Below are 72,089 nucleotides of genomic sequence, written 5' to 3'. Positions count from 1 at the left end.
GACCAAGAGAGGGAAGGGGACAGGGAGAGGGGAATCATGATCGGGAAAAGGGGAAAGGAGAGGGGAGGGAGTGGGAAGCATCAGAGAGACATTCTCTGATGATCAATAAGCCAGTTGTTTGGAATCAAATGACCTTGCCTGGTGTCTCAGTGCTGGGTGTGTCTGCACCTGTGCCACTCCCCACCCCTGGCACTCCTTCTCTGCCACCTGTCCCACACCCTTCCTGCGGAGCTCCACCCTCACCATTCCCAATATTCTTTGCTTCCACCGCATTTACAATTTTGCACACTGCTGTACGTTAACAAATGCAAGAGTCTTAGGTACCCTAAGATACAAGGGGTGATTGATAAGTTTGTGGCCTAAGGTAGAAGGAGATGAGTTATTAACTTCAAACTTTCTGCATTATCACTGAAAGAGTTGAACTGTACGTGCATGTAACGAGAGCATCTTGGACCTCCAGGTGGTCCACAGCACGGGTGATTGATAAGTTCGTGGCCTAAGGTAGAAGGAGATCAGTTATACAGCTCTCGTTATCTCCGTCTACCTTAGGCCACGAACTTATCAATCACCCCTGCTGTGCACCACTTCTGGAGGTCCAAGACACCGACTTCAACAAAGGAGGGATCCGTATGCTCTACGGCTGCTGGACTAAGTGTGTAAATGTAGGAAAAATAAATGTGCTAGGTTTTCTAAAATTGACTCCTTCTACCCTAGGGCACGAACTTATCAATCACCCCTGGTATGTGCCTACGACTTGTGCACGGACCTGTATATACTTTGATAATAATTTTACTTTGAACTTCAAACTTTGGCCTGCTGAGTTCCTCCAGCACTCACACTCAATGATTGAGGAGCAAATTTTTCTCCTTTGCCATATCTGATTTCTGGATGTTTCATGAACCTGTGAACTTCTTTGCTATTGATTTTTTTGTACAACATTTATTTTACAATCATAGAGCATCACAGTACAGAAAGGGCCCTTCAGCCCATCGAGTCTGTGCTGAACTGTTATTCTGCCTAGTCCCATCGACCCAGACCTGGACCATAGCCCTCCATCCCCTCTCATCCATGTATTTCTCTAAATCTAAATTCTCTTCAATATTTCAATTGAACCCACATCTACCACTTCCACAGGCAGTTCATTCCACACTTGCACCACGCTCTGAATGATGAAGTTCTCCCTAAAGTTTCTATTAAATATTTCACCTTTCGCACTTAATGACCTCTATCATCCAAACTCAGTGGAAAAATTCTGCTGCGTTTACCCTGCCCATACCTTTCATAATTGTGTAAACCTCTATCAAATCTCCCCTCATTCTACTATGCTCCAAGGAATAAAGTCCTAACCTGTTCAATCTTTCCCTGTATCTCAGGTCCTCAAGTCCAGCAATATACTTGCACATTTTCTCTGTACTCTTTCAATATTATTGATACCTTTCCTGTAGGTAGGTGAACAGAACTGTAAAAATACTCCAAATTTGATCTCACAAATGTCTTATACAATTTCAACATAAGATCCCAACTCCTGTGCTCAAAACATTATGATTTTTGAATTATAAATTTTGTAATTTATAATTTTTAAGTCCTTTCATTGTATTGCTGCCACAAAATGATAAATTTCAGGACATATAAGTTAGTCATGATAAACCTCACTTTGATTCTGATCCAGATCTCCTGTGTCAGAAGTCCCCTCTGTCTCCCCTCTGCTTTAGAATGTTTATGCTTTTTCACTGCCCCACCAGGAATGAGAGCTGATGTGAACAGCAACTCAAAGGAATTTCAAATACATATGCCGAGTTCTTTGGTTACTAGAATTACATGATTTCAGGCTCCAAGCAGATGTGACAGTCTGCAAAGTTTTCTCTATTATTGCAGTAGTATGCAATATTGGTGCAGACAGTATTGCACGGAGATATGCACTCCTGCAGTTACCTTCAGCTGCACAGGACCTGCACATCTGACAGCAACATAGTGGTAGACACAAAATAATCTGCAGATACTGGGGTCAAAGCAACACTCACAACACGCTGGAGGAACTCAGCAGGTCGGGCAGCATCCGTGGAAACGATGAGTCGACGTTTCGGGCTGGAACCCTTCCTCAGGACTGAAGAGGGAAGGGGCAGAGGCCCTATAAAGAAGGTGGAGGGAGGGTGGGAAGGAGAGTGCTGGTAAGTGCCAGGTGAAAAACCAGTAAGGGGGACGATAAAGGGGTGGGGGAGGGCAAGCAGGATGGTGATAGGCAGGAATGGTGAAGAAGGAATAGGGGAAAGCGCAATGGGTAGTAGAAGGAGGTCACCTCCCTCATGGTTCTGCCTCTTTCTACTATCCACTGTGCTTTCCCCTATTCTTTCTTCACCTTTCCTGCCTATCACCATCCTGCTTCCCCTCCCCCACCCTTTATCTTTCCCCTTACTGGTTTTTCACCTGGAACCTACCAGCCTTCTCCTTCCCACCCTCCCCCACCTTCTTTATAGGGCCTCTGCCCCTTCCCTCTTCAGTCCTGACGAAGGGTTCCGGCCCGAAATGTTAACTGTTCGTTTCCACGGATGCTGCCCGACCTGCTGAGTTCCTCCAGCGTGTTGTGAGTGTAACATAATGGTAGCTCTTTCGGAACAACGTTACACTCAGCGAGTATGTGCTTGTGGTCTTCTGCTGCTGTAGCCCAACCACTTCACAGCTCAATATGCGATGCGCTCAGAGATGCTCTTCTGCACACCACTGATGTAACATGTGGTTATTTGAGTTATTGTCATTTTCCTGTCAGCTTGAACCAGTCTGGCCATTCCTCTCTGACCTCTCTCATTAACAAGATATTTTTGCCCACAGAGATATCGCTCAATGGATGCGTTTTGCTTTTTTTGCACCATTCCCAGTAAACTCTAGATTGTTGTGTGTGTAACTCCCAGCAGATCAGCACTTTCTGAGATCCTCAAACCACCCCATCTGGCACCAAAATCATTCCATGGTCAAAGTCACTTAGTTCCCATATTTTCCAAATTCTGATGAGTGGTCTGAAAAACAACTGAACCTCTTGACCATGTCTGCATGCTTTTATGCATTGCGTTGCTACCATATGATTGGCTGATTAGATATTTGCATTAATGGGCAGGTGTGCAGGTATGCCTAAAAAAGTGACCAGTGAGTGTACCTGGCATGGGGAAAACCTAATGCTGCTCTACCCTATGTACAGCATACCTTGCAAATTTGCAAACTGAATCTGCAGAATATACTTAAAAACATTATATTAAAGACAGTTATTGAACCATCATATCCACAACCATCACAAGCTTGCCTCCCATATCCAGATACCCATATAGAAACTTTAAATTTTTGTCAATTGCATGCACAATGAATTAATTCAATAATTGTCTTTGACTGTTACCTTAGCTGGCACAATGACGGTAGAAACCTTTGCCTCTAATAGCATATAGAACTTTGGATCTAGTTCTAGTTCGTAGAGGATCAGTGCCATTTAGTTGTGGAGGTCTATAATAAGACACATGGGGAAAATGGGGGCCATCTGAAGACAAGCAGAAAAGCAATTCAGCAAACAGATTACCCCCAAGTTCAATATTTCTGGCTTTTCATCATATACACTGTATTGATACATTAAAGTAATCAGGTAGTCTTGTTAATTCGCGTTGTGGACAACTTATTGTGTTTTGTTTGCAAGTGTTTACTTTCCTTGGAAGTTGTTTCTTTTCTTTTGTAGTTTTAAACATCTTCATGCCACAATCTTCCTCTTTCTCATTTAATCAATACATTTGTAATTATTTCACCTTTGAACTATCTTCTTTTGATCCTACTAAACTTCATTTATAAAATCCTCTTTGAGTTCTGGCATCACATCATTTTTATTTATTTAGTTAAACATGCAATATGGAACAGGCCTATTCGGTCCAGGAACCCACCGATTTAACCTGAGCCTAAACCTCAGGGCAAACTACAATGACCAATTAACCTACTAACCAGTACATCTTTGGATTGTGCGAGGAAACTGAAGCGCCCAGAGGGAATCCATGCACACATGGGAAAAACTTACAAACTTTCTTACAGAGGATGGCGGAACTGAACTCTGAACTTTGACTCCCCGAGCTATAATAGCATTATGCTAATCACTTCGCTACCGTGGCACTGCATGAAAGATTAAGGAGCATTCTTTTCTTCTAATTCCTCCTCCTGATCTCCATTTGTCTCCCTCCCACCTTTGGTCCACCTTGTCCATGCCACCTGATCTTCTGCCTGGTCCCATCATCCAGCAGCTGGACCATATCCCTCCAGACCCCTCTCATCCATGTACCTATCCAAACTCCTATTAAATGTTACAACTGAACCTGCATCTACCACTTCTGCTGGCAGCTCTTTCCACGCTTGCACCTCCCTCTGAATGAAGAAGTTTTCACTCAGATTCCCCTCGAGTATTCCACCTTTCACCTAAAATTATGATTCTAGTTCTAGTTTCACCCAACCGCAGGGGACAAAGCCTACATGCATTCACTCTACCTATACCTTTCGTAATTTTATATCAGCATGCGTCATGACATATGATGTGGGCAATCAGGGATCCCATGAAAGTTCTTCGCAATTTCTTCTGCAGAAGTTGTTCGCCTTGCCTTCTTCTGGGCAGTGTCTTTACAAGACAGGTTACTCCAGCTGTTATCAATACGCTTCAGAGATTGTCTGCCTGGCATCAGTGGTCACATAATCAGGACTTGTGATATGCATCAGGTGCTCATATGACCATCCACCACCTGCTCCCATGGCTTCACATGACTCAGATCAGGGTGGTGGGGTGGTGGGGGGAGGGGGCTGAACAGGTGTTGCACCTTGCCAAGGGGTGACCTGAAGGACGGAGTGCCCTACACCTCCTTTGGTAGTGATGTATCTCCACCCCACCACCCAGATTTACCTCCCTAAAATGATGTCTTACCTTGTCATCCAATTTTCTTCCAAAGAAAACATTTGTCTGAAGTAACTTATGCCAGAAATTTTAACTTCATTTTATTCAGTTTCAAATTTAATTTTGAAGATATCAGAGAGTGAATAAGACATTGTTGTAAATTGCTCCATTTAGGAGTGCAGCTACATAAGATTTCATTTGAGGTAGATATCTAATATCTCTCTGTGTTAAAATAGTGAATAATAGAGTTTCATTGGAATATTTTAAGCATTTGATGCATTGAAATTATACTCACTTATACATATTCAGCATATAGAAGTAGTTTGGGGCTTGTTAAATCACAATAGTAATCATTTCTAAGTTGCTCAGTAACCTGTGGAAAACTGACCTGGATATTTCAGTGCACACTTCAACCTAATGTGTCTGATGTTTGCCCCACTTCAGTTGTGCACTCAATGACATCTCTGGGACACTACCACTAATGAGTTTTTTGATCCTTGATTATTAACAACAAAAAATAACTGGAACAGATTTCGCAATGTTCTGCAATTAAAAGGATCAAGATCAATGAGGGGTGACCTTATTGAAAGGCCTCAATAGAGTGGACGTGGAGAGGATGATTCCTATGGTGGGAGAGTCTACGACCAGAGGACACAGCCTCAGAATAGAGGGGTATCCTTTTGGAACGGAGTTGAGGAGGAATTTCTTTAGCCAGAGAGTGGTGAATCTGTGGAATTTGTTGCTACAGGTGGCTCTGGAGGCCAAGTCATTGGGTATATTTAAGACACAGTTTGATAGGTTCTTGATTAGTCATGGCATGAAGGGATCTGGAAGAAGGCAGCAGACTGGGGCTGAGAAGGAAAGTGGATCAGCCAAAATGAAATGGCGGAGTTGACTTGATGAGCCAAATGGCCTAATTCTGCTCCTCTATCTTACAGTCTTATGGTCTTGTGCTAAGCATCTCCTAGTCTTGCGTGAAGCTTTTCAGTGACAAGATGATTAACTAGAATTCCATTCACTGTTAGCAGACCCACAGCCAACAGCACACAGTGGCTTGGAGAACGTTTATCGATCAGGCCATTCTGAGGGAATGCATTAGCACAAGAGATCTTCTGTTCCTCTACGCCACTGTCTTTTCCCTCACCTCCACGGTACTGTGGCTATTATGGGGAGAAACTTTTAAACTCCAACACATTAAAATTATGGTACTATCAGTTTATACAGCATGGAAGCATAACCTTCAGCCAAGATTGTTCATGTCGACTATGATGTCTAACCATCCCATTTGCCTGCCTTTGGTTCATTTTTCCCTAAATCTTTCCTATCCATGTAACTGTCTACATGCATTCAAACATTGTAATTGTACCCACTCCACATCTTCCTCTGGCACCTTATTTCATGCACCCACCACCCTCTGTGTGAAAAACTTTCCAAACAGGTCCCTCTTAAATCTTTCCCTTCTCACTTTAAATCTATATGCTCTGATTTTGGACTCCCCTACCCTGAGAAAAAGACTGTGACCTTTCACCTTATCATCTTAGCCCCTCATGATTTCAGCATAGCAATGAGATAGCAATTGCAATTTGTTCAGAGAAATGGGAAATGCAAAGGTCCAATTTCAGAGCATACACCCTAAGATTGCTTTTCCTGTATTTTTGTCCAATTTCAGAACCATGCACATGACAAGGGTGAGCTCCACTCTGCGGGCATAGATGTGATTGTACCACTTTGTAATATTGCTGGTTATGATTTACTTGTCTTTTAATAGTTCTATGCTGTGTTGACTCTAGGTTAATTAAAAGTCATTGAAGCATCCATGGTCGTGCAGTATTGTAACGCGGTGGTTAGCACAAGTCTTTACAGTGCCAGCTGTAAGATTGGGTTTCTGCCTGTGACTGCGTGGGTTTCCTTCAGTGCTCCGTTTTCCTGCCACATTCCAAGTACAAACATGCAAGTTAGGGCTAGTGAATTGTGGGCATGCTCTGTTGGCGCCAGAAGCATGGTTCTTGATTAGTAAGGGTATCAAAGGTTACAGTGAGAAGGCAGAAAAATGGGTTTGAGGGGGATAATAAATCAGTCATGATGGAACGATGGAGCAGACTCGATGGGCCGAATTGCCTAATTCTGCTCCTACTGCCTTGCGGTCTTAATAGTTTTATGGGCTGCCCCCAGCACAATCCTTCCTGCCTGACTTGATTTGGCCCCAAATTACATACTTCATTGTAGTTTTGGTGTAGGTGTGACAAATAATGCTAATCTTGAAATCTTCATCCCTCTTTGATTTTATAAATACAAAATGGGGCATTAATGTAGCATAGTGGTTGGCACAATGCTTCACAGTACCCACGTTCAATTCCCGCTGCTGTCCGTAAGGAGTTTGTATTTCCTCTGGGTTTCCTCTGAGTGCTCTGATTTCCTCCCACAGTCCAAAGACATACCAGTTGGTCAATGTAAATTGTCCGGAGATTAGGCTAAGGTTAACTCAGGTGTTGCTGGGTGGCGAGGCTCAAGGAGCCGAAAGAGCCTATTCCATGCAGTATGTCAATAAATAAACACACTCTGGCTCATACCCAATGAGTTTATAAGTCATGCCCCATCAGGAACTGAATCTTAATAACAAAATATCAGAAAATAGTGGAATTGCAAATAGTGGAATAGTGGAATTGCGCTGAATTGTTCAGCAAACATCTGCTAAAGCAAAATCTGGTTACGGTACACTCTTTTGAGGACTTACACTACAATAGAAGAGAATAATAATAGATGTGCATGCATTTTGCAAGGCTAAAAGATTGAAAGGACTGTAATCACTGCAAGGGTGGCTAATGTGAAAAATGTAGATTAGTGTAAAATTCTGTAGATGCTGGAAATCTGTGATGGTAAGGCAAAAATGAATGCCCTTACCCCATGACCTGATGCCAGCCCTGCCAGCCCCATTGTTTTTGTTTGCACTTTTGTCTTAACCAAGCTGAGTGGAAGTAAAACTGAAAAAGATGCGTAAGGGGGTTTCGTCTTTTATGTTACTGCGTAGGCTAATTAAAATGGCTTCTTTGTTATGTTATACTTGGGAATGCTTCTTTGTTATGTTAAATGCTGAGAAAGTTCTTGCGGTGGTAGTTTGTTTTGGTTTAGACTGTAATAAGAAGATGTTACGAACCAATTGGGATAGTTGTTATGTTTTTGGTGTGTCTGAAGATATTGCATGCACGGCGTTTTGGGGCAGAAGGCAGGAGAGAGAGACAGAGGATGGACCAGGTGCTGTGAGTCCGTTACCAGGGTCGGGCCCCGAGCGGGGTGTTCGGTGAGGAGAGGAGACAGAGACGAATTCGTGGGGAGCGTCTGGTCGACCACCATTGTTGGTCCTAGGCGGCCGGTCGAGGTGGTCCGAGGGGTCGCAGGGTGAAGAAGAAGGGTCCTGAGCTCCAACTGTTGGTGCACAAAGAGATTGAACTTTGATAAGTGTGGCGCCTTTTATTTTCCTTTTATATTTTATCTCTATTAATTATATAGTTCCAGTAATATCTACAAACTGTAAATCATTCAATCGTATCTGGTGTATTGTCTGTTATTTGGGCGGGATGGGGCACATCACACAGCATCCACACAAACTAATTACCCAGTTTGGCGGGGCCGAGGGCTGTTTCCCTAGACGACAGCGAGCTGAGTGACCTTGAGGCTGGCCGGGGGGCTACAGATGTAAAAGATCCTCCGTGAGGCATGAAAAGATTGATATGGTGAGAATGATGAAAACCTTTGGGAGAGGCATACACCTACAATGTGAGAGAACAGGCAAAAAGTAGATCAAAGGCAAAGAAAACCATACATGCAATGGGTCACTGATCCCTCTTAATCCTCACCTACCAGCATGGTTTCAGGAATGGTCTCCAAACCTCTATTAAGATTAGCTTTATTTCAAAGTTCAGAGTTCTAAGTAAATTTATTATGGAAGCACTCATTTTGTCACATATACATCGAAACTTACAGTGAAATGTATTGCTTGCACCCGAGATAAGCTGGGCAGCTTGCATGTGTCGCCATGTTCCCAGAACCAACGTAGTGTGCCCATAACTTGCTAACTCCAACTAGTACAATTTTGGATATGTGAGAGGAAACTGAAGCATCCGGAGGAAACACACACGGTCACAGGGAAACGTACAAACTCCTTACAGACATTGATGGGAATTGAACACCAATCTTACAGTTTGTGTTGGAACGCCATTGTGCTGATAGCTGCCTCAGTGTAGAGGTTGTCTCCATGCCATGAAACTCTCCGGCCTTAGCTGCTGCAAAGGAAGTGAATGATACGGCAATGATCTGATTTTCAAAAATTAACCTTCAGGCTCAGGGAATGCACAAGGAATCAGAGCACAAGCAGGAAACCCATGTTACAGGGAGAATGTGTAAGCTCCTTACAGATGGCACTGGAATCGAACTCCAAACTCCAGAACTCCAGAATGCCCTGAGCTGTAATTGCATTGTGCTAACCGCTATGCTACTGTGGCATTTGCGTAGCAAAGTCCATCGCCTGGGAATATCTGCCTATTTGTGGGTGTTCTGTCAAGAATGAGATTTGAATTCAGGTTCCATAGTTTGAAGCTCAATATTAATTCACAACACACAATAGGATCATTTGTATTAAGGTCACAGAAAGTAAACAATGGAAGGAGACTAAATTTGCAAGCATCGTTCCATGAACATGAAAAATATATAATCTTGCAAAGGTATGACTTCAGCGTGGAAATGAATTCTGAGGAAATGCATAGAAGCAAAATGGATGCTCACTGTAAGAGGAGAGGCCGTAGAAAACTTGAGGACACAGGCTGACTTTAAGAAGATTTACAAAGGAGGAGAGAAGATTTAGGGGCACAAGTCTTTAGTCATGGAATTAGTCCTTAGGGCTAATGGTAACCATTGGAATTGGGGTCGTGTTTCCGAGGGCAGAATCAGATAAACACCCAGACCATAGGGGATTTCAGGCTAGGGAAGGTTACAACAATTGGGAGCCAACTAAGAATGAGAATTTGAAATCTGAAGCTTTGGAAGACTGGCATCAAGAAGCGCAAACAGAGTCAATGAGGGGGATGAAGGGTCTCAGCGGAAATGTCGACCGTTTATTTACCTCCATTGATGCTGCCTAACCTGCTGAGTTGCTCCAGCTCTTTGTGTGCGTTGATCCGGATTTCCAGCATCTGCAGAATCTCTTGTGTTTATCAGTTAAGGGGAGGCCAGTTTTCTTTGTAGAATGGGCAGTAATTCTTTTGCAGAACAGTTGTGGTACCAAGCTGTGATGCATCAGCATAGAATGCTTTTGTTGTTTGTTGATTGTTGCGTCCTGTGTTGTTCTGCCGAGTATGCTGTGTTGGCGCCAGAATGTGCGGTGACACTTGCGGGCTGTTCCCAATGCACCCTCGGTTGTCTTGGTTGTTAACGCAAACGACGCATTAAACTGTGTGCTTCAATGAACACGCGATAAATAAACTTGAATCTTGAATGTTCTCTGCGGCGCGTCAATGGGGACTTGCTGCATTACTTTCGGGACTGTGGAGAAATGATGTGAAAGGTAGTTTCAAAGCATTGTTCCCCAGGGGAAGATGTCAGTGCACATTAAAAACCCAATGGAAGCAGGAGCTGTTCGGAAGACGCAAGCAGAAACGCATCAAAGGGATACCCTTACAGACCGCAGCCTCCACGTTTTCGTCAGTCATTCCGTTCCAATTAGTGATTTTTAAGTTATACGTAGAACCAAATTTTGCAACATTTTAAATGATAAACTCACGCACTCGATCTGGATTTCACGAGGAATTCCACATTTTATCCAGTTTAAAGGGCCGATTATATTCCCCAATTGGAAATTCAGGAGGGGCTAGAAGTAATCAGGGTTTGAGTTCCACATAGCGTTTGAAACAAGACTGCAAGAAGTAATGTGAGAGTCATTCTTATTTCTATGCTCTCAGGAAAGGTAACGGAAGGATTTCTGAAAGTGTTGAAACATAAATTGATAATTAAACTAATTCGGTTTACAACCGGCACCTTAACCTGTCCAATTCACCCACAGACTGGTAAGGATCCGGGGGGAAATAAGTTTAGTACAAAGTAATGGAGTGGGGGTAGCATGCATTTTACAGCATAAAGAAGGATGGAATCTACCCCAGAATGAGCATCCAGTCGCGTTACACGTCCCAGCCCAGGTTGTGAGTGCCCTCCTCTGATCTCATAGTATGATCGCTAATGCATACTAAACAGACAATCTACGTGACGCTCCAAAGTGCAGTGGTAATGATCAGCGTGTTGTGGGTTTGCAGATGGGGAGGCGGATTATTCCTTCCCTCCCGCTACCTCTCTGACACTGGAAGATGCCCTCGTCTTCCCGACCCGGCGCCACTCTAAAAGCGACGACTGAGCAAAGCCTCACGCTGCCGGGCTCCTGGTCGCTCACGCGGAAGGTGTGAACTGAACTGAACCCCGTCCCGGGGCGGAATGATGTGCCCTTCACCACAAACGGGGGAAATGGACCGGCACTGGGATAGAAATCGGTCGGAGAGAGACAGGATTCGCCAGATCCTTGCAGAATCAGTGTGAGACCCGACTCACAAACGGGGCAGTTGGCGCCAGCAGACGGACTAAGGTAAGAGGAGAGCCGGGGGCTTATAAATTGGACGAGAGACCGCTAGAGCTGCCCAAGAAAAGGTAAGGGTTGTAAATGTGAATGTTTAAGGCAATATAAAACAAAAGTTTTATATTTCCATCAAACGTCTATATTGCTGCAATTGTAGAGGAGAATCCTCGGGAACGAAAAAGAGTCTTCAGAAAGACTTGCATGGCTAATAACCACTTCGCCCTTACAGGTAGTCCTCAAACTCTTTATACCAACGAAGTTCTGCATTCAGGAGGGACTGCGGCATAGCAAGATCCCATTAGTGATTAGATATTGATCTAGGGAACGGTAGTCTTGACTTTTTAGTTGGCTGATGTATGGGAAGGGGGCTCTGACGCTTACCCTAAGGAGCAGCGAACCCTCCGACGGCGTACCACTCCACAAAGCACTGCATTGGGAAGGGAGACACAAGAGACGGAACCGCTGGCCGCTGGAACAACACACAAAAATGCTGGAGGAATTCGGCGGGTCTGTGAAAGGAAATGGACAACAGGTGCTTCGGATCGAGACCCACAGCCTGGTCCATACATTTCGTGCTGCCCGAGTCGCTGAGTTCCTCCAGCCTCCCGTGCGTTTCTGCATGTCCGCTTTTTATTTTGTGCGCAAGCCCCTGGAAGGAGCATTCGTACTCTGCAAGCCGACTTGAAGGCGATGTCGCCACCAACCAATCAAACATGAAATGGTATGGAAACGCCGATGCCCACAGGAGGAAAAGCCTACAAAAAAAAGTGGTGGATGCAGCCCAGTGCTTCACAGGAAAAAGCCCTCCCCACCAATAGGCACGTCTACAAGGAGCACTGCCAAAAGAAAGCAGCATCCATCATCAAGGACCCCCACCATCCAGGCCATGCTCTCTTCTCGCTGCCGCCATCGGGAAGGGGGTACAGAAACCTCAGGACCCTCGCAACTGGTTCAGGAACAGTTATTACCCTTCAAAGATCAACAACCAGAAGGGATAACTTCACTCACTCCGACACTGAACTGAGACTCAGTTTCAATAACTCTACAACTCATGTTATTTATTTATCATGATTATTTTCTGTATTTGCACAGATTGTCTTCTTTTGCACATCGGTCAGTCTTCCTGTGTAGTTTTGTTTAACTGATTCTACTGTATTACTTTATTCTACTGGAAATGCCTGCAAGAAAATGAATCTCTGTTCAGTGTGTGACAACATATGCGTATAATTGATGATGAACTTTGAACCATGAACCGTGCCACGGTAGGCACCGAAGAGCGAAAGATGTCAGAAATATATTAAAATATACATCCGGGCATCAAATCAAGAGATAAAGTCGGATCACCCATCCCCCCGCCGGCTGATACTGGGATCAAACCTTCATTTATAATGTGGCTTCAGAGATTCAATGTCATTCTCCCTTCTGATGGGATAACCGGATAGCAGTGGATTTAAAACGGCTTTCCTCCGGGAGGGTTTTACACTAATCCCCAATACACGTGTAACTCCACAAACCTAATCCGGGGAGATGTTCCTAATCAGGTTTGTGATAACGTATATTATCTGGTGCCTTCTCTGTGACCAGGGGTCAAATTGGCCTTTTTTTTTGCTTTACTAAGAAGTTACAGACTTTCAGAAATGAAGAATTCCCTACAGTTAAAGAGCAATACTGCACGGAAACACGCCCTTCGGCCCGACTGTTCCGTGCTGACCAAGTTGCTTACCGGAGCTAGTCCCATTTGTCTGCTTTTGGCCATTGCCGCTCTAAACCTTTCCTATCCACCTTCGAGGGCCGATGAGGAGATCAACAGTTGCGACAAGTCAACCAAATATTTTTTTGGGGTGATTTCTGTGTGATTTTAATCGTGGTCAATAGATTTCGTTGTAATGTATTCACGGGGAAGAAGACTAGAAATTGTAGCTTTCATTTGTCTATTTGTATCGCCATGGTTACCCGTCCAGTAACCATGGCGAGGGAGCTCTGCTCTGTGATATCTGGGCATTAGTAGAGGGCAGGTTTTACCTCAAACCTCGCATTTCTTGTCTGAGGCAGGTGGACCTCGGTCTATTTACCTGTCCCAATCCGCGCGTTTCAGCCCGCCACTTCACAAGGAGGGGAATTATAGTTAAATGTTTCTTTGAACCATATAGCCATCATGTTTGCATCCCTTGAAACGTTAGTCTTCACCTCCTGGCAAGTTCCTGGGGAATTTCGAAGAGTTTCTTCCGATGCTTCGGGAAGGATTCGGCGCTGTTTTGGCGGACACCTTGTCTTTTATTGTATGCAGTTACAAAAGGAGCGAACGTTCCTGGGCGATCTTAGATTGAGAGTATCAACTCTAAAACGATCCAAGATGTGTGCAGCGATGCTACCGACCTTTCGCCAGTTCAGTATTAGAACTCCACACTAGTGTAGTAGAGGAAACTTTTTACAACATGTCGCACCTCACAATTAAATAAAAACGCTGGGAGGCGAGGAAGGTAGTGGCGGTAGGCGGGGAAGGAAAATAACTATAATTCTAATCTCGTTCTGCCGCAAATGCCCCCCTTCCCCGGTAAAACGGAGGCCTTTCCCCCATCACCCTCTCAGGCAGCGAGTTCCAGATCTTCAGAACACTTAGGGTGAAACAAGCTCCATCCAGAGTTCCTCTAATTCTTATTGTCTTAAATTTATTAGTGTCTTCTCTATGGGAATAAAACAATCCTATTTAGCCTCATGGTAAATGCTATTTTAATTTTTTAAATGTGCTGCTAACATGTTAAATAATAAAAAAAGGTTCTTCACTTAATATTGTTATGTTTTCAATATTTTCTCTTACTTTTATAAAGTGCAAAATTTTTAATAATTTAGAGGAAAAAATCACACTGATTTTCAATTTCACCCAAAGGTAAGGAGGCATGGGATGCAGAAAAACTTGGCTGTATAGATTTAGAATCGGCTTGCCCACAGAAGGCAGAGGGTGGTAGTCAATGGAGTATATTCTGCTTGGAGACTGGTGACCAGTGGTGTTTCACAGGGATCTGTTCTGAGACCCTGATTTTCATAAATGACTTAGATGAGGAAATGGAAAGGTGGATTAGAAAGTTTGCAGATAACACAAAGGTTGCTGATGTTGTGGATTGTGTAGAAGCTTGTCATAATTACAATGGGACATTGGATAGGATGCAGAGATGGGCTGAGAGGTGGCAGATGGAGTTCAGTCTGGAAAAGTGTCAGGTATTGCAGTTTAGAAGGTTGAACTTGAAGATAGGATAATGGCAGGATTTTTAGCAATGTGAAGGAATGGGGGATCTCGGGGTTCATGTCCATAGATCCCTTAAAGTTACAATGCAAGTTGATAGTGGTTGAGAAGGTGTATGGTGAGTTGGCTTTCATTAATGATGGGACTGAGTTCAAGAGCCCTGAGATAATATTGCAGCTCTATAAATAGCTGATTAGACCACAGGTTGAATATTGTGTTCAATTCTGATCACCTCCTTATAGAAAGTATGTGGAAGCTTTAGAGTTGGTGCAGAGGAGCTATACCAGTTGCTGACTGGATTTGAGAGCACGTCTTATGAGGACAGGTTGAGCAAGCTAGGGTTTTTTCCATTGGAATGAAAGAGGTTGAGAGGTGATCTGAAAGAGATGTCTGAGATGTTAAGAGGCATAGAGTTGATTGCCAGAGACTTTTTCCCAGGACAGAAATGGCTAAAATGAGGGGGCATCATTTTAAGGAGATTGGAGGAAAGGGTGGGAGTTAGAGGTAGGTTTTTTACGGAGTGTGGTAAGTGTGTGGAACACGTTGCCAGGGGTAGTGGTAGAGGCAAGTAAATTGGAGACATTTAAGAGACTCTTTGAAAAGAACATGGATGAAAGAAAAAGGGAGGGCTTTGTGTGAATGAAGTGCTAGATTAATCTTGGAGTAGTCTGAAATGTCGACACAACATTGTGAGTTGAAGGGCCCGTAATATTCTAAGTTCCACATTTCCTTGCTACTTTTTCAAACATCATTGAAAATTGTCTTCTAAATCAGCCATGAGCACTGCTGTGTGTATTTGTAGGATAAGTTATTCAATACTGGCCGTCCACCTTATATCTCACATCAAGGTTCCAATCCTTTTTTATGCCATGGATTTCTACCATGAACCGTGGACCCCAGATTGGGAACCTCTGCCTTACATTAAACATAAGCTCTTTGACAACAGTTGTTGGGATTCTTTTTCTCTATTTACAAAGTCTGCCCATCCCTGGCAAGAAGAGTGTTTTCACCCATCCTTAAATATCTTTGGGAGGGTGGTAGTAAATTGTCTTCTAGAGCCAACACAATCCTTCTGGGAAAGGTACTCTCACTTTCGTGGCTAGGTTACAGGGAACATTATTTAAATCCAGTGTTTATGAAGGTGTATTTCCAAGACAGAATGGAGTGTGAGATAGAGAAGAAGTAATGTTTCCATGTGCTTGCTGCCTATGTCATGGGTTTGCAAGGTGCTGTTGGAGTAGTCTCAATGAGTAACTCAAAAAATGCTGATGGAACTCAGCAGGTCTGGCAGCATCTGTGGAGGAGAATACATCATTGACATTTCAGGCCGAGATCCTTCATTAGGACTAAATGGAAGTGGGAAGAAGCCAGAATAAGAAGGTGGGGGGGGGGGCAGGAGAAATGAGTACAAATTGGCAGGTGATAGGTGAAGCCATGTGAGGGGGAAAGGAGGATGAACTACAAAACTGCAAGGGGATAGGTGGAAAAGTTAAAGAGCTGAAGAAAAAGGAATCTGAGAGGTGAGGAGAGAGGACCATGGGAGAAAGGGAAAGAGGAGGGGCACCATACAAAGGTGCTGAGGTGCTGGGCAGGTGAGGAGAAGGGGAGGGGTAAGAGAGGAGCCAAAATGAGGAATACAAAAAGAGGAAAGGAAGGTGGAGTGGGAAAGATGAGTGACTGCACTGTACTTAGCAAGATAAATATGTTATACACACAATGCACCATTGGTGGAGAAACTGAGTATTTTGGTGAATATTAGTTTTATCTTGGGTGACATTGAGCTGCTTAGCTCTTGTTGGATTTTTATTTGTCTAGGCATGTGGAGAGTGTTCCCTCATGTTCATGTCACATGGCAGAATGTGTTTGGGGCTGGAGTGTGGCATGGGTCATTCTGCACAGGATAACCAGCCTCCGACTGGTTCTCATAGTCACATTATTTCTACAGCTGGCCAGATTTAGTTTTAATCAGCGGTGACTCGGGACATTGATGGGGTCTCAGTGATGTTAATGCAACTGGATCTCAGAGATAGGGGGTCTGACAGTTTCTGGTTGGAGGTGGTCAATGCCTGGTGCTTGTGCGGGTGCGGAATGAATGTTACTCGCTGTTTTCAATCATGGTAGGTTCAGAATGTTGCCTGGGTCTTGCTGTATTTGGGTATAGGTTGCTTCATTTGCTGAGGAGTTCCAAATAGAATTGAACGTGGTAAAGTCATCAGATCAGCGAACATGCCGACTTCTGATCTTTTGAAGAAAGAAAGGGCATTGATTAAGTGGCTAAAAGTGGTTTTCCTTTCTGATCCCCACTGATCAGTTGGCTAAAACATGACCTGTTGTTAAATAGAACACAAGACCATAAAGACATAGGAACAGGATTAGGCTATTCGGCCCATTGAATCTGCTGTGCCACTCCATCATAACTGATTTATTATTATTTATCATTTATTATTTACTATTATTTATTATTTCTCTCGACCCCATTCTCCTACCTTCCCCCGTAACCTTTGACGCCTTGCTAATACTAATCAAGGATCTATCACACTCCACTTTAAATTTACCCAGTGACTCGGAGTCCACAGCCATATGTGGCAATGAATTAAACAAATTCACTACCTTCTAGCTAAAGAAATGCCTCCTTGTCTCTATTCTAAAGGAACACCCTTATATTCTGAGCTGTGCCCCCCGGTCCTAGACTCCCCCACTGTGAGAAGTATCCTCTCCATGTCCACTCTATCTAGGCCTTTCAATATTTGAAAGTTTTCATTGAGATCCCGCCTCGTTCTTCTAAAATACTGATAGTCGAACCTCATTTTTAGAATTGGGCTGATTGGGCCAAGGCTGTGATGAGGTCTGCAGTGGAGTGGTCCTGATGCGGACCAATCTAGCCAGTGAGCAGATTCTTCTCGAGTAAGTGCTGATGCCATTACCGTCAAATAGTTCCATCGATTTGTTGATGATTGAAAATGGTCTCATATGGTTGGATTGGATTTGTTCATGTTTGTTAGACAGGACGTACCTTAGCAATATTTAATTCATAATTATTTTGTAACTGTATCCACACACCTTGTCCAGAGGAACACTTAACCCTGGAATAAAACATATTTAATACCATAGCCTAGATATTACCAGTGGTCTCAGACATTTCCTGATATTATGGAATGGATTGGCTGACGATTGACTTCTGTGATCATCAAAATCTCAGGAGGAATCTAAGAATGACTTTGACCTTCCGCAAGAACGTGGTTGCAAATTCTTCAGATTTTTAATCTGCCCACTGCCACTGTTAAGGATGAGTTTATTCTTGGTGCTTTATCCTCTTCCTATTGGATGTCTGATTGTTCCCCCTATCCGTGGGCAGATGTGGCAGGGCTTCAGAGGTTCTGGTCTGATCTGTTGACTGAGGAAGAAGGTGACCATGTTTCCTTTAGATAATTTGTATGACCAATTTTAAAAAAATTGAAGCGCACACATTAAAAGATACAAATGAACAGGGGAACAAACACAAAATTCCAGAGGGACTCAATAGGTCAGCCAGCATCTATGGAGAAGAATGAACAGTCAATGTTTTGGGCTGAGACGCTTAACAGGACGGACAGTGTCTTTTGAGAAAAGATTAACCTAACAGACTTTTAACATTATGAAAAGATTTTTATGGAATCAATGCAGGGAGAGGAGCTTAAATGGAAGTCATCAGTACCAGTGAGTCACCAATAAAGCTTCTTTACCCAGTGCGGTGAGAAAGTAGAGCCATGAGCACAGGGAGTGGTTGAAGTGAACAGTGTTGATGTATTTAAGAAGAGGCTTGGTGCTAATTTTATGGAAAAGAGAATAAAGCATGTAAATGAGAAACAGGCTCTGGTGGAGCTTAAACATTGGCATGGACTAGTTGGTATAAATGGCTTGCTTTGCCATTATATACCCAACTTAAATCAATCAATCAATCAATCAGACTTGGCTACAGCAAGTACCAATTCACAATCATCCATAATTTGCCCACAAGAGAGCTGCTAATCCTGTGGTCTTGGCTCAGTTAACTGGGAGCTTAAATGAGGTGTTATAGTGCTTAATCAGTGTCCATTAGTAAAATGGCACAAACAAAGCCTATATTCATATCGTCATTGGATTGTTGATTTCCTTTTGACTGTTAGTCAGATTTTTTTCTTGTGTTCTTGACTTTATAGAAAGCATTGCAGCAGCAAGGAAAACAATGTCATAGCAAATAGTAACTGCTTCACTTCCTGTGATAATAGCAAAACTTTTGTTTCACCTCAGTATCAACTAAAACACTAGTTAATTGAAATTAGACTCATACAAATATTCTTTTATCTATTCAAATGTGCAAAGTCAAACAAAAATGAGTTATTCTGAACTACTTACAATTGTGGAATTTACAGAAGCTTATTTTACTTTAGCTAATTTTAATAATTCCTCAATGTTTTGATATATATAATCATTTTTTAAAAGTTTTGTTATTTTGGTTTGAACTACAGCAACTTCAATGTTTAAATACTCTGAATATTGAACTCATTTAAAATGGGTATAAATCCCAGACAAATTAAAGGACAGCATTTCAGTTTAAGGAAAAGATTGCACTGTTTGTGGTTTGGTCACATTCTGGCTTTGTTACTGCAGTGATAACACAAAGGATTCTAATAAAGATCTCAAGACATAAGTTGAATTGGCATCTGAGGAATTTAAATTCAGATAAACACTAATGACAAAACTGTTATGAGTGATGGTGCAATGAGTACAGTATACTGAATGTAATAAACATCCCTATTACCTAAAAATGCTAATATTTTCTTAAGGGGGAACACTCTCATTTCGTCTGGTCCTGCTGAAGAGTCTTAGCCTGAAAGGTCGACTGTACTCTCCTCCATAGATGCTGCCTGGCCTGCTAAGTCCCTTCAGCTTTTTGTGTGTGTTGCTTGGATTTCCAGCATCTGCAGAATTTCTCTTGTTTAGCATTTTAATATTTTTTTTCCTTTTTTAAAAATGTTTGGTGTTTTGTTTTTGATTCTAGCAATTCCAATCTAAACATCTCAAAACATTGAACACGATTAAAATGAGTGCACAATCTAGGTGACTTAAGGGGAGCACTCTCATTTGGTCTGTCCTCTTACTCGTAGTAATGTGATTGATTCTTCTGTTTTTTTAAATTTAGAGATACACACGGAACAGGTCCTTCCGGGCCAGCAAGCCACACTACCCAGCAACACACCTATTTCACCCCAGCCTAACCACAGGACAATTTACAATGACCAATTAAGCTGCTAACTGGTATGTCTAGGGACTGTGGGAGGAAACTGGAGCATCTGGAGGAAACCTACACATTCAGGGTAGAACGTACGAACTCTTAATTCCAAAATCACCATGAAAGTCACTTAAACTGAAGTTAGTTAGGTAAAGTTGATAAGAGGTGGTATTCTGAGTGGAAAAATATAGATAAAACTTCCAAACTCACCAGGGAGAATGGTATAGATTTATTCCTCAGTTGTACATCTTATTAAAAAATGGGATTGTGCAAATGCTTCCATTGTGGGGCCGAGTCACGACTGGCTGAAACATCCTGATGATGTCTACTGAACTCAGTCTTTACAAGATCAGTGAATTTATCAAAGTAACAAAAATTAATATGAACTAATATTCCTTATTTCCTAAAACACTGTTAACAATGATGATCTAATTTTTGATGATTTTTTGGAGTACAGTATAAGAAATAAGGTGCATGATTTTGTTGCACTATCACAGATTGCCAGGTATGATGTTGTGGCCATCAATGAATCGTAGCTGAAGGACGGTTGTAGTTGGGAGCTGAATGTCCAAGGTTACACGTTGTATCAGAGGGATAGGAAGGTAGGCAGAGGGGGAGGCGTGGCTTTACTGGTAAAGAATGGCATCAAATTAGTAGAAAGATTTGGAAGATGCTGAATCCTTGTAGGTTGAGTTAAGAAACTGCAAGGGTAAGAGGACCTTGATGGCAGTTATATACACATCTCCCAACAGTGGCTGGGAGGGGTACCACGGATTACAACAGGAAATTGACGTGTGTCAAAAGGGCACTGTTATGATAGTCATGGGAGATTTTATCATGCAGGTTGATTGGGAACATCAGGTTGGTAATGGATCTCAAGAGAGTGAGTTTGCTGAATGCCTAAGAGATGGCTTTTTAGAGCAGTTTGTCGTTCAGCCTACTAGAGGATCAGCTATACTGGATTGGGTGTTAGGTAATGAACTGGAGGCAATTAGGGAGCTTAAGGTAAAAGAACCCTTAGGAACCAGTGATCACTATGATTGAGTACAACTAGAAATTTGATAGGGAGAAAGTAAAGCCTGACGTAGCAGTATTTCAGTGGAGTAAGGGAAATTACAGTGGCATGAGAGAGGAGTTGGCCAAAGTAAATTGGAAGGAGCTGCTGACGGGGATGTCAGCAGAGCAGCAATGGCGTGTGTTTCTGGGAAAAATGATGAGGGTGCAGGATGAGGGGGGATCTCATTGAAGCCATCCGAATGTTGAAAGGGCTATACAGATTAAATGTGGAAAGGATGTCTTCCATGGTGGGAGAGTCTATAACAAAAGGTTACAGCTTCAGGATAGAGGGGCGTCCATTCAAAACAGAGATGTGAAGAATTTCAAAGGGTGGTGAATTTGTGGAATTTGTTGCTACATGCAGCTGTGGAGGCCAGATCGTTAGGTGTATTTAAGGCAGAGATTGACAGGTTCTTGATTGCACATGGCATCAAAGGTTACGGGGAGAAGGCTGGGTAATGGGGTTGAGGAGGAGATAGGGAAAAAGGATCAACCATGATTGAATTGCGGAGCAGACTCGCTGGCCAAATGGCCTAATTCTGCCTTATGTCTTATATTCTTATGGTCTTATGATCTAACAACACATGCCAAACTAAGGTTTTAAATTACAAGTGCAAGTGTGCAAGTTATGGCTAATCATCAGCAAAAAACGGCTGAGAATTTCTAAGCCCCGGGTAAACATACCAGCTAGTATACCAGTTCTTTATCAGAGATTTTCACTTCAATCACAATTCGTAGCAGTACCAATATACTGCAAGTGTTCTGTTGCTTACCAAGAGACTCTAGCAAATTTCTACAGATGTACCACGGAGAGCATTCTAACTGGTTGCATCACCGTCTGGTATGGAGGAGCCACTGCATAAGGCCAGAAAAATAAGTTGCAGCGGGTTGTAAACTTAGCCAGCTCCATTACGGGCACTAGCCTCCCCACCAACAAGGACATCGTCAAAAGACAATGCCTCAAAAAAAAGGCGGTATTCATCAAGAAGGACCCCCACCAACCAGCTACCATCAAGGAGGAGGTACAGGAGCCTGACCACACACACTCAAATTTTCAGGAATAGTTTATTCCCCTCCGTCATCAGATTTCTGAATAGACAATGGATTCATGAACAGTACCTCACTCTTGCTCTCTTTTTGCACCACATTTAATTTTATAGGTATAAAAATATATATTTATGTATTGTACTGTACTGTTGCTGTAAAACCATGGCATATATCAGTGATAATAAACCTGATTCTGATTCTGACTCCAAAAATATATTCATTTCTGATGATGGATAATAAGGATTTCTGCAACTCTACCTTTTCTGATAACTAGTAAGCCTGCTTGATTGGCACCCATCGAGCATCCAAAGTGTTAATCCTATCCCCACGCTATGCATAATGGCTGTAGATTATACCGTCTACAAAATACACACTGCAGTCACCTACCCTAGGTGTCTCCAACAGTGCTTCCCAACCTTCTACCATCACAGAAAGAACAAGTTTCACGCCATCGTGGCCTGGAAGTATGTTGCTGGTCCTTCTCTGTTGTTAGGTCTAACACCCAGAACTCCTTCCCCAATGACACTGGGAGTACCCTCACTGGAGAGACCGGAGCAGTTCATGAAGGCAGCTCAGCGTCATCTTTCTAAAGGATAGTTAGGAAATGGGCATTTATTTATTTTGAGATACAGAACAGAGTAGGACTTTCTGGCCCAATGAGCCACATAGTGCAGCGACCCACCTACTTAACACTAGCCTAATCACAGGATAATTTACGATGAACAACTAACCTATGAACCAGTACGTCTTTGGACAGTGGGAGGAAGCCAGAGCACCCAAAAGACACCCTCGCAGTCACATGGGGAGAACGTACAAGCTCCTTACAGATGGCACCAGAGCTGAATTCCAAACTCCCGAATGCCCTGAGCTGTAATAACGTCGCACTAACCGCTGCTCTACATTGGCACCCATTCTGATCTGGTCAGCAGTTTTGCAAATGAATGAAAGAAAAGGTATAGGAGCAGGAACAGCCCCTTGTGCCATCTCTGCCATTGACAAGAATAAGGCCAATCTGCCCGTTGGCCTCAGACCTACATTGCTGCTTGATCGCTATAATCCTTGGTTCCTCTATAATCCAAAAAATCCAGCTCAGCATTGGTTATATTTAAACACTCAGCAACATAGCTCTCTTTCTAAGATCATTTCAGAGATTCATAACCCTATTAGAGGAGAAAGCCCTTATAATCTCAGTGTTAAATGAGTAATCACTTATCGTGACGCCTGTGCTCACCAGTTTTAGATTCCCTATCATAGGAATTCTCCCAACATCTACCCTGCTTCATCCCATCAGGATCTTGCGTGTTTCGGTAAGATCATCTCTCATTCTTCTGAACTGCTAATAGTATGGACCATCATTTGGAAGTATATTGTTCAGTATTTCTCCAAAGATTAACAAGCAATGTCTCAACACACACAAAAGGCTGGAGGGATTCAGCAGGTTAGGCAGCATCTGTGGTGGGAACTAAGCAGTCGATGTTTCAGGCTGAGAGCCTTCATCGGGAATGGACCAGGGCAGAAGGGAGAGGGAGGAGCACAAGCTGACAGGTAAGGTGGGTGGGTGACGAAAAGGAAAAGGAATGATATGAAAATCTGGGAAGTGATAGGTGGAAGATGTAAATGGATAAAGAAGAAGGAATCTGATAGGAGAGGATAGCAGACCATGGAGTAGAGGGAAGGAGATGGAGAACCAGGGTGTATGTAATGGGCAGGTTTTGAAGATGGGGAAAGGGGTGAAGGACCGAGGGAGCAAGGGAAATGGGGAAGGGGGTGATTAAAAATAGTAAAACCAAGGGGAGCGGATACCTAAAGTTGGAGAAATGGATGTTGATGCCTGGATGAATGGTGCAGAACTCTGATCCTATAACTTCACAGCTACACTGCATTGTTACCAGCTCCTATGTCACATGGGCCAAGAGCTGGCTGCTTTGAACTTATGCTCATTGGCTCCCTGCTGCTCTGGTGCCATCCCCTGATTGTGGCTCCAGGGAAGCTCCAGGCTGAAACTGGCTACATATATTTATTAAATAGTTCAGAATAGTAGTGCAAAAACAGAAATAATAAAAGAGTGAGGTAGTGTTCATGGGTTCAATGGCCATTTAGAAATTTGATGGATAAAGCTCATTGGTGTTTAGAAGAATGAGTGGGGGGAATCTCATTGAAACCCTTCGAATATTGAAAGGCCTAGATAGGCTGGGTGTGGAAAGGATGTTTCTAATGGTTGGGGGGGGGGGTCTAGGACCAGAGGGCACAGCCTCAGAATAGAGGGCCATCCATTTAGAACAGAGGTGAGGAAAAATTTCTTAGTCAGAGGAAGGTGAATCTGTGGGATTCATTGCAGCAGGTGGCTGTGTGGGCCTAGTCACTGGGTATATTTAAGGCAGAGGTTGAAAGTTCTTGATTAATCAGAGCATCAAAGGTTATGGGGTGAAGGCAGGAGAATGGGGTCGAGAGGGATAATAAATCAGCCACGATGGAAGGGCAGAGCAGGATTGATTGGCCGACTGATCTAAATGTGCTCCTATGCCTAATGGCTTAGGCCAAGATGGCGCTGGGTGATCATGGCCTCAATACTCCTGCAGTTGGTCTTTACAAGTATTTCAGTGTGAGGCACCCGTTCACACCAGGTAATTCCCAGGACGCGCTGGAGGCAGCCTATGTGGAGGTGCTCCAAGGACTTGATGTGACGGCTGTAGGTCACCCAAGCTTCACAGCTATAAAGGAGGGTGGTGACACTGACCGCTTGGTATACGGTGACCTTTGTGGAGGGACGAAGGCTCCTGTTCTGAAAGATTCTACACCGAAGTCTCCCAAAGGCAGCTGATGCCTGTTTAATGCGGCTCTGGATGTCATTGTCAATGCCGCTATCCTCAGAGAGAATACTCCCCAGATATTTGAACGATGGCTCTCCTGACAGCTTTTCATCACCAACAGTGAAAGCTGCAGTGGCTGGAGCACGTGATATGGATGCCCCCATGTCCGCTACCACGCAGAGTGTTATACGGCCAGCTACATCATGGTCGACGTTCAGCTGGAGGGCCGAAGAAGCACTATAAGGATCAGATGAAGAATGCTTTAAGGAAGTGCAAGATCAGACCCGAGGACCTGGAGGATATTGCTGCTGACCGTACCACTTGGCGACAGCTGTGTAGGGACAGGGTTCATATTCTGGAGATGGAAAGAACAACCAGGAGAAATGCAGCCATGATTACCACCACTACCACCGCATATCTCACCTGCAATAGAGCATATGGGTCCAGGATAGGACTGTATAGTCATCAAAGATCTCACCGTTAAAGGAGTGGACGTCGTCATCGGATTTCGATGGACAACCAAAGAAGAAGAAGAAGAGGCCAAGATATTTCATTATTGAGCTTTGGAAATCATACACCGAGGAGCTATAATAAATTGGTAAATTGGTTGATTATTGTCACATGTACTGAGGTACAGTGAAAATCTTTGTTTTGCTGCCCATCTGTGTTTAATAATTTTATTCCATCAGTACCACGAGGTAGTACTAGGGATGAGCAATAATCGAGTGCAGAAAGTTGTGTTACAGTTACAGAAAATTTGTAGTGCAGGCAAACAAAAGAACATGATGAGTAATTCTTAAAGTCTTAGAATTTAGACTTAAAGGAGTAGAATGATTATAATAAAAGTAGTGAATAGATCTGCAGAACACTGCTTGCAGTGAGTCATCGCGCTGTGGCACCATCAGATCTCAGCCTGCAGTAGTGATAAGATGGGCAGGATTTCAAATGCGCCTGCAGCTATACCCAATCTGCAGATGTGCTGACTGCCTGGATCATTGTCAGAGGAGGCTGCCTCCGCGTAAGAACAGCGGGGGGGGGGGGGGTTGCACTGGGGCACTACACTGGAACCCCCTGTAGATTAACATGTGGATAGCCGAAAGATAAGACAAATGGAACCGTGTCAGATTGTTTATCTTCAAATAGGAAAAGCTCGTTGGAATAGCTGCTGGTGGCCAACTGGAAGATCTGCTCCCACATCATTTTAACCTCCCTGTTAAACCATTGCTAATGAGTTACATAAAGAACTCTGTCATTGATTATAGGTCAGATTTTGTGTCTTCAAGCTCTGGATATCCTGTTGTGAGGGTTCACCAGTAGCGTCATTTTATTGAAATGTTACTTTATTAATTCTAAGCTTTTATGTTCTTTAATTATTATTTTGCCAGATCTATGAAGTCATTAGGACACTGAAAGAGGCCATTAGGTTTATTGAAAACATATCCATTCCTGCTGGGGATACGGTTGGTCCCATACTCCTGCTTTTGACCACAACCTCTCAAAGGCTTACCCCATTACTTCCTGAAATCATTGCTGGCCTCTGCTTCCACAGCTGCTTTAGGCAGAGGATCCGCTAATATCTTTTAAAAAACTGAAATTGTCTTCTTTTCTTTAAATTTTTTTAAACACATTCATCTCTTCTTTAGCAGGTACCGATTAAACTTGTGCAATAGGATCTGTCAGACATGGCTACAGTTAGCACACAGCGGTCGTATCTGCCCCTTCACAGACTCTCGGTCAGAAACAACGATGAAGATCTGGAAAGGATAGAAAATGGCAGCAACAGGTATAGAAATCCTTTTGGACCACTATCGTTCAGTTTATTCCTGCTACACATGGAAGGGAAATTTCCTACTAACTAGGAAATTTCCTACAGCCTGTACTCAATGTATCCCACTGATATGATCTCCTTCTTTAGACAGTCAGAAATGTAACTTCTCAGTGCCGTGCCCAGGGTTAATTATGCAATAACATTTCTGTGAAATTCCTTTGGCCAAAGCAGTATGAATTCCTGCCGCATAACTAAATAAATCAAAGTACATTTGGAAACTATGAGACTGCAGCAAGATGTTTGCAATTGCTTTAGGGGAAATATGGTAGCTATTTTCAGCTCTTCTAGGAAAGACACGCGATAATTTCTCCAATCATATGACTGTAAGTGCAACTCTGTGCTTTAGTAATGTGACTGTTACTAAATTAACCAGCCATTACTATGTTGGTTTCAGATTGGATTTCAACCAGGGAGGTTGGAAGTAGGAAGGCTGTTAGAAATGTGCAGGCAACCACAAGCCTTAGTCCCCTATTCTGCGCAGTTATGGCTGGTGTTCAGTCGTTTGATTTAATCTCAGAGAATGTATACAGTATACAAACAGAAATCCTTGCCCTTTACAGACATCCACAAAACAGAGAGAAAGAAACCCAAAGAATGAATGACAGAAAAAGCCTCCCCTCCACCCTCCCACACACAAGCAGCAGCACAACATCAACCCTCCCCCTCCCCTCTCTTGTTCAAGCAAAGGCATCAGCCTCCCCCCACCACCCTCCATGCAAGCAAAAGCAGGCCCCCAAAGATCATGATCAGTAGACCATCAAAGTCTACTGTCCATCCTTACACTTCAAGATCTCAACAGCCCTCTCTGTCGCTATCGAGGGAGAGAGAGAGATATCGCTTCTGCCTCAGCGAGCGGGGAGGCTAGCAGCTCGCCGTTTCAACGTTACAGTCTGCAGCGTCACTTATTTCCAGTTCCCCTGACTCGAGAATCAAACCTTCTCTCACCATTGAGAGAGAGGGAGTGAGAAAGAGCAATCGCTCGAGTGCAGAGGCTTCTCACAGCCGCGCCCGCCGTCTCGATGCTTTGATCTCCCGTAACGCTTCAGTCAGCGACATTGGCAAGGGATTGATTCGTTCACAGGGCCACACAAGGCTGCAGCCTGAAGCTGCACATTTTCTAAGCCACTCTGGAGATCCCAAAACGCTAGTTGCTTGGTGAGTTCTGAAGAGCAGGAACCCACCGTTCGTGAAGAACCGAGTTTGAGTGCAGCTGTTGATCATGGACTCCGACTGGACCCCAGCCACTTTGACAATGTAAAAACAGATACAAGAACAGAAGATTTAAGCTGTTTCATGGATGAACTCGGAGAAGTCACCCCGATCTGCAAAAACTTCCAGCACCATCTTTAGCTTCTCCTATTCCACTTTGATGCAAGTTTTGTTGAATATCTGTGGAGGAAGAGCTTCTGGTAGCTGGATTTACTGCCACCAAACATGGTGATCATTCCTATAGTTCTGATTGAAAGGCTCCAGAACTTGGGCCTCTGTACCTCCCTCTGCAACTGGATCCTCGATTCCCTAACCGGCAGACCTAAATCTGTGCGGATTAGAAATAACAATAAGACCACAAGACCATAAGATACAGGAACAGAATTAGGCTATCTGGCCCATTGAGTTTGCTCTACCATTTCATCATGGCTGATCCAATTTTCCTTTCAGCCCCAATCTCCTGCCTTCTCCCTGTATCCCTCCTGTCCTGACCAATCAAGAATCTATCAACCTCTGCCTTAAATATACATAAAGACTTGGCCTCCACAGCTGCCTGTGGCAAAGAATCCCACAAATTCACCACTCTCTTGCTAAGGAAACTCCTCCTCATCTCTGTTCTGAAAGGATGCCCTCCACTCTGAGGCTGTGTCCTCTGGTCTTAGACTTGCCCACCATAGGAGACATCCTCTCCACATCAACCCTATCAAGGCCTTTCACCATTCAATAGTTTTCAATAAGGTCACCCTTCATAACATCTCCACCTCACTGACGATCAACACTGGTGCACCTCAGAGATATTCGCTTAGCCCACTGTCCTGCTCTGTACACCCATGACTGTGTGGCTCGGCACAGCTCAAACGCAATTTGTAAATTTGCTGACGAGACAACTATTGTTGGCAGAATTTCAGATGGTGACGAGAAGGCGTACAGATGTGAGATAGATCAGCTAGCTGAGTGGTGTTGTAGTAACAACCTTGAACTCAACGTCAGTAAAAGACTGATTGTTGACTTCAGAAAGGGTAATTTGAGGGAGCATACACCAGTCCTCAAAAGGAGCAGAAGTTGAAAAAATGAGCAATTTCAAGTTCCTGGGGGTCAACATCTCTGAGGATCTATTCTGGGCCCAACATATCAATGCAGCAACAAAGAAGGCACAACAATTGCTATATTTCATTTGGAGTTTGAGGAGATTTGGTATCTCACCAAATACACTCACTAGTTTCTGCAGATGTACCGTGGAGAGCATTCTAACTGGCTGCAACAACGTCTGGTATGGGGGGAGGTGGTGCTGATGCATGGGATCAAAATAAGCTGCAATGTGTTGCAAACTTAGTCAGCTCCATCACGGGCATTAGCCTCTGTAGTATCCAGGACATCCTCAAGGAGCGATGCCTCACAAAGAGGGCATCCAGCACCCAGGTCATGGCTTGTTCTCATTGCTACCATTAGGACAAGGTACAGAAGCCTAAAGACACACACTCAATGATTCAGGAACAGCTTCTTCCCCTCTGCCATCCAATTTCTGAATGGACATTGAACTCAAGAACACTACCTCTCTACCTTTTATTTCTATTTTTGCACTACTTATTAATTTAACTATGTAATATATATACTTACTGCAACTCACATTTTTTTATTATGATGTATTGCATTGCACTGTTGCTGTAAAGACAACAAATTTCACGACATACGCTGGTGATATCAAACCTGATTCTGATCAAAATAACTAATACCACTTTTTGGAATCTCTACAATTACTTGATTTTTTCTCCTCCTCCAACTGAACTCTGAACATGTTTTCACAACACTTAATCAAGATTGCTTAATTTTGCAAGATTGATCCCCACAGGCTTGTCCATCATCCTATTTAATCCAGAAGTTCAAATGACTATCAGGCCCATATTCTTGCACTGAGAGTGCTTTACTCCCGCTAGTAGGACTGACAGTTGTAGCATTGCTGTTATACAATTAACCCAAAGGAAATTGTTCATGTCAAAGTGCAGTCCCAACTCGAATTTGTTTATTGGTTGCCGAAAGCAACAGAAGTATTTGGGATGTTTTATCTTCAACCTCAGCACCTGGTATGAAGATAAGACAGACAGGTGTGCTGCTTGTGGCGAGTTGGGAACACTTCAACATATTTTGAGTGCATGCAGAGTCAATCTTTCCAGCACTTGGAGACATAACAACGTTCTCAAAGTTGTAACAGAAGCGGTTGAGCAGAGAGTACTGCAGCACAACTTATCTCATGCCCCATGTTGCACAGAACATCGCATATCATTTGTGAAAGAAGGCTCCAAGTCAAGGGTGTACAGCGCAGGCTCACGATCTAGCATACTTTCTTCAGCCAATGGTTGGTGTGTCAAGGCTGACCTGGACGGGAAAGGCAGTTTCCCGGAGCAAATAGCTTTCACAACATTGCATCCAGACATAATCGTATGGTCTGACACCGGTAGAGAAGTGGTTATTGGTGAACTCACAGTACCCTGGGAAGACAACATCGATGAAGCCCATGAGCGCAAGTTAACCAAGTATGCAGAATTAAGATCAGAGTGCAGAGACAGAGGGTGGAAGGTCTTATGCTATCCATTCGAAGTAGGCTGCCGTGGGTTTATTGCTTTCACTCTCCGGAAGTGTCTGCGTGACCTTGGCTTCACTAGAAGACAGATCAAATCAACCAGCAGGGCTGTAGCTGAGGCAGCAGAGAAAGGATCATCATGGGTGTGGACCAAGTATGTCCAGAGGGGCAGATAGTCAGACAGTGTATATATATCTTGCAAACCCTTCAGTAGTTGCATAGACACCTGAAGAGCAGACTATCTGTTGGATGGAAGTGACCAACAACTCTGATAGAGGCAGATGCCAAGTTTTTAAGCTCACCAGTGGAAGGTGGTGCTTTAGCACTGCTGGCCCACTGCCTCGAGGGAGTCTTGATCATAAGCGGGCCGAAACTCCTGAAGACAGGTGGCAGATCAACTGATGATCCCACTGGTGATAGCTCAGAACAGTTAACATCTTAGTCAACATGTATTTTGTAACACTGAGAGTGCTTTACTCCCACTAGTAGGATTGACAGTTGTAGCATTGCTGTTATACAATTAACCCAAAGGAAATTGTTGAAGTCAAAGTGCAGTCCCAACTCGAATTTCTTTATTGGTTGCCAAAAGCAACAGAGGTATTGGGATGTTTTATTCAAGATTGTTTTTTTTTTGTCTTTTAATTTTCATATAATTAAGAGCTTTTCATCATAATAAAGGTGTAGCAAACTCAATGTCTGGTGTCACCCACTAGTTAGTATAGCTCTCCTCTCCCCACAAATACATCTTCCTATAATCACTTGACTCCATTTGTGCCATCTTTTTCAATTGCTTACATAAGCTCACTGCCCCTACTGTGGGATAGGCTGCTGACAGCAGCTTGCCAGCGTTCTCTATCCTGGGCCAGTCCTTCAAGTTATTCCCGGGTGCAGCCCATCTTCAAAGATCCTTCCTCTCCCAGGAGTATGGTGTTTGGAGCTTCTGATGGTGTTTCTGTAGCTCAGGCTTTTTACGGGATAGGGTTGCTGGCCCTGTGCCCAACCCTCCTCCTTCCACAGCCAGGCTTGAGACCGTTCGTGGTAGAGTTATCATTTTCAACGTCTTACTATTATTCTGTTTATTAACATGTGGGTGTGAAAGATCTGCTTGGCTTCCTGTGGTTTTAATTGATGTTCTTTACTTTCTGAGCTCTGACACAATGAACAGTTTAACTAGATCTATGTCTTCTTCAGTTCACAAGGACTGTAATGATGATGCCAAAAGCAGACCCTTCAGCCCATCTAGTTCATCCTTTCATGGAACTGAACATAGCCATTATGCATTCTGCCATTAAGACTTCCCTTTGTAAGTCTTTTCCAAACCCTTGCACTGTCCATGTAAATTAAATTGCTGGATGTTAAATAAATTGTTTCAATATTTGCATAAGCAATGCTTTCTTTTCAGTGTGTATGGCCCAAATTTCCATAATCAATCGCTTCACACTGTTTCTTTATGAGTGTCTAAAGTGTGTGAAATTACATTGAGGTATTTTCACTTCATTGACTATTTTCATCTCAGTCCAGTGTCTTTTGCTACACTTTGCATTTTTTTAAAGAACCTTACCTGAACTGTGGTGATGTGGTCTTTAGTAAAATCCAACAATTATGCAAAGCAACACACGGAAGAAACTCAGCGAGTCAGGCAGCAACTAAGGAAAAGAGTTAACAGTTGACGTTTTGGCCCAAGACCCCCTTTTTCAGGACTGAGAAGGAAGGTGTAAAATGCCAGAATAAAAAGATGGAGGGAGAGGAAAGAAGCTAGCCAGAAGGTGACGGGTGAAGGCAGATGAGTGGGAAAGGTCAAGGGCTGGAGGTGAAGGAATCTGATAGGAGAGGAGAGTGGACAATAAGAGAAAGGGAAGGAGGAGGGTACCCAGGCGGAAGTAAAAGGCAGCTGAGAAGGAGTGAAAGGTCAGAGTGAGGAATAAAGGAAGTGGAGGGGGGTGGAATTTGTTCACCGAAAGAGGAAATCAATGTTCATGCCATCAGGTTAGAGGGTACCCAGATGGTGTTGCTCCTCCATCCTAAGGGTGGGCTCACCTTGGCACAAGAGGAGGCCATGGATTGACACATCGCCACGGGAATGGGAATCAGAATTAAAATATTTGGCCACTGAGAAGAATCGCTTGTGGCAGAAGGTACGGAGGTGCTCAACGAAGCGGTCCCTGGATTTATAACAGGTCTCACCAATGGCCACATCGGGAGCACCAAACACGATAGATTCAGCAGATTTGCTGGTGAAGTGTTGCCTCACCTGGAAGGACGTTTGGGGCCCTGAATGGAGATGAGGGAGGAGGTGTATAGGCAGGTTTAGGCTGCTTGCAGGGATAAGTGCCAAGAGGGAGATTAGTGGGGCGAGATGAATGGACAAGGGAATCGGGAGGGAGTAATCCCTGTGGAAAGCGGGAGAGGGAGTTAAAGATTTGTTTAGTGGTAGGAACCCTTTGGAGATGCAGAAGTTGTGAAGGATAATATATGGGATGTGGAGGCTGATGGGCTGCTAGGTAAGGACAAGAGGGACTCTACCAGTGAGATGATGGGAAATGTAGGAGATGCGGATGAGGGCAGCATCAACGGTACAGGGAGGGTAACCCCGTTCTTTAAAGAAGGGGAACATCTCATGTCCTGGAATGGAACACTGCAGCGGAGGTGAAGAAACCGAGAAAAGGGAGTAGCGTTTTTACAGGAGGTAGGTTGGGAAGAGTTATAGTCGAGATAACCATGGGAATCAGTAGGTTTGTAAAAGAAGTCGGTTGGCAGTTTGACTCCAAAGATGGAGACAGAGAGATCGAGAAAGGGGAGGGAGGTATCATCAGTTTTGTGGGTGATTTCCTAAACCATGATCTTTATTTTTCATTGTATTTTGCTAAGGACCCACTCGTTGTGTGAAGACTCGTCTTCTGAGCTTCAGGCAGTGACATCTGCAGAACCTAAAGACCAGCATGAATCCCGGCGGAGTTCTTTCACAGGCAATGGAGCTTTTGCCAGGTATCATTGACATCTCCACACATTGCTCTTCCCAGCTTAATTTCTCAGCCTGGAATTATTTGGTACTTTGAGTGCAGTAGAAAGATTTTGCTGTGCATAATTGGACAAAGCATCAGAATATCTACCTGAAATCTAACATTCTCTATGATTGGCATTTGATCTCCTGTCATCCTTAAAGTAATCAATGAGTGAGAGGTGTCTTGATTGAACCATAAGATTCTGAAGGGGTCTTGATGAGGTAGATGTGGAGAAGATGCGTCTGGTGCTCCCGATGTGGCCTTCTATATATTGGCGAGACCCGACGCAGACTGGGAGATCATTTCGCTGAACACCTATGCTCTGTCCGTCAGAGAAAGCAGGATCTCCCAGTGGCCACACATTTTAATTCCACGTCCCATTTCCATTCTGATATGTCTATCCACGGCCTCCTCTACAGTAAAGATGAAGCCACACTCAGGTTGGAGGAACAACACCTTATATTCTGTCTGGGTAGCCTCCAACCTGATGGCATGAACATTGACTTCTCAAACTTCCGCTAATGTCCCACCTCCCCCTGTACCCCATCTGTTATTTATTTATATACACACATTTTTTTTTTCTCTCTCTCCTTTTTCTCCCTCTGTCCCTCTCACTATACCCCTTGCCCATCCTCTGGGTTTTTCCCCCCTCCCCCTTTTCTTTCTCCCTGGGTCTCCTGTCCCATGATCTTCTCATATCCCTTTTGCCAATCAACTGTCCAGCTCTTGGCTCCATCCCTCCCCCTCCTGTCTTCTCCTATCATTTTGGATCTCCCCCTCCTCCTCCCACTTTCAAATCTCTTACTAGCCCTTCTTTCGGTTAGTCCTGACGAAGGGTCTCGGCCTGAAACGTCGATTGTACCTCTTCCTAGAGATGCTGCCTGGCCTGCTGCGTTCACCAGCAACTTTGATGTGTGTTGCTTGAATTCCCAGCATCTGCAGAATTCCTCGTGTTTGTGGAGAAGATGTTTGCTTTTGTGGGAGAGTTGAGAATTAGGGTCACTGCTTTTAAAAAAGAGAGAATTCCAAAGCAATGGATGATCTCCAGTACATTTTATGTCTGTCAGAGAATTCAAAGTTCAAAGTACGAAGTAAATTTTATTATCAAAGTACATTTATGTCACCATATATAGCCCTAAGATTTATTTTCCTGTGGGCATACTCAGGAAATCTATAGCATAGTAACTACAACAGGATCAATGAAAGATCAACGAGAGTGTAGAAGACAACAAATTGTGCAAATGCCAATATAAATAAATAGCAGTAAATAATGAGAACATGAAATAACAAAATAAAAAGTCCTTAAAGTGAGATCATTGATTGTGAGAACACCTCAATGGATAGACAAGTAAGTGTAGTTAACCCCTTTGTTCAAAAGCCTAATGGTTGTGGGGTAATAACTCCTATTGAACCTGGTAGTGAGAGTCCTGAGGTTCTTGTGCCTTTTACCTGATGGCAACAGCAGGAAAAGAGCATGGCCTGGGTGGTGAGGATCTCTGATGATGGACGCTGCTTTCCTATGCCAGCATTTCATGTACATGTGCTCAGTGGTTGGGAAATGATAATGCAGAATTGAGTGGCCATAGCTGACTGCGAAGGAGTCACAGAGTACTACAGCACAGAAACTGACCCTTCATCCCATCTATCCATGCCGAACCGTTACTCTGCCTAGTCCCATCGACCGGCACCCAGATCATCGCTCTCTATGCCCCTCCCATTCATCTACCTATCCAAATTTCTCTTAAGTGTTGGAATTGAACCTGCATCCACCACTTCTGCTGGCAGCTCATTCCACACTCTCACCACCCTCTGAGTGAAGAAGTTCTCCCTCAGGTGCTCCTTAAATATTTCAGCTTTCAAAGATCAAAGTATATTTATTATCAAAGTATGTACATATTCATCTCCTAAAAGACAGCCACAAAACAAAGAAACCCAAAAGAACCCATTAAAAAAAGTCCATCAAACACTAAATGTGCAGAGAAAAAAAAGCATGCAAACAATAAGCACAAGCAAATAGCGTCTTGAACTGAAGTCCACAAAGACCAACCGTTCACGGGCCCTTAGTTCAGCGCAGAGCCAAGTAAACGTCTTGGAGCAGTAAGCTGAACTGGCTCATCCCTCACCTTGGGCCCCGATACCCTAACCTTTTCACCCTTAACCTATGGCCTCTAGTTCAAGTCTCACCCAACCTCAGCGGAAAAAGCCTGCTTGCATTTACCCTATCCATACACCTCATGATTTTGTATCATTCTCTTATTCCAGGCTAACTAATTTCATCGTTGTGCTGAGGAACTGGGCCACTCAGCAAATCCACGACGAAGACCAGAGACCAGATTCATTCTTGGAGCGCTTTCGGGGACCAGAGATAAAGGATGTATCAAGCCGAGAGAGTAACACGCAGTCTGCTGCAGGCGATCCTGAGCACCAAGGCAGGAGCAAGAAGTAAGTTCTACTGCTCTGCACAAGAGCTGGCTAAGATAACCCCAGTGTCTCTCCAGAACATAGTGTGGCTTTCAAACCAAGACTCAAACTAAATGAAGCAATTGCAAGTCCACATATTTCCTAGCCCTGACCTTAATGGCACCCTAGCTTTGACAGAAATCAGTCTCCAGAGAGAGAGAGACAACTGATGTATTTTAGATTGGTATTAGTAACCCAGTTTCATGCCTTCTCGTAGCAGTGTGGAATGCACTTAACAGTGGGGGTGTAACCCATTTCACATCCTTGTTTATAGATGGTTCCTATTCCACCTCCAGAGTCATTGCAACGTTTTCTGCTTATATCTTATTCCAGTAGAGTTTTACATTTCTCATTTATTGATGTTTATTACATCAATGGATGACTTGCTGCCAGACCTTATTAATAATAAATAAAAAATAAATTTAAATTTATCGACATGAATGCAGGAACGGAAGATTTTTATAGTCGGGTTAGTTGACTGAAAGCAAAAAGTTCAAATGGGAAATGAGGTCTCCTCTGCCACTTATGGCTCCAAGCAGTAAGATCAAATCTGGTATTCAAGGGCAAAGGTATGGTGTATTTATATGCCTTTCTATCCATGTGGAAAGTAAGTTGTCATATACAGTATATCTGCTAGTAGCGCTGCTGACTGTAATCTCTATGTTTTGCACACTTTGCAATACAAATGCTAAAAGCCTGAAGTGCCATTGTAACATTTCATCTTCTTCATCAGACTCTGATGGAAGCAAAGTCTTTGCCAAATGAAGACGAGCTGGCAGCCAACAACATGTTTGCCACTCGAGTTTTATAGTTAAGCATTTGGGCAAGCGATTACAAAGAATAAGACCATAAGGCCATTAGTCATAGGAGCGTAATTAGGCCATTCAGTCCATCGAGTCTGCTCCACCATTTCATCATGGTTATTTTAATGTCCCTCGCAACCCCATTTTCCTGCCTTCTCCCCATAACCTTTGGCACCCTTACTAATTAAGAACATATCGACTTCCACTTTAAATATGCCCATTGACTTAGCCTCCTCGGCAGTCTGTGACAGTGAATTCAACCCCCTCTGGCTAGAGAAACTCCTCCTCTTCTCTGTCCTAAAGGGACGTCCTTGTATTCTGAGCTGTGCCCCTTAGTCCTAGATTCAAGCACTATTGAAAACATCCTCTACACATTTACCCTTTCTACACCTTGAAATATTTGATAGGTTTCAATAAGATCCCCCCCTCATTCTTCTAAATTCCAGCAAGTACCAGCTCAGAGCCATCAAAAGCTCCTTATGTGTTAACCCTTTCATTCCCAGAATCATTCTTGTGAACCTCCCCTGGACCCTCTCCAAAGCCAGCACATCCTTTCTCAGACAAGAGGCCCAGAGCTGCTCAGAAAACTCCGTGCAGCCTGACCAATGCCTTATAAGGCCTCAACATTGCATCCTTGCATATGTATTCCAGTCCTCTCTAAATGAATGCTAACATTGCATTTGTCCTCCTTAATACCGATTTAACCTAAAAGCTAAGATTTATGGAATCCTGCAGTAGGATTCCCAAGTCCCTTTGCATCTCTGATTTCCGAATTCACTCCCCATTTAGAAAATAGTCTACCCCTTTATTCCTTTTGCAAGGAACACTCAAGGAATATATAGCCTGAGAGCTGTAACTTATCTTAATAACTGAGCATGTGCCTAATTTAATGCTAGGAGTATTATGAATAAAGCAGGTGAGCTTAAAGCGTGGATCAGCACTTGGAGCTATGATGTTGTGGCCATTACAGAGACTTGGATGGTGCAGGGGCAGGAATGACTACTTCAAGTGCTAGTCTTTCGATGTTTCAGAAAGGATAGGGAGGGAGGCAAAAGAGGTGGGGGCGTGGCACCATTGATCAGAGATAGTGTCACGGCTGCAGAAAAGGAGGAAGACATGGAGGGGTTGTCTACAGAGTCTCTGTGGGTGGAAGTTAGGAATAGGAAGGGGTCAGTAATTCTACTGGGTATTTTTTATAGACCACCCAATAATAACAGGGACATCGAGGAGCAGACAGGGAAACAGATTCTGCAAAGGTGTAATAATAACAGGGTTGTTGTGGTGGGTGATTTTAATTTCCCAGATATTGATTGGCATCTCCCTAGAGTGAGGGGTTTAGATGGGGTGAAGTTTGTTTGGTGTGTTCAGGAAGGTTTCTTGACACAATATGTAGATAAACCTACAAGAGGAGAGGCTGTACTTGATCTGGTATTGGGAAATGAACCTGGTCAGGTGTCAGGTCTCTCAGTGGGAGAGCATTTTGGAGATAGTGATCACAATTCTATCTCCTTTACCATAGCATTGGAGAGGGATAGGAACAGACAAGTTAGGGAAATGTTTAATTGGAGTAAGGGAAGATATGAGGCTATCAGGCAGAAACTTGGAAGCATAAATTGGAAACAGATGTTCTCAGGGAAACATACGGAAGAAATGTGGCAAATGTTCAGGGGATAGTTGTGGGGGGTTCTGCATAATTATGTTCCAATGAGACAGGAAAAGGATGGTAGGGTACAGGAACCATGGTGTACAAAGGCTGTTGTAAATCTAGTCAAGAAAAAAAGAAGAGCTTAGAAAAGGGAAAGGATTTTGGTGATTGTAGAGATGACTTGCAGCAGACTGAAAAGCTTGAGAATGTAGATATTAAGAAGAGGATGTGCTGGAGCTTTTGGAAAGCATCAAGTTGGATAAGTCACCGGGACCGGACAGGATGTACCCCAGACTACTGTGGGAAGCAAGGGAGGAGATTGCTGAGCCTCTGGCGATGATCTTTGCATCATCAATGAGGAAGGGAGAGGTTCCGGAGGATTGGAGAGTTGCAGATATTGTTCCCTTATTCAAGAAAGGGAGTAGAGGTAGCCCAGGAAATTATAGACCAGTGAGTCTTACTTCAGTGGTTGGTAAATTGATGGAGAAGATCCTGAGAGGCGGGATTTATGAACATTTGAAGAGGTATAATATGATTAGGAATAGCCAGCATGGCTTTATGAAAGGCAGGTCGTGCCTTACGAGCCTGATTGAATTTTTTGAGGATGTGACTAAACAGGTTGATGAAAGTAGAGCTGTAGATGTAGTGTATATGGACCTCAGCAAGGCCTTTGATAAGGTACCCCATGCAAGGCTTATGGAGAAAGTAAGGAGGCATGGGATCCAAGGGGACATTGCTTTGTGGAACCAGAACTGACTTGCTCACAGAAGGCAAAGATTGGTTGTAGAAGGGTCATATTCTGCATGGAGGTCAGTGACCAGTGGTGTGCCTCAGGGATCTGTTCTGGGACCCCTACTCTTCGTGATATTTATAAATGACCTGGATGAGGAAGTGGAGGGATAGGTTAATAAAATTGCTGATGACACAAAGGTTGGAGGTGCTGTGGATAGGATGATAGGATGCAAAACTGGGCTGAGAAGTGGCAGATGGAGTTCAACCCAGATAAGTGTGAGGTGATTCATTTTCATGGGTCAAATATGATGACAGAATATAGTATTAATGGTAAGACTCTTGGCAGTGTGGAGGATCAGAGGGATCTTGGGGTCCGAGTCCATAGGACACTCAAAGCTGCTATGCAGGTTGACTGTGTGGTTAAGAAGGCATACAGTGCATTGGCCCTCATCAACTGTGGGATTGAGTTTAAGAGCCAAGAGGTAATGTTGCAGCTATATAGGACCCTGGTCAGATCCCACTTGGAGTACTGTGCTCAGTTCTGGTCACCTCACTACAGGAAGGACGTAGATGCCATAGAAAGAATGCGGAGGAGATTTACAAGGATGTTGCCTGGATTGGGGAGCATGCCTTTTGAGAATAGGTTGAGTGAACTTGGCCTTTTTTCTTTGGAGAGATAGAGGATGAGAGATGACCTGACAGAGGTGTATAATATAATGAGAGGCATTGATCGTGTGGAAAGTCAGAGGCTTTTTCCCAGGGTTGAAATGGCTAGCATGAGAGGACATCATTTTAAGGTGCTTGGAGGCAGGTACAGAGGAGATGTCAGGGGTAGGTTTTTTATGCAGAGAGTGGTGAGTGCATGGTATGGGCTGCCGGCGGAGGTGGTGGAGGCAGAAACGACAGGGTCTTTTAAGAGGCTCTTGGATAGGTACATGGAGCTTAGAAAAATAGAGGGCTATGGGTATGCCTAGGTAGTTCTAAGGTAAGGACATGTTCGGCACAGCTTTGTGGGCCAAAGGACCTGTATTGTGCTGTAGGTTTTCTATGTTTCTGTATTAATTGGTCCAGCCACAAATCAATAAAGCAAGTACACCACTCTAGCTTCAAGACAAATTAATGGTATTTTTTCCAAAATTATGCTGCTATTAAGAAGATGGGTCTACCAAGAAACCATAAATATGCTCTCCACAATTTTACAACCTTTAATGAACTGGCAAAGGGTTAAAAGCTGGAAAACATAAACTAAAGTTTTAATTTTATCAGAGGATTAGATTAGAATTATTGTACACTAAAGAAAGCAGAGTCAACAGGGTGGACTAATAAAGTCGATGGTGTACAGTACATTAGAATCAAAAGTAAACTAGTTATGTCTCTGGAGAGGAAGAATTGTTAGATGTGTGTTGCTTGAATTTCCAGCATCTGCAGTATTCCTTTTGTTTTTGTTAGATATCTGCAGGTAGATTTGAAGTCTTAAGAAAAGGGTGTATAACTATTGATTCCAAAGATTTCCTAAGTTTTACCATATTCCTCAATGTACATTGACAATTCTGTTTATATCCATAATTTATATTAAAGCAGAGATTATGTTTTCCTTATTGTCTGCCTCTAGTACTAAGTCTACAGCTCCCTATCCTAAACTCCCGATGGTCACTGTGTAACCTGCAGTTTTCACTGTTTGCATTTTACTTATCCTGATATTCTAAAAGCTGCGATTCTAGGATTCTGGCAAAGTTCAATGTCAACAAATGCCACAACGAAGAAAAGTGAGTAACATCTTGTTTTGCCACATCAGCCCTCCTCATTCCCAAAATCCCTTGCAGTCCCAATAGAGTAGTTAATCTTATTCTTTATTAGTGTGGTTCAATCCCTATCTCTAAAAATACATTTGCTAAATCGGCAATTTACACTGCTGTTGGGGCAGGATTACTTCTGCATCAGGGGCTCTATTTAGCAGATGTGAATGAAAAGTATTTAAGTTGCATTTTTTGTGCTCTGATTAGAATTACACTTAGTGGTCACTTTATTAGGTACACTTGTAGACTTGTTCGTATCTCATCAGCCAATTATCTGGCAGCAAGTCAATGCATAAAAACACACAGACATGGTCAAGAGGCTCTGTTGTTGTTCAGACCAAGCATCAGGGTGGGGAAGATGTGTGATCTAAGTGACTTTGACTGTGGAGTGATTGTTGGTGCCAGACGGGATGGTTTGAATATCTCAGAAACTGCTGATCTCCTAGGACTTTCACATACAACAGTCCCCAGAGTTTGTAGAGAATGGTGATAAAAACAAAACACTTCCTTTGAGTGGCAGTTCTGTGGGTGAAAATGCCTTATTAATGAAGGCGGTCAGAGGAGAATGGCCAGACTGGCTCAAGCTGACAGGAAGGCGATAGTAACTCATATAACCACGCTTTAAAACAGTGGTGTGCAGGAGAGCATCTCTGAATGCACAACATGTCAAACCTTGAAGTGAATGGGCTACAGCAGCAGAAGACCATGAACATACACTCAGTGGCTGCTTCGTTGGGTACAGGTGGAAATAATAAAGTGGCCACTGAGTGTATATTTGGATCAGGTGTGCATTGATTGAGGATCAGACGTGACGTGCTGGATGCCAAACTCTACGTGCTTTCTTGGTGTCTGACTTTATCCAGGGATGAATAGGCTGCTTTATGCTTAGTGGAAACTGGGATCCTCTCCAACATAAAGAAAGAGAAAGAAATGAGGGAAAGCGACTAAGATCGTTTTCAGGAAGGAACACCACTAATGTTGCCTTCATCTCAAAGGCCTTGAGCATCCCCTGCTGATGAGCCTGAGATGTGCTGGAGCAGAACACGCTTTAGATAAAGACTGCCTGAGAAATTCCCCTGACTTGAGTGAAGCCATTATTAATGGGTGGGGGAGATTACAAAATGAAGGCAGCAGTGCCAAGTTTAGAGAGAAAAATACATTGTTCAATGCCCAAATAAAACCAGATCATTTCAGCAGATTAACAACATTGCTTATTTTACAGTGGGGTATAAAATGGATAAATATTACATTCCTAAGAATTAAATGTGTAAAAAAGGTGAAGTGCACAGAAATATGCAACCCGATAGAGTTAGCCTTTCACTTTGAACAGTTTTTCTTCTCCCTCTCTACTAAAATGAAGGTACAAAAAGGGAAAGATATTGGGTGAGTAGGACACGTGGTCTACTAGGGTGAAATCATGTCCCATTTTGGCCCCATTATGGGGCTAAACAACTGTATTTTGGAAGAGGCAATGAGATGATTAATGGGTGTAGGCCAGTAGATGTTGTATACATGGTCTTAAGTAAAGATTTTGACAGAGTCGCCCATGATAGGCTGATCCAGCAGGTTAAGGGTCACGTTAATAATCCACGGAATAATGCATGTCATGAGGTCAAAATTAAGAGGAAGGTATACAGTAAATGGCAGGACCTTCAGGAGCAGTGATGTATAGATGGATCTTGGGATGCAAGTCCATTGCTCCATGGATAGGGTGGTAAAGAAGTGTGGATAACTTCACTCACCTCAGCGCTAAACTTATTCCAAAACCTATAGATTCACTTACAAGGACTGCAAATCATGTTCTCAATATTACTTATTTATTCATTATTACTATTTTTTAGAACTATAGAACCATAGAACACTACAGCACAGAAAACAGGCCATTTGGCCCTTCTAGTCTGTGTCGAAACTTTATTCCGCTAGTCCCATTTACCTGCACCCAGCCCATAACCCTCCAGACCTCTTCCATCCATGTATCTATCCAATTTGTTCTTAAAGCTTAAGAGTGAGCCCCCATTTACTACATCAGATAGCAGCTCGTTCCACACTCCCACCACTCTCTGAGTGAAGAAGTTCCCCCTAAACCTTTCCCCTTTCACCCTAAAGCCATGTCCTCTCATATCTCTCTCTCCTAATCTAAGTGGAAAGAGCCTATTCGCATTTACTCTGTCTTATACCCCTCATAATTTTGTAAACCTCTATCAAATCTCCCCTCGTTCTTATACGCTCCAAGGAATAAAGTCCTACCCTGTTCAATCTTTCCCTGTAACTCAACTCCTGAAAACCCGGCAACATCCTAGTAAATCTTCTTTGCACTCTTTGCATCTTACTGATATCTTTCCTATAGTTAGGTGACCAGAACTGTACACAATACTCCAAATTTGGCCTCACCAATGTCTTATAGAACCTCACCATAACATCCCAACTCCTATACTCAATAAACACACATAAAAATTGCTGGTGAATGCAGCAGGCCAGGCAGCATCTCTAGGAAGAGGTACAGTCGACGTTTCGGGCCGAGACCCTTCGTCAGGACTAACTGAAAGAAGAGCTAGTAAGAGATTTGAAAGTGGAAGGGGGAGGGGGAGATCCGAAATGATAGGAGAAGACAGGAAGAGGAGGAATGGAGCCAAGAGCTGGACAGTTGATTGGCAAAAGGGATATGAGAGGATCATGGGACAGGAGGCCCAGGCAGAAGGAAAAGGGAGAGGGGGGGAAAAACCCAGAGGATGGGCAAGGGGTATAGTGAGAGGGACAGAGGGAGAAAAAGGAGAGAGAGAAAAAAAAATGTGTGTATATAAATAAATAACAGATGGGGTACGAGGGGGAGGTGGGGCATTAGCGGAAGTTTGAGAAGTCAATGTTCATGTCATCAGGTTGGAGGCTACCCAGACGGAATATAAAGTGCTGTTCCTCCTTCCTGAGTGTGGCTTCATCTTTACAGTAGAGGAGGCCGTGGATAGACATATCAGAATGGGAATGGGACGTGGAATTAAAATGTCCAATACTCAATACTTTGATTTATGAATGCCAAGATGCCAACAGCCTTCTTTACAACCCTGTTTACCTGTGACGTCACTTTCAGGGAACTTATGTATCTGAAGTCCCAGATCCCTTTGTTCCTCCACACTCCTCGGTGTCCTACCATTTACTGTGTATGTCCTACCTTGATTTGTCCTTCCAAGATGCAACACCTCACACTTGTAAATTGCACAGTCTGTCTTTTACATATTGGTTGGCTGTCTGTGTGTGTAGTTTTTCATTGATTCTACTGTGTTTCTTTGTATTTACTGTGAGAATTATTTATTAGTAATGAATTCATTGTGAATTATTCATGGTAGTATATGGTGACATATACATACTTTGATAAATTTACTCTGAACTTTGAACTTTAAGAGAGCATGCTTTCTGCCCTTCTTAAACAGAGGAACAACACTGGTTATTCTCCAGTCGTCCCTCTGACATTGTGTGTTTAATGGCCTAGTCAATTTTGAATCCAGAAATAATACTAAATCCTCTAAACCTGCTGAGAGCTAATTAGAGATCAGCTATTCTGTTGAAGTACCCACAAGGAGGGTATTTTGACATTAAATCTTACACCAAAAGGAATATTACATCAGAAACTCTGAGGTGCAATGTATGTTAATTGACTGTTGTTGCCTAATGAATTGCTTTCCTTCCCCATAGTGGAAAGTAGAATCATGAATATGGTTTTGAATAGGATGCTAAATTCAATTAAATTGATAATTACATAAACCCATTTACATTTTCTGCACTTTATTTCAATTTATTTACAATTAAATATGTCTGTCTAGAAACTGGACCTGTTTAAGTATTTTTTATGAACCATGGGTACAGTACTATTTCCAGGACAATTAGCGGCTATTGGGAATTTGACCTGGGCACTCTCACAACTTTTAAGTATTTAAATAAGCATGAATCAAGCCTTTGTAATTTAACATGCAGATACTGATCAATACAATTAATACAGATGGTTACTTGAAGCCAATTTGAACATACTGGGCTGAAGAGCCTGTTTCTGTGCTGTATGACTTAGCCTTTATGACACCTGCCCAAATTAGCACCATATTTTTCCTATGTCATATTTAAATGGCAGTCCAAATACCTCTTCCACACAGTGATTGTATCTAATTCTACAACCTCCTCTGTTACTGGCTCCCAGATATCAACCACTTAAAAAAAACCTAACCCCTCAAAACCCACAGCCTTGGTCAGACTAATTTTCCTTTGATCCAGCGTGTCCTCGAGTCTCACAACAATACAAAATCCTGTGTTCAGTGGCCCTTCAAGGCCATCGCTTCTGGTGGTTTTAGCACAGGAATGGATCAAGATATTCCATCATGACGGGATTTCCCCAGCCACAAACAGTGCCATACAAAGCTCTCTCCAACCATCTTCCTCACCTCCATGACAACCTTTCATGCAGCTGTCCTGTGACTGCCCTGGAGAGGATGCTTCTGGAGTTGGCTCATTTCCTCAGAGACTCTCATGGCAACGATGGTGCATCTGTGAGCTCTGAGGGCAGGTGACAGGAGGTGCAGTGTGGAGTGCCTTTCTTGTGACTCAAGGTGCAAACTACCTTAGTGATTTGATTTGTGGGTGACTGTGTTGGGTTCTAGCGCTACTTGCAACACTTATTTAGCACACCAAACATTGATAAGCAAACTTCTTCCTCCATTTTCCTCTGCTTCTTGGATCTCATTGTTTATACTGGAACTGGTTCCCATTTTGGATAACGATTGTTCACTCGGTTGCAAATAGGATCCACATGATGTTGTTTCATTCCTAGTTTCTAGTCACAACTAATTCCATTGTTATTCATTTATGAGAAACAGCAGGGAAGCATTTTATGGGCATAAAATGGGCATATTTTGAGGTACTAATGCCCTGGCTAACAGCTTGCCTGATTCAGAAGGTGGTGGGTGAGTTGCTGCTTTGGGTTACTGGTGGAAGTACTCCCATTGTGCCGTTGGTCAGGGGCTGCAGGAATCGAATGAATAGTGAAGCACCTTCAGTGCAGCATAGTCTGCAAACTGGGGGAGAGCTTGTACGTCGTGTGGGTAAGTAACACTGTGCAACATAGGCCAATGAAAAGATGTTTAATTTTAATCTTGGACTTGTGGCATTATGAATCCATCAAAGAACAACTTGCTGGGAGTGGTGGTCTCAAAGAGGACAGGTTGACGGCGTGGTGAAAAAGACATTTAGCACACTAGTGTTCATCGGTCAGAGCATTGCGTATACTACTGAAGGGTCTCGGCTTGAAATGTCGACTGTACTCTTTTCCATAGATGCCGCCCTCTCTGAACCCATTGCTGCCTCCTTGAAGTGCTCGATTTTGTAAGCGACAACCTTTCCTTAATAAATACTGTACCCGTCACAGTATCAGTAGCATTTTATTGGTTCCACGGTAATTTCAAGCTTTGTAACACAATTGTATTTTGCATGTAACAGCTTTTGCCCCTTGGCACAGTTCAATGTAAACAACAACAACAACAACAACAAGGACGGAGGGTAAGCAGCCAAGCTCCCATTCATACCCCTCCCACTAGGTGTTCTGAGCACTCCCTGTAATTTGCAGTAGCCTGTAGTAGTGTGCTGACCTTGGCAAATGCACAGTTAGTAAGCCAAGGTCCTGTGTGTCTGAGCAAAGTAGAGGAGGAATGAATTAAAAAGCTCTTGTGAAATGATTCATTTGGATTCCAAATGTACATTGGCAAAGCTGAATCATGTCCTCCAGCATTTCAATTGCAGGCCATTGGAAGAATGGATTGTTTCATAACCTGGTTCATATTTAAGTGTTAGCCAAATATATTATTATTCTTTTCAATGCGAATAGATTCAGATTTATTTATTGCATGTACATCGAAATATACTGTACATTAACAACCATCGCACGTAAGGATGTGCTGGGGGCAGCCTGCAAAGGTGTCACCACGCATTCTGGCATCGACACAGAATGGTCACAATGATCGGCAGAACAACACAGAGCACAGCAAGCAACTAAAAACAACTCCAGCATTCTGTGCTTGGTACCACAACTGCTCTGCAAAAGAATTGTGGAGTTCTGAACACAGCCCAGTCCACCAGGAAAAATAGCCTCCCCTTTACTGACTCTGCACTTCTTACTCATTGGCTACCAGTCCTCCAAAGCTTCAAATTTTAAATTCTCATTCTTATGTGGCTGTCTTCTTCTGAAGCCCTACTGGGGCATAGGCCAGTCTTTCAAGTTATCCCAGCTGTAGCCCGTCTTTGAAGATCCTTCCTTTGGCAGGAATGAGAGTTTGGAGTTACTGTTGGCATTTCTGTAGCTCTGTTTTATTGCGTGATGGATTAAAAGTTAAAGTGCATTATCAAACAAAGTAAAGAGGAAGACAGCCCTGCAAATATTTATGTGTTGTGTATTATCTTGTCGTTATAGACTGTAGTTCAGTGTGGCATTTTAAGTTTTACTTTTCATACTACTTTCAGAATGGTGTTTGTGGCAAATGTGCTGTAGAAATCGAGAAATAATCTTACAAGTGCAATGTAATAAATTAAGTCTGCATTTTGCAGTACAATATGATATATCCTAAAATCCCTATGTTTCCGTATGCCTCCTTCCAGTCCTATCATTGATAAGGTCTGTGGTACTTAAATATGAGTTGCCAGTTTCACAAATGGCCATACAAATAAGTGCAATTTCAGTATTTCTTATTATCACTAACATCAGCTGACTATAAAATATTCCACCATTTACAAAGGACCATTGTAGGCTGTCTGACAGAACGTATTATCTGAAAGCTGTGTTTTTTTCTCACTGTGTCCTGATGCCAGTAGATAATATAACTTTAAAATGATTGCTGTGGTCAATTAAAAATATTTGAAGATAACTTTAACACTTCGCTTACATTAGCTTGTTTTTCTATAACACGGGGAGGAAGTTGGTTCATGCAACCACTATTCACCATGACAGTCTAGACTGAAGTACCTTCTTTCTGTACAATGCTCTATTTAGCCAACCTAATATGCTTTGAGGAAATGTCTTTGCAAGAGTAATGTGCTTCTAAGCAATGGTTGACTCTGGACATCACGGGAGCCATTGCAAAGGCAGCAGCCATTTTGTTTCTGGGATGCTTCCTATATGTCCTTTCATGAGAATATTTCATTTCAGATATTAGACCCCTCTGCTGTTCATTCTTTGTCCTTCAAGTGTTCTAATTTAATAAAGTGGGTTGCTTCACAATTACAAGTGGAAGCATCGCCTCATATCCAACATTAGCAGGAAGAGTGGACAAGATCGATGACAGAAGAATGATGAAATCCAGAGAATGTGAGTTTAGCTGGTATGCAGAATTCAATCTTGAATGGCTAATATCAATGAGAGTGAAGACTCTTGTAAAGCAAATGGAAAGGTGTAAGAACCCAACTCATTTCATCAGTTCAGCACAGACTAGATGGGCCGAAAGGCATGTTTCTGTGCTGTAGTGCTCTGCTTTAGTGAAAAAAACCTATTGTCTGTCTGGCCATGCTCACGCTGTGGCTCCAGTGTGTCACCGTTATGACATACAGTGACACTGCTAGGCAGTTCAAAGGAGATTCACCAGGCTACATCTTGGGCTGAGAGAGTTCTCCAACCAAGGCAGACTAAATAGTTTTGTTCCGTATTAACCATAGAATCATATAACAATTACAGCATGGAAACAGGCCATCTTGGCCCTTCTAGTCCATGCCGAATGCTTACTCTCACCTAGTCCCACCGACCTGCACTCAGCCCATAACCCTCCATTCCTTTCCTGTCCATATAGCTATCCAATTTTACTTTAAATGACAATATCGAGCCTGCCTCCACCACTTGTACTGGAAGCTCGTTCCACACAGCCACCACTCTCTGAGTAAAGAAGTTCCCCCTCATGTTACCCCTAAACTTTTGCCCCCTAACTCTCAACTCATGTCCTCTTGTTTGAATCTCCCCCACTCTCAATGGAAAAAGCCTATCCATGTCAACTCTATCTATCCCCCTCATAATTTTAAATACCTCTATCAAGTCCCCCCTCAACCTTCTATGCTCCAAAGAATAAAGACCTAACTTGTCCAACCTTTCTCTGTAACTTAGGTGCTGAAACCCAGGTAACATTCTAGTAAATCTTCTCCGTACTCTCTCTATTTTGTTGACATCTTTCCTATAATTCGGTGTACACAATACTCCAAATTTGGCCTTACCAATGCCTTGTACAATTTTAACATTACATCCCAACTCCTATACTCAATGCTCTGATTTATAAAGGCCAGCATACCAAAAGCTTTCTTCACCACCCTATCCACATGAGATTCCACCTTCAGGGCACTATGCACCATTATTCCTAGATCTCTCTGTTCTACTGCATTCTTCAATGCCCTACCACTTACCATGTATGTCCTATTTTGATTAGTCCTACCAAAATGTAGCACCTCACACTTATCAGCATTAAACTCCATTTGTCATCTTTCAGCCCACTCTTCTAACTGGCCTAAATCTCTCTGCAAGCTTTGAAAGCCTACTTCATTGTCCACAATGCCACCTATCTTAGTATCATCTGTATACTTACTCATCCAATTTAGCACCCCATCATCCAGATCATTAATGTATATAACAAACAACATTGGACCCAGTACAGATCCCTGAGGCACACCACTAGTCACCGGCCTCAAACCTGACAAACAGTTATCCACCACTACTCTGTGGCATCTCCTATCCAGCCACTGTTGAATCCATTTTACTACTTCAATATTAATACCTAACAATTGAACCTTCCTAACTAACCTTCCGTGTGGGACCTTGTCAAAGGCCTTACTGAAGTCCATATAGACAACATCCACCGCTTTACCCTCGTCAACTTTCCTAGTAACCTCATCAAAAAATTCAATAAGATTTGTCAAACATGACCTTCCACACACAAATCCATGTTGACTGTTCCTAATCAGACCCTGTCTATCCAGATAATTATATATACCATCTCTAAGAATACCTTCCATTAATTTACCCACCACTGACGTCAAACTTACAGGCCGATAATTGCTAGGTTTACTCTTAGAACCCTTTTTAAACAATGGAACAACATGAGCAATACACCAATCCTCTGGCACCATCCCCGTTTCTAATGACATTTGAAATATTCTTCAAATGACATTTGAAGTATTCTGTGTATGTATGTATTTATTTATTTATTTAGAGATACAGCACGGTAATAGGCCTGCACTGCCCAATTACAACCATGTGACCAATCAATCTACTGACCCATATGTCTTTGGCATGTAGGAGGAAACCAGGGCATTTGGAGGAAATCCACGTGGTAACAGGGGAAACATATAAACTCCTTATAGACAGTGACAAGAATTGAACCTCAGTCGCTGGCACCATAATAGCATTCTGCTAACTGCTACACTTCATTGCCCCCCTGTCCCTGAGGGTTTAGAAGAATGAGGGATGATCCTATTTAAACACATAAGGTACTAAGGGAGCTTGATGTAGTGGGAGAATTACAAATAAGCGGGTACAACTTCAAGGGTGTTGTACTCGCTAAAGCATAAGGAAGTAAAATGTTCCTTCGCACTTCTCTTGAGTGTCTTGTACTTTTGTGAGACACTTCATTCTGCTTTCACAATAGCCCAAACTGAGCACATTCACTCCATTACTTCCACATTAGATGAGGACAGTTGACTTTTATTGGGTCAAGCTCATATGAAATCGAAATCTATTTGACTTCAATGGAGCTGAATTTTGGAAATGGATTCGAATGAACATCTCCTACTATAAAGCACAGCTAGTGCAAGCAACTAAGGACACATTTCTATGCCATTAACTCATTGTTATAATGTATTATTATTGAAATGTAGTAAGAGAATTTAGATGATAAGACATACAATTATCCCACTCAACCCCGTTCTCCTGCCTTCTCCCATTAACCTTTGATGCCCTGACTAATCAAGAACTTATCAACATCTGCTATAAATATATCCAATCACTTAGCCTCCACAGTCATCTGTGGCAATGAATTCCTCAGATTCGCCACCCTCTGGCTAAAGAAATCCTCCTCATCTTTGTTCTAAAGGAACGTCCTTCTAGTCTGAGGCTGTGCCCTCCGGTCCCAGACTCCACGGCCATAGGAATCATTCTCTCCATGTCCGCTTTGTCTAGGCTTTTCAGTGTTCAATAGGTTTTAATGAGATCCGCCTCATTCTTCTGAACCCCAGCGAGTACCAGCCCAGAGCCATCAAATGTGCCACACACATTAACCCTTTAATTCCCGGGATCATTCTTGTGAACTTCCTCTGGATCCTGTCGAACGCCAGCACATCCTTTCTTAGATAAGAGGCCGAAAACAGCCTGGAATATTCTGACATTCGTCACAGTAATCACAAAATAATCAAGAGCAAGCCATGTAAATCGACTAATTCTGCATTTTTATGGATACAGATAAGATGACTTTAACTTTAGTTGATCAATTAACTTTCATGTAAGAGAAAAGTGTAAACAATAAGAAGGCATTCAATTTGCAGCTAGACTCCAACAATAGACCTTATCTGTGATGGACTATTTCAACAGTGTTGTCCTTTCTACCCTTTATCCTCTGAGGCCTCTTTAATGAGAGGTAAGCTCATAAATACTGCTGTTCATCATGCAGCAAGGTGGAAGAAAAGAAAGACGTGAAAAAGGAGGAAAAGAAAGATGAGAAAAAGAAGGAAGAGTAAGTAAACAATTTGAAAGTGAAGGACTTCTAATGAAAATCAGATCTATTGGATGCAGGCTCTCCCGTACTCCAATAGATCCAGATTAGTGATTGTTGACACCAGTTGGTTATTTTAGTTTTCAGACAAAGATACATATATTATAGTCTTTAAACAACAGTCAGTGTAATTAAACAAGACAAATATTACCCTTCCATAACTGAACATTAACCACCTCTTTTGTCTTTGATTTTGCCACAGCTGTTCGTTCCTTCTTTGCCCAGTGCCCCCTGTCAGTCTAATTCCTTTCACCTTTACCCCAATGATATTTTTAAATCCTGACTTGTTACCCTTCCTGAGACGAAAGATCTTAACCCTCACAACACTTTTTGTTTGGAGGAAAACTAGCATTGCAGGTCACCCTAAAAATTGATGTCATGTAAAGAATTCAGACTTCAAATGTGAGATTCACACAATAGTGTTCCTAATGAATAAATTGTTGGGAGGGACTGGGCTGGGAGTGGGTGAGCCAGATTCAATGGCAATCTCTGTAAAGGCATGAATAGTTAAACATAATATTTTGAAAAATATCAAATTTACTTAGTATTGATTAAAATTGTGAAGGTAATTTATATCTGATTTTCAAGTGGGTCTGGGCTGTTTGGTATATATAGTTTCAGAAATAGTATCATACTCAAATATTTCCAATTTAGTCTAAGATTTGTTATTGTTGATTTATTATTTGTTTAGTACAATGACATTTGTAGTAGATATGTTTATATTTGCAGATGGTAAGTACAGATTTCCATACACCTGTTGTTGGATTCAGTGATATCCTTTGGCGTAAAGCTAGTTCTTCCAGTTTTGAATGGGATATTGTACCTAAAGCTTATATTTGATGGATTATGACGAAAGAGCTGTACAACTGGCTGAAACTGTGAGAAATGGTAGTGACTAATAATTTGTATTCTCATAGACTACAGCCTGCTGAGTTTACATGAGGTAAACAGAGTATTGTTATTAACTTGGCAACTAGTTTATTATTAGTTTTTGTTTTAATTTTCATGCCAGAAATATTTTACTTACACTGAATATTTAGGTGAAGTATCTCAGTAGTGGTAGTCAAATCTCATAAATATTCCTTGAAATTTTGGAAACTTCAAATATATACAGAGGAATTTGTGTAATGTGACTGAAATAATATATCTTATTTAACGTACAGAATTCTTATCAAGTGAACATAAATGGATCAGTGTAAGTACTTTCTACTGACAAACTCTGTTTGCCTTCCCAGGAAGAAAGACATATACATTATTGATCCTGCAGAAAATCTTTACTATCGATGGCTGTCCATTATCGCAATACCTGTGATGTACAACTGGTGTATGCTTGTGTGCAGGTAAGGTTAAAAATTAACCCAGTAAGTGACAACAGTTGTTTTCTCTATCTAATTAGTCAAAACCTAATACATAGCTTCCTGTAATGAGATTGACAAAGCTAACTGTATGAAGCACCCTGGTACCCTCGGCTGCATTAAGTCTAGAAAAGTCAACCACCGGCAAACTCGTGAGATTGAGGTGCACACCCACCCCGATCCCCTGTTTGTGTGGCTGCTGTGTAATTCACTACCCTGTTACAAATGAGTGCTACAAAATAACAGGCAATACACAGCATACGATTAAAAGATTATCTTCATGATTCTTAATTTGACTAAAGGGTTGGTAAAGAAAAGAACAAAAAAAAGAAAAAGGCCCATTTTAATGAAACAGCCTGATGTGCACAAGTTGGAGCTCACGGTTTCTCCAAGTCACTTATCCTCAATTGATCTCACACCGGGCTTCGTCGAATCACGGTCCCACTTCGGGTCGAATCCTACGACCTCCTCTCTCTGGCATCTTCCCTCTTCATCTCCTCTCAAACCATAAAACAAAAACAAAAAACCATAAGCCCAACCTTAGTGTCCCTCACCAGAGAAGCCTCCCCTAAATTCAACCATCCTAAACGGATGGCATACATTTCTCCTCATTTCTTATCTTCAACAATAACCCAAACATAAGCTGAAAACTGAGCAAGCTGCTCTCACAGAACTGCCAAAATGAAATAGATACAGCTTAACAGTAAAAATATGAACCAGGGCATTACATGTACAAAGCACATTAACAGAGGAAGCATGACACAAACTTGTAGAATATGCAGGGGTCCAGTAAACACAAAAATCCATCATTGCTGTAAATGATCCTTTGGTTTACGACAAGGTTCTTTTCACTAGCCTGTGCAATTGGAATTCGGTTTCAGATTTATATATCACATGCACATACAGTGAAATACGTCATTTGCATTAACAACCAACACAACCTAAGGATGTGCTAGGCAGTCTTCAGGTGTCACCACACATTCTGGTGCCACATAGCATGCCCGCAATATTTGGCAAAACAACAAAAATGAACAAACCAAGCAACAAAGGAACAACAGTGAAACAAGCCTCGTTCCTCCCTCCCATCCACCACCCACCCCCTCTAACCCCAGGATAGGCCGTCTCCTTTGGTCTCCAACCTCCAGTGGACTCGTGGATTAACAGACAGTGGGCCCCAATTTCTCCAAAGGTCCTACAGAGATTTACAGACCATCAGACCTCGACTTCTGGACTTCCTTTCGACCTCTTGGCTTCGACCTGGGCGTCCAATTGACCTTCGGCTTTGATCCAGACTTCTGATCAATCTTCAGTTACTGATTGTCTGAATCCTTTGCTGATTATTGATAAATGTAATTACTGCATTTTATTTTTGAAACTCCCATTATAACTGTCACCGAAGAAGATGCTACTTGAGTTCTTAATGGCAGATCAAGTGATAATTACAACTGTCCCTGAAAAACCTTTCTTGATGTGTGGAATTTATTTTCCTTCCACCTAATTACTTCAAACTTCATATTATGCTGGCTTGCATAGTGTTAGCCTTTATACATGTATATTTCAATCTTTATCTCATCTTACATAAAGATGGTGAAAAATTTAGTTAAAAGTTAGAGCAGGACAAACACAAAATGCTGTAGGAACTCAGCAAGTCAGTGTCTACAGTATAGATCAGAATCAGATTTAATATTATTGGCATATGTTGTGAAATTCGTTGTTTTGCGACAGCAGTACCTTGCAATATATAATTTAAAAACTATAAATTACAATAAGAAATTATATATATGTGTGTGTGTGTAAGTGTGTGTATTATATATAAATTAAGTAAGGAGTGCAAATAGGGAGCAAAAAAAGTGAGATAGTGTTCAATGTCCGTTCAAAAATCTGATGGTGAAAGGGAAGAAGCTGTTGCTGAAATGTTGAGTGTGTCTCTTCAGGCTCTTGTGCCTCCTTCTTGATGGTAGCAGTGAGAAGAAGGCATGTCCTGGGTGCTGGGGGCCCCGAATGATAGATGGCACCTTTTTGAGACATTGCATTTTGAAAGTGTTGGGGAGGCTGGTGCCCATGAGCGAGCTGACTGAATTTACAACTTTCTGCAGCTTTTACCGATCTGGTGCAGTGGCCCCTCCATACCAGATGGTGATGCAACCGGTTAGAATATTCTCCTCGGTACATATGTAGCAATTTGTGAGAGTCTTTGGTGACATACCAAGTCTCTTCAAACTCCTAATGACATTTAGCCTTCTTTATAATTGTATCAATATGTAGAGATGTTGACACACAGGAACATGAAACTGCTCATCCTTTTGACTGCTGATCCCTCAATGAGCACTGGTGTGTGTTCCCTCGACTTCCCCTTCCTGAAGGCACAATCAATTCCTTGGTGTGACTGACATCGAGTGCACGGTTGTTGGTGCAACACCACTCAACCAGCTGATCTAGCTCACTCCTGTACATCTCCTCATAACCATCTCAAATTCTGTCAACAATAGTTGCATCATCGGCAAATGTATAGATAGCATTTCCATAGATTCTGCCTGCCAGCAATTTGTGTGTGTCATTCAATATTTCCAGAAACTGCAGAATCTCTTATGTTTTTGAACGTTAAAGCCTTTGAAAGTTATTTACACTGGAAGGTGAGACTAGAACCAGGGGAGATTGCTTCAAGATTCAGGGGAGTAGACTTAGGATGGAGATGAGGAGGAACTGCTTTTCCCAGAGAGTGGTGAATCTGTGGAATTCTCTGTCCAATGAAGCAGTGGAGGCTACCTCAGTAAATATATTTAAGACAAGGTTGGATAGATTTTTGCATAGTAATGGAATTAAGGGTTATAGGGAAAAGGCAGGTAGGTGGAGGTGAGTCCATGGCCAGATCAGCCATGATCTTATTGAATGGCGGAGCAGGCTCGATGGGCCATATGGCCTACTCTCGCTCCTATTTCTTACGTTCTTCCTGCTTTTCTGCCAGTGAGAGTTCTTCAATATAATGGATATTCAGCTGGATTGATGAGGACTTTATTCTGGAGATTCCTTTTATCTGAAGCCAGAAATTTGGTTTGAGAAAGGAGAAAATTGATCCCTGGAGATTGCAGGACCTAACCAGGTAGCTTTCTTTCAGGCCAATGACAAGCGGAGTCCACCTGTCGCAGGCTGGATAATCAGGTTGCAGATTCTCTACTACCTGTAAAATATCATATGACATGAACTCAGATGGAAATTCATAGTTATGTAACTGAAGATACAAGAATATTAATCAGGAGCAAATGTACTGCCTTGTTCAAACCTCTATTAAACGCAGCCCATGGGGATCTGATCACCTCAAAAGTTACTTGATTTCAAATCCTGACTATCATCCACCTCATGTCTAATGGTCACTCTTAGAAATGTTTCACTGCTTGTCTGCCTTGTGAAACTTGATAACAAACAAATATAATTTAATTATGAAGATTCTCTGTTCTCATACTTAAATACAACACATTCTCCTTCCTGCATTCAGATTCCCAAATCTTGTTCTTGTTACGTACCCCGTAACTGGGTTGCCAAACCAGCAGAAATGGATCACTCAGTTGGAGTCTGGATTACTAGAACTAAGAAAGTTTTATTAAAGAAACAAGCAACACAGTACTCTAATCAAAAGGATAATAAATGCAACAGTTCAGCAATGATAAACACACATGTACACAGAATTAAGATAACAGGATCAATCAAGCTCTATCGTTGTCTAGGGGTAAATGACCAGTTTCAAAGTGACGCAAAGTTCAGTTCAATTTAGTTCAGTTCAGTTCGCAGTAATCGCTGCCGTGGGAGATGGACAGTGGGGGGAAGGAGAGAGAGAGAGCAAAACGAATGAATATTCAAACGGCTTCCACACACAGACCTTCGATATTCTTCGCAGTCAGCTTTCGTGCGAGCCCTTTGTGATGTCTTCTGAGGTCACCGACCATGACCCCTCCGTTTCCAGATAAGATCGTTTCTCTGTGGTGAACCTGGCACCCAGGCAAGGGCGGACACACACCAGGCTCCCGCCGATCGTACCTTTCCACCCTGTGCGTCTATGGCTTGATCCCGCGACCAGCCGTCCAAAACTTCCCACCGACTTGTGGGAGACGTACCGCTTCCAGGGTCTCCTTACCTCGGGGTGTCGTGTGTGTCCTGCCTTAGCGAACCTGTCCCTTTTTATCCCCCTGCTGGGGTATCGCCTGTCCATCACTTCAAACAGTTCAGGGTTCAAAGGGGGAGCCGATCTTGACAGCTCTCCTTCCGTTAAACTCTCCCGTCCCTTCATTAACATCACCAAATGCTGCTCCATTGTTTTCCTTATCTCTCTCTCTCCTGAAGACAGGTGGCAGACCAACTGCTGATCCCACTGGTGCCAGCACAGGACAGCTAACATCTTAATCTGTGTGTATTCTCATCACATTCTGCACCCAAGACATTTTTGACCATTTTTTCCTGCATGTATTGATTCATGGGTTTTTAAGTCACAAGAAAGTGATAGCTTAGTAATTCAGTCCTTTGTATTCATGTCATCTGTCAACTGCTGAGAGTAGCCAAAAATAGAAGAGAGAGAAACATAGAGTTAATGTTTCAGGATTAGTTCTGATTAAAACTCGGTGACCTAAAATGATACATCTCACCCCAGTTATTGCCTGACCTGCCATGTATTTCCATTCCTTTCTCTTTTATTTTATGATTTCCAGCATCTGCAGTATTTTGCTTCTGAATGTGGCCAAGCTCTTTTTCATTTTGGGTGCCTAGACGCAGTTGAAGGAAACTTCCAGATTACACCATATAGTGAAAGTGGGTCAAGGCACTGGGATTAAACGTAATGGGCAACTAACTCCAATAAAGTTTGGATATATAGGATAAAAGCACATGAAATGGATATGTTACTCTGGACTAATACCTTGTCGCAGGGCAGTATTTTAACAGGTGCTCACTTTTCTCCACGCTAACTTTGAATCCATGATGTAAAACATCCAAGTTTGGCTGATACCATACTATAGTGCATCACAGTAACTATCAGAGTATACTTACTGCGTTTTCCTTGCTGTTTTAAACCTTCTGCTTTGTATTCTAGAGCTTGTTTTGAAGAACTTCAAACAAAAAACCTTGCTTTATGGTTGGTGTTGGATTATGTATCAGATGCGATCTACATCATGGATTCAATTGTAAGGTTTCGAACAGGTAAAGAAACATGTCTCTTTATTCTTAATAAATGGTTTTGTGTTTGTTCTGTTCTTGGAGAAAATGGTCTCCATCTTGTCCTGATGCAGTGCTTTTGCTGAAGATGGAACTTTAGCTTTGTAGCTTTGAACGGAGCACACAGCTGGTAGTGCACTGGTTCATAGCTCCAGCCAGTCAGCCTCAATCTCGACCTCCAGTCATGTCTAAGTTCCCTCTGTGGGTTTCTTTCTGCTTTTCCTCCTACATCCTGAGAATGTGCAAGTGGAGAGGGGAGTTACTTAGCACATAGGACGGGGCAGGAATATGCCTTTTAGCACCTGATATCTGTGACCACTATGACTCCAGTTTAAACAAATCCCGTCTGCCTGTACGTGGTTTATATGGTCCATGGTCCTTGGCTGTTCCATGTGTCCACCTAAACACTTCTTATTTGTTGCCATCATATCTGCTTTCATATCTCTTCTGGTAGTGCATATCACAACCTGTGTTTAAAAAAAAACAACATGCCTTGCAAATCTCCTTTAAACTTTCCCTCTCTCACCGTAAATCTAGTGTTTGATATTTCCAACCTGGAGAAAAGACTGACTATCTGCCCTACCTATGCCACTGTAAACCGCCCTTCGTCTCTGTGGGTGGTAGAATCTGGGGGGAGATGATGGGAATATGAGGAACTAAAGTGAGATAAGGATTATGTAAATAGTCTCTCAATGGTCTGCTTGGCCTCTGTGGGCTGAAGGGCCCGCTTCAATGCTGTATGACTCATGTCCTCGGCCCATTCTACTCCGAGCCATCATCTGGTTGATTATTTCTCCCGGATGCTCCGTGTCCCCATCTTCTCCACAGTAGGTTCAGTTTCACATGTGTACAGAGATCTGGTGGGAGGCTGCTACTGTGAATGTCTATCTGCCCAATCAGAATCGGGTTTAATATCACCGGCATATGTCGTAAAATTTGTTAACTTAGAGGCAGCAGTACAATGCAATACATGATAACGTAGAAAAAGTCTGAATTACACTATATATATATTAAAAGTTGAGTTAAAATAAGTAGTGGAAAAACAGAAATAAATTTTAAAAAGTAGTAAGGTAGCAATTGGATAATGACTAGCATTTCTCCTATATTTCAAAAAAAACTTTATCCATAAAATATACCCAAGAAATACAAAAATGCGACCTCCTTTACATTCATGATGCTGTTCAGTTTATATATTCATAGTGTTATAGTGCATTTGTAGTTGTAGCACATTCAGTGTACAGAGCACCACTGGCACTCATTGAGTCATAGAACACCACAGCACAGACACAGGTCCTTCGGCCCATCTACTTTGTGCCCAACTATTATTCTGCCTAGTCCCTTTGACACGTACTGTAGTTAGAGTCAGGCCTTTTTGGCCCATCTAGTCTATGCCAAACTATTAATCTGTCTCATCCTATCGACCTGACCTGGACTGTATGTAACCCCCGTGTAGCACTGGTCTTATCGTGTGTGACTAATCTTCACACTCTTTGAGAAAATCAAATTACCCAAGGTGCTAATCCAGGTATCGGAAGGAGGCAGTGAATAGAAACCACACACTTCTGGAAATAAGGTTTTGTTTATAAGGAAAAAAACAATATGTACAGAATATTTACATAAGCAAGAACAATTCAAAATTCCAACATCCTGTTTAGGTTCCAAATCTTAGATGTCTAACCATAACAAGTTCCTTTTTAATTAGAATCAGTGAGATTCCTTTATTACTCTAATCTAACTGATTAGATCTAGTGTTATTCCCTATTTAAAAGTTTACAGACTAAACTTTCCTTTTTACTTATCCCTAGTTAGTTAGAAAACCAAATATAATTCCTGTTCTCAAGTATTATAGTTAACTTCAGTTTCAGTACAAGTTTAAATTCAAATTCAAAAAGTATATATATCTATACACAGAGCTTAACACCTTCACGACAATTTTCCAACATCACAACTCCTAAACGATGTAAATCTCATTCAGCAACTTAACAAAGTCTTTGCAAAAATAATCAGTTCTTGCAGAAAATCAAATTCAGATTCTTCGAATGAAAATAAACTTATACATCCAATTGTATTAAATCATCTGCGTCATTACACTTTTCGTTCCCGCGCTGGTTCTTTATTTTGGTTGGCTCGCCATCTTGTTTCTTGGTTCGTTGGAATGAAATAGTTGATCATCCACAGAAATTCAATTCACAATCTTGTACAAAAACTTGACCAAATCCCTTGGTATGAGTTTGCAGAACTAATTCCCGACTACACGGTAGGGATTTTGGATACTCGTCTGTCCGATATTGTCTCGTTAAAGCTGCTGCATGTCATAGCTATAGCTTCAATAAATCTTTTATCGCTATTGTCTGTCCTCCAGAGGTTTCACCCTGAGGTTTTAAGTTAGTAGGGTAAAGATACTCACTAATAATTCCACTCCTAACAGTTCATTTCTTCAGCTTCTAATAGTTGCTCCTTGCCTGACCTGTGTCCAGCCATGCCCCTCCCTTGAATAGCATTTTTCTCAAATTCTTTTTTTTAATATCGGTAAACCTCATTTTCTTCCCTCCACAGGTAGAACTTTCTAACATTACAACTTTGGGTTTAATCAACCTGGGCTGCATGGAGCTCTCCCATCTATGTACCTAACCATATTTCTCTTAATTGTTGAAATCGAACCTGCATCCACCACATCTGGTGGCAGCTCATTCCACACTCTCACTACCCTCTGAGTGAAGAAGTTCCCCCTCATGTTCCTCTTTAACATTTCACCTTTCACCTGTAACCCATGATCTCTAGTTCTACTTTCACCCAACCTCAGTGGAAAAATACACAAAATGCTGGAGGATCTCAGGACGTCAGGAAATGAACGAACAGTCGAGGTTTCAGGCCAAGGCCCTTCTTCAAGACTGGAAAAGAAGAGGGAAGATGCCTGAATAAAAAGGTAGGGGAGGGGAAGAAGGATAGCTAGAAGGTAGATAGGTGGGAAAGGTAAAGGGCTGGAGATGTAGCCATCTGATAGGAGAGGAGAGTGGGCCATAGGAGAAAGGGAAGGAGGAGGGGCAACAAGGGGAGGTGATATACAGGTGAGAAGAGGTAAGGGGCCAGAGTGGAGAATAGAAGAAGAGAGGAGGGCAAGGGATATTTTTAACTGGAAGGAGAAATTGATATTCGTGCCATCAAGTTGGAGGCTTCCCAGATGGAATATAAGGTATTGCTCCTCCACCCTGAGGTTGGCCTCATCTTGATACAACAGCAGGCCATGGAACAACATGTCAGAATGGGAATTGGAATTAAAAGTTGGGCCACCGGGAAGTTCCGCTTTTGGCGGATGCAGCAGAGGCATTCGACAAAGCGGTCCCTCAATTTACAACAAACCTCAACTACGTAGAGGAGGCTGCATAGGGAGCACCAGGTACAATAGGTGACCCCAGAAGACTCATGGGTGAAGTGTTGCCCCATCTGGAAGGACTGTTTGGGGCCCTGAATGGAAGTGAGGGAGGAGATGAATGGGCAGGAGTAGTACTTTGGCCACCTGCGGGGATAAGCCTCTTGCACTTGCTCTGTTTATACACCTTATAATTTTGTGTACCCCTATCAAATCTCCCCCCACTCTCTCATGCTCCAGGGAGTAGAGTCCTAAGTTATTCAACATTTTCCTATAACTCAGGTCCTAGGAGTCACAGCAACATCCTTGTCAATTTTCTCTGTACCTTTTCAATCTTACTGGTATCAATCTAACTTCCTGGAATGATATGAAGTTCAAAGGTTTGTGAGGCTTCTACAAATGGCTTAGGCCCTCACCATCTAGTGGCAGAAGCATCATAGACCACTGTTCTCCCACACAAACCCTCTATGTCGGCCACGCTGATTCAAAGCATTCCTTAGCATGCACTCCTGCAAACTGGTACATGCCTTCAATGCCTTGTGTATGGTTTGTTGTACCAAAAAACCAACAAGTTGAAGGCTAACCCCACTTTGTCCAAAATTTGTTTGTCCACCCTCATCAAGAAGGCCTTGAAGCTCTCCATTCCTTTCTCAATAATAAGAACTAACTGGTTCCCTGCACCACCAACCTCCTCCATCTGGCAGAATTGGTCCTCAACCTCAACAACTTCTCCTTCAGCTCCTCCCACTTTCTCCAGTCTTGAGAGGTAGCCATGGGCATCCGCATGTGCCCCAGCTATGCCTGCGTCTTAATTAGCAATACAGAACAGTTCATGTTCCAAGTCTTCCCTGGTAATGCTCTCCAGCTCTTCCTCCACGACATTGATGACTGCATTGGTGCTGCTTCATGCACCCTCACTGAGCTTGTCAATTTCATCAACTAACTTCCAGACTGCCCTTAAATTCACTTGGTTCATTTTTGACACCTCTTTCCCCGTTCTCGATCTCCCTCCATCTCTGGAGACAAACTGTTAACTGACATCCTTTAGAAACCTACTGATTCCCACACTTATGTTGACTATACTTCTTCCCACCCTGTCGCCTGTAAAAAAAATATACCATTCCCTTTTCTCTGTTCCTTTGGCTTTGCCACATTTGTTCCTAGGATGGGGCTTTCCTTTCCAGGACATTAGAGATGTCCTCCTTCTTCAATGAACGGGGTTTCCCTTCCTCCATCATAGATGCTGTCTTTATCAGCATTTCCTCCATTTCCTGAGCATACACGATCACCCCTTCTTCCTGCCACCTTAACAGTAATAGAGTTCCTCTTGTCCTTATCTACCACCCCATGAGCCTCCACATTCAACACATTATTCTCCACAACTTCCACCACCTCTAATGGAACCTTACCACCAAAAGTAACTTTACCTTCCCCCTCCCCGGTTTTCCGCAGGGATTGCTCTTTCTGTGATTCCCTTGTCCTAGAATTTAACCCTGCAAGCGGCCCGAGTGCTACACCTGCCCAATCACCTCCTTCTTCACCTCAATTCAGGGGCCAAACAGTCCTTCCAGGTGAGGCAACACTTCACCTACGAATCTGCCGCGGTTGTCTGTTGTACCTGGTGCTCCCGATGTGGCCTCCTCTACATTGTTGAGACCCATCGTAAATTGGGCGATCATTTGATTGAACACCACCACCAAAAGCGGAACTTCCCAGTGGCCCAGCATTTTAATTCCCATTCCCATTCTGACATGTCTTGTTCCATGATGAGGACACTCTCAGGGTGGAGGAGTAACACTTTATGTTCTATCTGGGTAGCCTCCAACCTGATGGCACGAATATCGATTTCTCCTTCCAGTAACAAATATATTAACCTCCCTTTCCCTCTTCTTCTAATCCCTACTCTGGCCTCTTACCTCTTCTCACTTGCCTATCACCTATTTCTCCTATGGTCCACTCTCCTTTCCTATCAGATTCCTTCCTCTCCAGCCCTTAATCTTTCCTACCCACCTGGCTTCATGCAGCACCTTCTGTCCTGCCTTCTTCCCCTCCCCCCATCTTTTTATTCTGCTATCTTCCCTCTTCCTGTCCAGTCCTGAAGAAGGTTCTCAGCCCAAAATGAATGTTTATTCATTTCCATAGACGCAGCCTGACCTGATGAGTTCCCCCAGCATTTTGTGTGCGTTACTCTAGATTTCCAGCATCTGCAGACTTTCTCGTATTTTAATCTGTCCAGCTCATTTGGTCCTGTTAGGAGTGCATTAGGCGGAAGCAAGGTTGAAATAATTTCAAATTTGCCATGATTTAATAGCTCAAGGGGCTGTGTTCTAGATTCAGCAGCCTGCATTTTATGTAGGATTGAGGCTACACTGCTGTTCCTGACTCAAATTAAAAATACCATTGAGGAAGCTGATATCCACAGGTTTATTAAATTGTGTAGTAATGAAAGTAAAATGTTAAAGTTAGAAATGAAATGACTCTTTTAGCAGTAATTTGCTTTAGGTTTCATGGAACTTCTCATAGACAAGGTATGGTCACTAAATTACCCCTTTCCGTCAAACTCACACATCTGCTTTTCTACTATTGGGCCAGCTTCCAACCTGATGGCATGAACATTGATTTTTTTCTAACTTCCAGTAATTCCTCTCCCATCTCCCTCCTTTTTTTTTATTCTCCATGCTGGCTCCCCTCTGACCCCCTTGCTTCTCCTCACCTGTCCATCACCTCCCTCTGGTGCCACCCCTCCCCTTTCTCCCATTGTCCACTCTCCTATCAGATTCCTCCTTCTTCAGCCCTTTACCTTTGCCACCAATCACCTCACAGCATCTTATTTCATCACCCCCCCCCCACCTTCCCCCTCATCTGGTTTCACCTATCACCTGCCAGCTTGTATTTCTTCCCCTTCCCCCACTTTCTTATTCTAGGCCCAAAATGTCATCTGTTTATTTACCTCCATAGACGCTGTCTGACCTGCTGAGTTCTTCCAGTATTTTGTGTGTTGTTCCAAAAAGTAATCTGATATTCTTGAACATTATCAGGTTTTTTTTCTTACAGAGCTATTAGCTTAGGACACTGTAGTTTAAGTTTTGGATAATATCTTGCTCAGTAACATTACATTTCTTCATTTAGGTTTTCTTGAACAAGGATTGCTGGTCAAAGATGCAAAGAAATTAAGAGATAATTACATGAAGATGCCTCAGTTTAAGTTGGATACCCTCTCCCTTTTACCAACAGATTTAGCGTACCTTATGTTGGGACTGAATTACCCTGAGGTGCGATTTAATCGTCTGTTCCGCTTCAGTCGAATGTTCGAATTCTTCGATCGTACAGAAACCAGAACAAACTACCCTAACATATTTCGAATTGGAAATCTTGTTTTGTATATCCTCATCATTATCCACTGGAATGGCTGCATTTATTATGCAATCTCCAAATCAATTGGGTTTGGTGTTGACACTTGGGTCTATCCAAATATATCCCACCCTGAATATGGACGACTTAGCAGAAAATACATCTATTGCCTTTACTGGTCCACCTTGACCTTGACCACCATTGGAGAAACCCCTCCTCCAGTAAAGGATGTGGAATTTCTGTTTGTGGTCATTGACTTCCTGGTGGGAGTCCTTATCTTTGCAACCATTGTTGGTAATGTGGGCTCCATGATTTCCAACATGAATGCCTCTCGGGCTGAGTTCCAATCCAAAATTGACGCCATCAAACAGTACATGCAGTTCCGTAAAGTGAGCAAAGACCTGGAGGTCAGGATCATTAAGTGGTTTGACTACCTGTGGATCAACAAGAAGAGTATAAATGAGAAGGAAGTCCTCAAGAGCCTACCCGACAAACTAAAGGCTGAAATTGCCATCAATGTCCACTTGGACACGCTAAAGAAAGTCCGCATTTTTGCCGATTGCGAAGCTGGCCTCTTAATCGAGCTGGTGCTAAAGCTGCAACCTCAGGTGTACAGCCCTGGAGACTACATCTGCCGCAAGGGAGACATTGGCAGAGAAATGTATATCATCAAAGAGGGCAAACTGGCGGTGGTGGCTGATGACGGAGTAACACAATTTGTGGTCTTGAGTGATGGCAGCTACTTTGGGGAAATCAGCATCTTAAACATAAAGGGCAGTAAAGCTGGCAACAGGCGAACAGCCAACATTAGAAGTATCGGCTATTCTGATCTCTTCTGCCTCTCCAAGGTTGATCTGATGGAAGCCCTGACTGAATATCCGGACGCCAAGAAGATTCTGGAAGAAAAGGGACGCCAGATTCTGATGAAGGATAATTTAATAGACGAAGAAGCAGCAAAAGAGGCGGCGGACCCGAAGGACCTGGAAGAGAAAGTGGAAAGAATGGAGTCCTCCCTGGACACTTTGCAAACCAAGTTTGCTAGGCTCATGGCAGAGTACAAATCCACACAGCTCAAACTGAAGCAAAGGATCACCAAGGTGGAAAATAAAGTAAAGAACTTTGGCAGTGGATACCTGTCCGATGGCTTTGATAGTGCAACTGATACCAAAGGAGGAAAATGATCGTGACAGCCTGGAGAACATTCTTCGCTTTTCTTACCATTTTGATACTAGGATTTACTGCTACGAAAATAAATTATTTTTTTACGAATCTATATAGGTATAGTGTACACCAAAAATATCAGTTAGTATTTAACGCAGATCTACAATTAAACTATACAAACTAAAATATGACACAATTTTCACACTAGCACCAATCATAGTTAGATTTAAATACCTCTGTTATGTCAGAGGGATTTAAAATGGAGAGAGGAAGGAGAGAAAGAGGAATTATAATATGTCAATCAACACTGTGAAATAAAGACAGAAGCAAAGTACACCAAATTAATGTTTTGACACCTGTGCTGTTGAAGTTTTTGTATTGGGGTTGCCTTGTTATTATGTGGAATTTAAATGTTAAATACACTAAACGTACTTATTACCCATTACGCCACTGCTGTTTAGTATAGCAGTGTAGGTCCTGCATCTCTGGCGGTGTTCAGGGCTTCCTTTACCATGTCAGTAGCTTCCACTCGGTTTTCACTACTGTCACTCATGCAAGTCCCGGGTGGAGACTCAGGAATACCATTGCACTCAGACGTAGAAGGATTCCTTATTGCTGATTGTTTTACTAGTCAGGGTTGTTAGCCCTGAGCTGAACCCCTGAATCTGGACAATTGGTGAACCTTAGTCGGGCCCCGAGCCTTTGATCTGTTTAGCATGGTTGACCCCAACTGAAGCCAAAACACAAGGCCCTTACTCCAGCCAACATGGCTCTCTGGGTCATTGAGGCACACAAGCCTCTCAACCCAGTTTGAAGCTTGTGGTCCTTTTGGAGGTATACCACTAAGCCTCAGCACAAAATAGGCCTGTTGAAACAGTTTCCACCTTTTAAAAGGTTGTGAATGCCTCCCTACTGAACCTCAGCACAAATTAGGCCTGTTGAAAGTGCGTCCGGCTTTTAAAAGGATATGGATGCCTCCCTTTAAATTTAAGGTGGGTGTGACTAATGAATGACATGATAGCTTCTGCGGCTGTGTGTTAAACACTGCAAGGCTGTGGTAAACCATGTATATATGTTGTAACTCGGTTACCTGTCTGGACACACCCCTCTGCTGACTGCCCCTGTGGCTCCTCCCACAGAGTCCTGTATAAAGGTGTTCGCCTTGCCCCTCCCCCTCAGTCCGGGGGCAGACACTCACTGTGGAGGTCGTATTGTACAGTGAATTTCAGTATTTTACCAAACCTCAGTCTTTTGGAGTAATTGAAGGTGCTTCAAAGGCAGCATAAACAAATACAATTGCTTATCAATTATTGTCATTTAATTTCTCTGAACATCACCCATCACTATCATGTAAAAGAGAACAATGCAACAAATCATGGCAGTGTAAACCAGTTGCTTGTTCTCTTATGTTTGCTGAATTATGCCTTTTAACAAATCTCAACGTAATAAACTAATAAATATGGCTAGAAAGAGCCGGTTAATCACAGCTCCAACTGTGGGATTGATCCCCCGGGAAAGAAGTTCAGTGCATTAAAGGTAGTCCAGGAAGTAGCTGAAAGATGAACTAGCTGGGTCTGCGCAACTCGTTGCTTCATACTAAGTAAAAATGAAAATAAATTGCTATGATTTGGGATCAATATCTTGAGAAATGGTTCACCCAGGTATTATTTAAGAGCCTGGGCATTGTCAGATATGAAGATTTTCTCTCACTCTTTTTATGTATTGGTAAAATGAAAGCATTCTAATGTATTTATTATCCAAAGAATATCAATAATTTTTGTGATTAAAAAATGATCTTAGATTTTCATTTTAAATTACACATTTTGTTTATGCCCATTGTAAATGTAACATTAAAATAAGTCTTACAACTTGTCAGTTTTTGTATGACTTGAAATATGTTGTCAGACATTCTTTTTTGTTGCTGTTTGATACAGTTCATATCAAAATGTGCTGGCTTAATTTTTTTTGTTCATTATCTTCCTTTCTAGCTTTTTTCCTCAGATGGAAAGACTATTCAGTTTGTAAATCTATTGCTGGAACCAGTACTTCAAAAAGGCCCCGAAGTTCAACGGAAAATGTACGAAAGCTGAAAACTTGGCTATTGTATATTTTCATACCGATTACTCTTTCATGTTAATTGATGAAAGAAAACAAAGATAGGTTAAAGTTTCCAGTGAGATGCATTACTGAAAATCTGTTTTTTGAACAGCTCACCTAAATACCAAACCATGGTCTTTCCATGACCATGACTGCTCTTGGCAATATTTTCTACAGAAGTGCTTTGCCATTGCCTTCTTCTGGGCACGAGGAATTCTGCAGATGCTGGAAATTCAAGTAACACACACAAAAGTTGCTAGTGAACGCAGCAGGCCAGGCAGCATCTCTAGTAAGAGGTACAGTCGACGTCTTGGGCCGAGACCCTTCGTCAGGACTAACTGAAGGAAGAGCGAGTAAGAGCTCTTACTCGCTCTTCCTTCAGTTAGTCCTGACGAAGGGTCTTGGCCCGAAACGTCGACTGTATCTCTTCCTAGAGATGCTGCCTGGCCTGCTGCGTTCACCAGCAACTTTGATGTGTGTTGCCTTCTTCTGGGCAGTGTCTTTACAAGATGGGCGATCCCTCCCATTATCAATACTCTTCAGAGATTGTCTGCCTGGCATTAGTGGTAGCATAACCAGGCGTATGACATGTACCAGCTGTCTACAACCATCCACCAACTGCTCCCATAGCTTCACATGATCCTGGTCGGGAGGGGGGGGGGGTTGCTAAGCAGGTGCCACACCTTGCCCAAGGGTGACGTGCAGGCTAGAGGAGGGAAGGAGTGCCTTACACCTCCTTTGGTAGAGACGTATTTCCACCCCACCACCCTAACCATATTTGATTGAACTGCAGGGGAATGTGAAAGTTTCCCTCAGTATCCCTTTGATTGCTGTTTGTTAATACTCAACACTAAAATAATTTGTGGTTGTATAGCTGGTGCAGAGTAAATAAAATACTGTATATTTAAATAAAGTCTACACATAAAAAAAGGAATAATACACCTACCTACAAAATAATTTGGCAAGAGTTGTGGACTTTGCAGGATGTACATTGTTTGTAATGTAATCAATTTGATGGAGGGATGTGGACATGGTGTTGGTAGGAGAGATTCATGTTTGGGTATTTTTGATTTGCTTTTTAGCTGGTTCGGCACAACTTTGTGGGCCGAATGGCCTGTTCCTGTGCTGTATCTATGACTTAGTGGAGGATTGGTGATTAACCAATTAATGAAGAAGTTCAGAGGTGTAGACTGTATTTTCACATTAAAACTGAAAGATGTACAGACTGATTAATATAGCACCTGTCATGAGCATAGGAAGCACGCCATACCCAATCTGGTACACTTGAAGTGAACTTTACCACCGCCCAATGTAAGAAATGCAACAACCATTTTGTGTTCAGAATGGTCACACAAGTAGAAAACTGATAATGACCAGCACGGTGGTTTAAAGACATCAGTGTTGGGTATTGTTGTACCAATTTAGGAGCAGTGGATTGTCAAAAGGGATGTTGATGACGGAGAGAAGACTCGCTTTCAGCTGGTGCTGTGTTCTTGAACTCTACCACCCAGCAGGTGGATGAGACATGGGAGTGAGGCAAAACAGTTACTGGCAAAGGGTAGTAGTGGAAGTATCCTAAAAGCACACACCAAAAAATTCAATAAGGTTTGTTACGTTTTCCTGTCTAACAATGGTTAGGATAAAATCGGAGTGACACACTCCATGCAACATCAGCAGAGTGATGAGATCAACTGTCTTATGTAGAGATACAGCACATTATCAGGCCCTTCCCATCTAACGAGCCCGTGCTGTACAATTACATCCATGCAACCAATTAACCTACGAACCCATATATCTTTGGGAGGCAGAAGAAAACCGGAACACCCAGAGAAAATCCACGTGGTCACGAGGAGAAGGTACAAAAGCCTTACAGACAGCGGCAGGAATTGAACCAGAATACCGACTCTGTAGAGGGTTAAGCTAACCACTACGCTACTTTGACACCCAACTATGTATGTGACAAATCCTCTGGGATCACCAGGAAGGCCAGGGTGGTTCTTCCGAATGCCAAAGATGAACCAAAATGTCCAATGGCTTGTATCAAATGGTTTTCAGACAGAGAGGTGCTTTTAAAGTGTTATCACAATTGTAACATAATAAACAAAAACAAGTCAGAAACATTATAATGACCTCAAATTTTTTTTTTGTAAGTGATGTTGATTGAAGGATAACTATTGTCCAGACATGGTAATCCTTCCTCCTTTTAAAGTAATGTATGCCGCAGTAGAGCAACAGATTTCATGACATGTCAGTGATAATCAGCCTGATTCACATTCAGATTCTGATTGTCTGAGAAGGGAGTTGGGCTCATCTGTTGATGCTCTACTTCCTTGCACATTTTCATACCTATCCTTTAACACCTCCAGTGAAAGCAAATCCATTTTATTTAACTTGAGCCAGAAAGACCAAATGCCATTTATGAATGCTTAGAAAGAGAAGCTGGTTATCTGGCATTTGTCAGATGGCCGAATGAGGGAGTTTGCCATACACAATGAGACTATCACGTGACCAGCGGTGCCTATGTTGCAAGAGCTGCACTGACAACAAAATATTTTGAAATGACCTTGGCAACTACATAAATGCAAGTCTTTCTTCTTCATTAAAACTGTGCTGATGTGCAACATAAAACATCTAGAGTTATCCAATCATTTAATGGGCTGCTTTGGTTCTGTAATTGGGAGAAATGTAGATAAAAGGACATGATTGACTGGACTTCAGTCTGTGTGAGCCATCATGTTCAGGCGGCATTGGCACCTTTTGAGGTCCCTGAGCGATGGTTTGATTTGACCATGTTAATGTGACTTTGTTGGTCCTCCCCTGCGCCCCCCCCCCCATGGTGTAACACAAGTTCTTCCCACGGTGGACCGTATCACCAGGTGGCCAAAGGTTGTCCCTCTAGCATTGACGACGGCTCAGGCGTTCATCAGCACCCGAGTTGCCCGGCTTAGCACCCCATCTGATATTTCCTCTGACCGCCGTCCCCAGTTCATTTCAGGCCTCTAGGCTATGATGGCCCAGAACCTCAACATTAGGCTACATCACACCATGGCGTATCACCCGTAGTCAATGGGCTATGCGAGCGGTTTCACCACTCCTTAAATCTCCTCTGAGGGCTTCCCTGACGGATAACTGTTGGCATGATCGTCTCCCGTGGTTCCTACTGTAGCTCAGAACAGCTCCAGAGAGGAGCTGCAGTCATCGTAGTTGAATTGGTATACAGGCAGCCATTACGAGTGCTAGGTGATTTTATTCCCGACGCCTTTCAACAGCGTTCCACCCTCCTCAGTAAATTAAATTCCTTTTCACCTATTCCTACCTCCCATCATGGCGTACAGCATCCTTGGGTTTCTGTTGACCCACGTTCCACCTCGTTTGTTTTCGTCCGCCATGATGCACACCAACATCTCCTTAGGCCCCCTAACGATGGCCCGTTCTACATTTTGGAACAGAGAGAAAAGACTTTTATCACAGATAAGAAGGGTAAACCTGAACTTATTTCAGTAGATCACCTTAAACCGGCCCACCAGTGCAGGGAAATCTAGAAGAGAGATCCCCCTGCACTGGTGAAAGTGAGGGAGAAATTTAAAGGCAATCTGGGAGAGTGTGGGGCACATTTTTCCACATGTAGAGTGGGGGTTGGTTATCTAGAAGCAGCTGCCAGAAAAGGTGGTGGAGGCAGAAACAATTACATTTAGGAGGCATTTGGACAGGTACATTGGAAGGACAGGACATGACACGACACGAGCAGAGGGTTATAAGACAAATGCAGTACATGGACAGGACAGGAGCGCAGGGTCATGAGGCAAACGAGATTAGTGT

At 42.7% G+C, this 72,089-nt stretch overlaps 1 protein-coding gene across 1 annotated transcript; it reads left to right on the top strand.

Moving 5' to 3' along the window:
• Window positions 1-26,600: 26,600 nt before the first annotated feature.
• cnga3a (cyclic nucleotide gated channel subunit alpha 3a) lies at window positions 26,601-66,193 on the top strand. Its single transcript, XM_072264247.1, has 6 exons — window positions 26,601-26,701; window positions 33,402-33,518; window positions 35,798-35,977; window positions 52,973-53,077; window positions 58,170-58,276; window positions 64,791-66,193. Exons 1-6 carry the CDS (start codon window positions 26,601-26,603, stop codon window positions 66,191-66,193), a joined length of 2,013 nt encoding a protein of 670 aa, XP_072120348.1.
• Window positions 66,194-72,089: the final 5,896 nt, after the last annotated feature.

The sequence above is a fragment of the Mobula birostris genome, chromosome 7 (genome assembly GCF_030028105.1).
Source record: "Mobula birostris isolate sMobBir1 chromosome 7, sMobBir1.hap1, whole genome shotgun sequence".
Lineage (NCBI taxonomy): Eukaryota > Metazoa > Chordata > Chondrichthyes > Myliobatiformes > Myliobatidae > Mobula > Mobula birostris.
This window is presented reverse-complemented; position numbering and strand designations above follow the sequence as displayed.

Bases quoted from the DNA above. Each gene is read 5' to 3' on its own strand.
- cnga3a (XM_072264247.1), top strand. From the start codon at position 26,601: ATGGCTACAGTTAGCACACAGCGGTCGTATCTGCCCCTTCACAGACTC. The intron at 26,702-33,401 runs GTATAGAAATCC...TATTTTGCTAAG, and splicing joins ATAGAAAATGGCAGCAACAG to GACCCACTCGTTGTGTGAAG. The intron at 53,078-58,169 runs GTAAGGTTAAAA...TTTGTATTCTAG, and splicing joins TGGTGTATGCTTGTGTGCAG to AGCTTGTTTTGAAGAACTTC.